Source organism: Daucus carota, chromosome 7 (assembly GCF_001625215.2).
Source record: "Daucus carota subsp. sativus chromosome 7, DH1 v3.0, whole genome shotgun sequence".
Classification (NCBI taxonomy): Eukaryota; Viridiplantae; Streptophyta; class Magnoliopsida; order Apiales; family Apiaceae; genus Daucus; species Daucus carota.
The window spans coordinates 3,859,125-3,931,213 of NC_030387.2; the positions used below are offsets into that span (position 1 = coordinate 3,859,125).

Here is a 72,089-nt window from a genome sequence, read left to right on the forward strand (position 1 = left end):
GAGTATATAATCTGAGAACCAACATTGTTATGGAATCAATCCATGTGGTTTTTGATGATAAGAAGATTCACGGATTCTCAGCTGAAGGATTTCATGATATCTCAGATTTGAACAATGAAGGTTGAAGGTGCTCTGTATGACAGTGATGATTGAGATGACATTATTCAAAATGTTGGAATTAATCCTGGAATTAATATTCCAACTATGACTCTCTGGTGCAAAAGAAACAACTGCCAATTGGAAATTCAACTGAAGCATCAGTTGAAAACTACATTGTGAGGAGGATCAGTTTGAAAACACCTCAAGGATCATCGTTGAAAGAATGTCTCAAAGTTTCAGTCAGTCTAGAAATAATGAATGTCAAAATTTAGGGGGAGCTTTCCAAATGGAAACTGAACTTCAATAATGAAGCCACATCATCAAGACAATCACTTCCACCCAAAGAAAGTGGACAAGGGATCACCCTTTTGAGCTAATTATTGGAGATGCAAATGCATCTGTACAAACAAGACGAGCAACTCAACGATGAGTGTTGTACAGTGCATTCCTTTCACAGGATGAACCTTAAAGTCATAGAAGATGCTCTCAAAGTGCTGATTGGGTTCTGCTATGCAAAGGAAGAATTAAAATCAATTTGAGGAAGAAACAATGTATGGAAGCTGGTACCCAAACTAAAACAGAACAATTGTAGGAACAAGGTGGGTATTCAGAAACAAGGTGGATGAGAATGGAGTTGTCACCAGAACAAAGGCAGGCTTGTTGCTAAAGGATATTCTCAATCTGAAGGAATTGATTTTGATGTGAGACCTTTGCCACCAGTTGCCAAGACTAGAAGCCAATAAGAATCTTTCCGGCCATTGCTGCTCATGCAAACTTTAAAGTTTTAAATGGATGTCAAGAGTGCTTTTCTAAATGGTGAACTGGAAGAGGAAGTATATGTCAGTCGCCTCCTGGTTTTGAAGATCCAGATTTCCAAGTATGTTTACTTTATTAAAGCACCTCTATGGACTAAAGCAAGCACCAAGGGCATGGTATGACACTTGCTCAATCTTGTTAGATAATCATTTTTCCAGAGAGGAACTGTGGATAAAACACTATTTTACAGAAATGTAAAATGGTTGCTTATTCTGGTTCTCAACTTTATGTGGATGATATAATTCTTGTTCTACAGATGAGAAACTTTGCAAGAAGTTTGCTAATCTAATGAACAGTCAGTATGAGATGCGCATGATGGGAGAGCTCACCTACTTTCTTGGTTTACCAAGTTAAACAAGTAAAGGAAGGTATATTCTCTAAATCAAAACTAAGTTACATTTATGATCTACTTAAAACAGTTTGTTTATTGGATTGCAAAGGAAGCTAAGACTCCCATGAAAGCCACTCTAAACTTAGAATTAAGTCCTAATGAACAATCTGTGGACATCTCTAATTATATAGGCATGGTTGGTTCTCTTTTATATTTGACAGCTAGTAGACCAGATTATGTTTTCTACAGTCTCTGTGCTAGATTTCAATCTGATCCTAAAGAATCACATCTTATGCTATAAAAAAGAATATTCAGAATTCTTAAGGAACACCAATCTTGGTATTGGTGTACCCTAAAGACTCTGGATTTGATCTAATTGGATTATTCAGATGCTTGATTTTGCAGGATGCAAATGAAATTGATCGAAAAAAGTACAACAGGCACTGTCAATTCTTGGTGACAGACTGATTTCTTGGTTTAGCAAAAAGCAAAATTCTGTATCAACCTCTACAGTGAGGTGAGTACATTGCAGCTGGAAGCTGTTGTGCACAATTATTGTGGATGAGAAATCAATTACTTGATTATGGATTAAATCTCTCAAAAATCCCAATATTTTGTGACAAACACCGTGCTTATTGCTATAACTGAAAATCCAGTACAACACTCAAGAACCAAGCACATTGACATCAAATACCACTTTATAAGGGAACATGTGATGGCTGGGGTACTGTTGAAATGCATTTTTCCAAGTGAAGAACAGATTGCAGATATTTTTTACAAAAGCCTCTTATGAACATCCACATTCACAAGGTTGGTCAGTAAATTAGGTATGTTAAATTTCTCCTAATTTAGAGTGAATTTTCTGTCATTTGGCAGCCAGAATTTGATTAATTTTGTTTATCAAAATTGAATTAATTATAATTCTGGATAAAGTCTATATATTTCAACTGATGAACTAGTGAAATGTTTCAACTGATGTTTGATACAATTCTCCTTGCATTGTTTTTCATTCAACTGATGACACCCGTTGAGTTGCCCTTCAACCTGATCTTCATCAGTTGAATAGGAAGTTTAAGAGGCGCTTATTTCATCCGTTGAAAGTTTATCAGATCTGAGCCGTTGAAATTTCTTTTGTCTCTCTCCTACTTTATACACCCGATCGTTGTGTGTAATTTCTGTAGAGATAAATAAGAGTAATTTCTTCTCAACGGCTAATTTCTAGCCAATCAACAGCAATTTTCTGAGAAAGTATTAAGTGTTTTAATTTATTTTCACTTCTTTTCATCTCACTCTTTCAATTCTTTCAAGTTCTCTTCTCTCTCTCTGTGCCAAAAGCAATCTAATTTTTCCTCAAGCTTTCTCTGTAACTACAATGGCACCATGAAGCCGTAACTGCACCAAGTGGGTTTATCTATGAGAAGAACAACTTTGCGTTTCATTTGTGGATATAAAGCGGTGGAGGAAAGGAGTATCACCGGATGATGGAGTTCATCAAGTCAAGCAGCTTTCTATGCTTGACTGAAGCTCCCATCATGTACCATGAAATAGGGAGAAATGTGGACCTCTGCAGAGTTTAATAGTAAGCATGAAACTCTAACTTTCTCCATTAAAAATGAAACTCATTCTGTCAATGCTGATGTTATGAAGCATGCTTTAAGATCCGAAGATACTGTTTTATCTTGCCTAGTGCTAATCAGTTGGTTAATTTACTTTCTGCCATGAATTTATGTTTTGCCAACTGATGCCTAGGTAAAATGAAAGAAGGGGTCTTAGGAGGAGAATGGAGTTATTTATGTGATGCTTTATTAAGGCATTTTCTGGTTAAATTAGTAATTTCAATGCTCTCACTTCCCAGATTTTAAAATGCTTTACATGTACCTGACTAATGATATATTACAATTTTTGGTGGTTTTGATGATCAAGAAATTGGGAAGAACCTAGGTGATAAAACTGGTTAGACCTAGGCATTATTATTCATGTCAGAGTTTCTTATGATGCTAGCTAAGCATCTCAACAAAAAGCTGGTTATTACTAAACAAGGAAGCCAAGCTTCCAGTTTTGTGAAGAGGAAAAGAGTCTTTAAAGACCTCTTCAGGATGAATTTGTACCCCTCTTGGATGGGGTGGTGTACCTGCCATAATGGAGGCTGGAAAGCACAAAGAGGTACATGGCTTTCCTACTACTCTTTCTCAACCCTCACCTTCTTTGCTTTCTGCCATCAGGGTGTTGATAGAGGCCCTCAACAGTCCACACAGTGGCAAAACCTTCAAAAACAAGTCCTCTAAACCAACCTCAGATGCCTCCCAAAGGCACTGTTGTAAAAAACCAAGAAAAATAAACCTGAGGGAGTGTGATTGGAGGAAGTGAGGGGGAGGGAAGGGTGATCATCAAAAGAAACCCTAAGAAATAAGGATGGAGCGGTGAGTGCTACACCAGCTAGCCACTCTGCCAGTCTCCCAAAAGACGTAGATGTTAATATGGATTTAAGCACAATCCCTAGCAGCATCCTCCCAAAAGGATGTTGTTATTGAAAAACAGTCCTCAGCCAAGGACACAGTCAAAACGGGGGAGGGACACCACTTCTTCACTGTTCAAGGCCTATGGGAGAAGAAGGAAAAGAAGTGATGAATCAAAGCACTCTGCACACACACAGGCATGTATGCCTGTCATTCTCAAATTCAGATTGATGTGACTCCAATAAATGTGGAGTTACAGCCCCCTTCTTCAGTAAATCCAATTACCCATATTCATGATCTTACTATTTCTACACTCAAACACAATCCCCCCTCTTCTGTGGATGTGGAATTGATCCACACCACACTTGTAAATTCTCCATCTTTAGATTTCATGGAGAAGTCCCCCTCTGAGATTGATCATCATCACTTTGATGTATTTGTTGGAACTTTCTCTTCCAATTCCTTCTTTTGTGACAGTGTGCTCTGTGGATATACCATTAAACATCAATCCACCACAGACTCAACTATCACAGCCTCTAAACCTATTTCTTCCTTTTCTTCAACTGACTTCCTCATCAGTTGACAAGTGTTTGTCCTTCAACTGATCTGCTTACCAGCTCTCATCAGTTGAATGCATCCTCTACTCATGTTTCAACTGATGTCTCTCATCAGTTGACCACTGCTGCTACTTCAATTCCTTATCTTCTTCTACAGCAGTGATCACATTGTAGCACAAACACTTTTAGGATTGAGTGGGAGTGAGTAGCTATGGAGTGGAGAGGCAGCCTAGTGAGCTGGGCACAACGGAGAGGGTGTGGGAGTCTGGCATTTTCTTCTAGCCAGGAAAAAGGAAGGATAAGAGTGACCCCTTTCGTAAGGGTAAGTGAGGGAGAGGTGAGTTGATGTGGTGAGCCAAGGGGAGCCCTGATGCAAGAAAAGAGAGAAATGAGAGAAATGCAGGTGTCAATGAAGGGTTTAGTGAACAAGAGTTTCAATGCGATTATAGATCCATATTGGATAGTGTTTCACTAGACCCTGAGACTTTACTCATGGGATGTCTTCCATTCAAGATTTTGCCAGATTGGATATCAAGCAGCTGAGAGGCACCTCAATCTGATTCACACTACATCTTCTATGCTTCGAGCAAAGGAGGCATTTACAGCTTTGCCTGCCAATGCTGGAGATGATTTTCATTATGATGTTCGTGATGAAGACCTCAATGATGCTCTTGAGGAATCCCTTGGTGAACAACCTACAACTTCTCTACCTTCATTGGCTCTCCTTGCAATTTGCCAATGAGCAGCTGTTGTTAGCATGGGAGCTGGAAAGGCAAGCCTCCACCATTCTTCAATCACAACCTGGAAGCTCATCCTCTTCTCCAGCCATCTCTGCCACCATTGCCAGTCAAGCATAGACAACCTCAGCTTCACAAATATCAATCTCTCCATTTTCAGAAAGAGATAGAGCATCTCCAATTTTCTTTATTGGCTCTGTACGACTGATTGACCCAAACAATATGATGAAAAGCTTCCAGCTCAGGTCAATAGCTCTTTCTGCCATTGAGCAAAAACAACTACAATTGGAGAGCAAGTGGGATGCTCTGGAAGGAAGTTCTATATCTTAAACTCTAGTGAATGGTGATTGTTGCAGCATCCAAGAATTCAGACTGGACTTCTTCAACATCTTCTTCTTGCCCTTGGTGTGTCTCTTCCTAGTCCATCTACACTTGCTGCTAAACAAAAGGGGGAGTACAGATTACCAACTCCGCAGAATTGCTCGTCAAATTCCTCCCCTTTCCACACTGAAAGGGAAAAGCAGAAGATTGCAAGGATGAAACATGGACTCCATTGCAAAGAGAGTGGCTCAACTGGGCCAAGAAATCATCTACATCTTCTACAGCCCACCACAGCTCAAATCTCCTTTTCCAACCACAAACCACAATTCTCGGGTAATTACACCTGAGATTGTTATTCCCTCCAACGACAGAAGGGTGAGCCATCATTTCTGATGAGTTCAACGCCAATTCTGTTTCCAAACAATTGTGGTTACTCCAGGCCTGGAAAAGACTCAAGCTCAATCTACTTTCCACTAGCCAGGGCTGACCAAAAATGAATACAAGCTTTTGGGCCAAGAAATCAAAAGTTTATAAAGATTGTGCAGATGTGGCCTTAAAGGCTCATTTTGCATATCATCTGTTAGGAATCAATAATTTTTGATGATAACATAAACATTTTGTAACATGTCTTACTTAGAATCTTTATCAAATTTCAGTTGTAATTGTTACATTTCTTGTCTTTGGGAATTATCAACGGATGGGTAGAATAGGATGGCTAATTGTAAATATCCAATGCCATGTAATTTTATCTAAGTGAAGGATATTCAACTGATGAGATGTAACTGTTCAACTGATGAAGACTGGATGATGTTTCAACTGATGAAAATCAAGCATTCAACTGAAGACAAAGTGTTCAACGGATGATGCTGAGGAATTCAACTGATGAGACTGGAACAGCATTCAACTGATGGAGTTTGTAATTCATTCAACTGATGAGCCAGACACTTTCAAACTGATGAAGCAAAGAGCAGTTGAAAGTGACTAGAGCTAAGTCTGACAAATCACATGGATCGAATTACACTAAAATAGACATGAAGCCTAATTAGGAAATAAAGAAGAAGCAGAAACATACTATCTCATGCAGTGCAATCTGGATCAAATCAAGGTGATGGTCAAAGATGAAGACATCTCAGAAGCATGCATAAGACAAAGTTGTGCAGCATTGTTTTAGATTAGAGTGCATTTTGTAATCTAGCTAAAAGCTTTGTAAAACTTGGAGTATATAACCAAGTTAGTAGCATCAGTTGAACTTGTTCAAATTACTTGAAAGAAAAATCTGAGAGTTAGACTTGTTTGAGTGATGAACCAGCAGCTGTGCGAATTGTAAACAATCCACAGATTCTTCTATATAAAATCTCACGGTGGATCATTCAATCCACCCGTATTTTTAATACTTGGTGTTTTTCTGTTTACTGTGTTCTTAGTGTATCATTCTTGAATCTTTTAAATTTGTAAAAGATTGTATTCAACCCCCCCCTTCTACAATCTTTCTCATAGTTGGTGTAAAATAACAATTGGTATCAGAGCGAGGTTCCCAACAAACAGGGAAAAGATCAACACTGCTAGAGAAAGATGGGAAAGAAGGATGCTGGAGTGAAGATTCCTGTCTTGACAAAGACAACTATTTTCACTGGAAAGTGAGAATGCATCTGCATCTGTTGTCCATTGATGAAAGCTATGTGAACTGTATTGAAAAAGGACCTCATGTCCCCATGAAGGTCTGCACAAGTATGGGAGCTGATGGTGAAGACATGGTAGGTAAGATGATTCCAAAACCTATCCATGAATATTCTCAAGAAGATACTGAAGAAGTGCACAAGGACAAGAAAACCATGAATCTTCTGTTCAATGGTTTGGATCAAGAAATGATTGATAGTGTTATTAGCTGCACAAGTGCCAAGAAGTTTGGGACACCATCAGGACCATCTGTGAAGGGAATGAGCAAGTGAGAGAGAACAAGATGCAGCTTCTGATTCAACAATATGAGTCATTCCATTTCAAGGCTGGTGAAAGTTTGAGTGATACATTTAACAGATTTCAAAAACTGTTAAATGGTCTAAAGCTCTTTGGAAGAGTATATCAAGTTAAGGATTCAAACCTGAAATTCTTAAGAGCTCTTCCTAAAGATTGGAAACCCATGACAGTCTCTCTCAGAAATACACAAGAATTTAAAGACTATACTCTAGAGAGACTGTATGGAACCTTAAAGACTTATGAGCTTGAAATGGAGCAAGATGAAGAGATTGAGAAAAGCCAAAAGAAAGGGCATTCATCTGTGGCTCTAGTTGCATCTCTGGAGGATACTGTCAAGGACAAGGGAAAGTCTCAAGTTGAAGAAACTGAGAAGTTGGTCAAAGAGGAGAGCTCAGAGTCAAGCAAAGGAAGAAGAAAGGAGAAAGAAGTAGCTGATTCTGGTGAAGAAAGTGATGGAATTGATGAACATCTAGCCTTCCTGTCAAGAAGATTCTCCAAACTGAAATTCAAAAGAATTTTAATTCTGCAAAATCTTTTAAAGGCAATCCCAAGTCTGATAGAAGCATGGTAGACAGATCAAAATTCAAATGCTTCAACTGTGGGAATGCAGGTCACTTTGCAAATGAGTGCAGAAAGCTAAAGTTGAGAAAAGTCAAGTGAAAACATTGACTACAAAAGAAATATTATGAACTTCTCAAACAAAAGGAAAGAGCATTCATCACAAAGGATGATTGGGCAGCTGGAGATGATTCTGATGAAGAGGAGGAGTTTGTCAATCTAGCTCTAATGGCCAACTCCACAGATCAAGAAGAAAACACTGGAAGCAGTAGTCAGGTATTCACTACAAACTTAGTTGAGTTAACTAAAGATGAATGCAATGCTACTATTAATGAAATGTCTACAGAATTGTATCATTTGCATGTTTCTCTAAAATCTCTCACTAAGGAAAATAGTAGGATTAAGGAAGCTAACACCTTTCTTAGTGATAGAAACAGTGTCTTAGAAGCTCAATTTATTGAGTTTGAGAAGCTGAAAATTGAGTGTCAGACAGCCAAGGATGATCTCTTGGTTGTTCTGAAAAGAGAAGAGATCATAAGAAAGCAGCTTGATAAGGAACAAGAGATTATTGCCAAATGGAAATCTGGTAGGGATGTTTCCACCAATATCATCAACATGCAAGGTAGAGAGACCTTTGTAGAGAATGAGTGGAAGAGGAATAAGAAAGTGCTTGAGATATCTGAGAACAGTTCAAGTGATGAGAATACTGATGATGATCATCAGTTGAAGAGCAAAGTCTCAACTGATGAGAGTCATCAGTTGAACAAAAGCTTATCAGTTGACAAGAGTGTTCTCAAGAAGCTTAACAAGAAATATGGTCCTGTTAAAAAGAATTTTGTTAAAGGTGAGAATAGTTCTTCTGAGACCAGTGATAGTGTTAACAATACTCTAAATTCCAGTAACAAGAACAAGAAGAAGTTGGATACTAGTGAGCATAAATCTGAGGAGACTAAAAAGAAGAAAGGAAATAGAAATGGCAAAATAGGAGTTAACAAGCACACCAATTACACTCCCAATGCTAGTGCTCTTAGGAAAACCTGCAGTAAGTGTGGTAGTGTAAATCATTTATCTGCTAATTGTAAAACTGTGGTTGCTCCTAATTTATCCTTGCCTATTCCTATGACATCTGTTCCTCACATGAATTTATCTGCTATGAATATGATGACTGGTTTATTGCCTCACAATCCTTATTCTCAGCCTAACATGCCATATATGTTCAATCCTTATTTCAATGCCTTTAACATGCCTCAATTTCATTCAAACTTACATGGAATGAACAATTTATGCATGTCTCAAAGGCCTGTGTTTGAAAACAGAGTTGATGTTCCAATTTCTCAACCAAAACCAAAGATTGAACCAATTCAATCCAAGGAAAAGGTTGAGAAAGTGGAAAAGGCTGCTAAGACTAACAAATCTGGACCCAAAGCAATTTGGGTACCAAAATCAACTTGATCTGTTTGTAAAATATGTGCAGGGAAACCACAAGAGAAGAATTTGTGGTACTTGGATAGTGGATGCTCCAGGCACATGACTGGTGATTCCTCCCTGCTCACAAAGTTTGTGGAGAAAGCTGGCCCTAGCATTACCTTTGGAGATGACAGCAAAGGATATACTATGGGATATGGCTTGATTGCTAAAGAGAATGTCATCATTGATGAAGTTGCATTGGTGTCTGGTCTTAAGCACAACTTGCTTAGCATCAGTCAGCTCTGTGACAAAGGTTACAAAGTTAATTTCACTCCTGCAGCCTGTGTTGTCACCAAAGGAGATGACAACAATGTGGTTCTGATTGGACAAAGAAAAGGAAATGTGTATGTAGCTGACTTCAATTCTGTCAAATCTGAATCTATCACTTGCCTTATCAGCAAAGCAAGCTCAGATGACAGTTGGCTATGGCATAAGAGATTGTCTCATCTAAATTTCAAAACCTTGAATGAGTTAGTAAAGAAGGACTTGGTAAGAGGTCTACCAAAGCTGGAATTCTCAAAAGATGGACTTTGTGGAGCCTGTCAGCTAGGAAAGCAAAAGAGAAGCTCTTTCAAAAGGAAGACTCTTTCATCAATTGTGAAGCCCCTTCAGCTCTTGCATATGGATTTGTTTGGACCAGTCAACATCATGTCTATTTCAAAGAAGAAATATTGCCTAGTGATTGTTGATGATTTTTCAAAATTCACTTGGACTTTCTTCCTGCATTCTAAGGATGAAGCTGGGAAAATCATCATCAATCATATCAAGGCATTAAACAACAATCCAAATGTCAAAGTTGGAAGGATAAGAAGTGACAATGGGACAGAATTCAAGAACTCTGTAATGAAAGAATTTTGTGAAGAAGAGGGAATTATTCATGAGTTCTCTGCACCAAGAACTCCACAACAAAATGGTGTTGTTGAAAGGAAGAATAGAACTCTTATTGAGGCTGCAAGAACCATGATTAATGAAGCTAAACTTCCAACCTATTTTTTGGGCTGAAGCTGTGAACACTGCTTGCTTCACTCAAAACATTTCACTAATTACCAAACCTCATAATCTAACTCCCTTTCAACTCTTCAAAGGAAAGAAGCCAACAATTAGCTTTCTTCATGTATTTGGATGCAAGTGTTATGTTCTAAGAAATCAAGGTGAGAATCTTGGAAAATTTGAGGCCAAGGCAGATGAAGCTATTTTTGTTGGATACTCTGATGGAAAATCATTTAGAGTATATAATCTGAGAACCAACATTGTTATGGAATCAATCCATGTGGTTTTTGATGATAAGAAGATTCAAGGATTCTCAGATGAAGGATTTCATGATAATCTCAGATTTGAAAATGAAGGTGAAGGTGATCTGTATGACAGTGATGATGATGATGACATTATTCAAAATGTTGGAATTAATCCTGGAATTAATATTCCAACTGATGACTCTCTGGTGCAAGAAACAACTGCAATTGGAAATTCAACTGAAGCATCAGTTGAAACTACATTGGAGGGATCAGTTGAAACACCTCAAGGATCATCAGTTGAAAGAATGTCTCAAAGTTTCAGTCAGTCTAGAAATAATGAGATGTCAAATTTAGGGGGAGCTTTCCAACATGGAAACCTGAACTTCAATAATGAAGCCACATCATCAAGACAATCACTTCCACCACAAAGAAAGTGGACAAGGGATCACCCTTTTGAGCTAATTATTGGAGATGCAAATGCATCTGTACAAACAAGAAGAGCAACTCAAGATGAGTGTTTGTACAGTGCATTCCTTTCACAGGATGAACCTAAAGTCATAGAAGATGCTCTCAAAGATGCTGATTGGGTTCTTGCTATGCAAGAAGAATTAAATCAATTTGAGAGAAACAATGTATGGAAGCTGGTACCCAAACCTAAAAACAGAACAATTGTAGGAACAAGGTGGGTATTCAGAAACAAGGTGGATGAGAATGGAGTTGTCACCAGAAACAAGGCAAGGCTTGTTGCTAAAGGATATTCTCAATCTGAAGGAATTGATTTTGATGAGACCTTTGCACCAGTTGCAAGACTAGAAGCAATAAGAATCTTCCTGGCCTATGCTGCTCATGCAAACTTTAAAGTTTATCAAATGGATGTCAAGAGTGCTTTTCTAAATGGTGAACTGGAAGAGGAAGTATATGTCAGTCAGCCTCCTGGTTTTGAAGATCCAGAATTTCCAGAGTATGTTTACTTTTTATTAAAAGCACTCTATGGACTAAAGCAAGCACCAAGGGCATGGTATGACACTCTGTCTCAATTCTTGTTAGATAATCATTTTTCCAGAGGAACTGTGGATAAAACACTATTTTACAGAAATGTAAATGGTGCCTTTATTCTGGTTCAAATTTATGTGGATGATATAATCTTTGGTTCTACAGATGAGAAACTTTGCAAGAAGTTTGCTAATCTAATGAAAAGTCAGTATGAGATGAGCATGATGGGAGAGCTCACCTACTTTCTTGGTTTACAAGTTAAACAAGTAAAGGAAGGTATATTCATAAATCAAACTAAGTACATTTATGATCTACTTAAAAAGTTTGATTTATTGGATTGCAAAGAAGCTAAGACTCCCATGCCAACAGCCACTAAATTAGAATTAAGTCCTAATGAGAAATCTGTGGACATCTCTAATTATAGAGGCATGGTTGGTTCTCTTTTATATTTGACAGCTAGTAGACCAGATATTATGTTTTCTACATGTCTCTGTGCTAGATTTCAATCTGATCCTAAAGAATCACATCTTATTGCTATAAAAAGAATATTCAGATATCTTAAGGGAACACCAAATCTTGGTATTTGGTACCCTAAAGACTCTGGATTTGATCTAATTGGATATTCAGATGCTGATTTTGCAGGATGCAAAATTGATAGAAAAAGTACAACAGGCACCTGTCAATTTCTTGGTGACAGACTGATTTCTTGGTTTAGCAAAAAGCAAAATTCTGTATCAACCTCTACAGCTGAGGCTGAGTACATTGCAGCTGGAAGCTGTTGTGCACAATTATTGTGGATGAGAAATCAATTACTTGATTATGGATTAAATCTCTCAAAAATCCCAATATTTTGTGACAACACCAGTGCTATTGCTATAACTGAAAATCCAGTACAACACTCAAGAACCAAGCACATTGACATCAAATACCACTTTATAAGGGAACATGTGATGGCTGGTACTGTTGAAATGCATTTTGTTCCAAGTGAAGAACAGATTGCAGATATTTTTACAAAGCCTCTTGATGAATCCACATTCACAAGGTTGGTAAGTAAATTAGGTATGTTAAATTTCTCCTAATTTAGAGTGAATTTTTCTGTAATTTGGCAGCCAGAATTTGATTAATTTTGATTTATCAAAATTGAATTAATTATAATTCTGGATAAAGTCTATAATATTTCAACTGATGAACTAGTGAAATTGTTTCAACTGATGTTTGATACAATATCCTCTTGCATTGTTTTTCATTCAACTGATGACACCAGTTGAAGATGCCTTCAACTGATCTTCATCAGTTGAATAGGAAGTTTAAAGAGGCGCTTATTTCATCCGTTGAAAGTATTATCAGATCTGAGCCGTTGAAATTTCTTTTGTCTCTCTCCTACTTTATACACACGATCGTGTGTGTAATTTCTGTAGAGATAAATAAGAGTAATTTCTTCTCAACGGTAATTTCTCAGCCAATCACAGCAATTTTCTGAGAAAGTATTTAAGTGTTTTAATTTATTTTCACTTCTTTTCATCTCACTCTTTCGAATTCTTCAAGTTCTCTTCTCTCTCTCTGTGCAAAAGCAAACTCTAATTTTTCCTCAAGCTTTCTCTGTAACTACAATGGCACCCATGAAGAAGTATACTGCACCAAGTGGGTTTATCTATGAGAAGAACAACTTTGCGTCATTTGTGGATACTAAAGCGGTGGAGGAAAAGGAGTATCACAGGATGATGGAGTTCATCAAGTCAAGCCAGCTTTCTTATGCTATGACTGAAGCTCCCATCATCTACCATGAAATAGTGGAGGAAATGTGGACCTCTGCAGAGTTTAATAGTAAGCATGAAACTCTAACTTTCTCCATTAAAAATGAAACTCATTCTGTCAATGCTGATGTTATGAAAGCATGCTTTAAGATTCCTGAAGATACTGTTTTATCTTTGCCTAGTGATAATCAGTTGGTTAATTTACTTTATGCCATGAATTATGTTTTGCCAACTGATGCCTTAGGTAAAATAGAAAGAAGGGGTCTTAGGAGAGAATGGAGTTATTTATGTGATGCTTTTATTAAGGCATTTTCTGGTAAAATTAGTAATTTCAATGCTCTCACTTCCCAGATTTTACAAATGCTTTACATGTACCTGACTAATGAATATTACAATTTTGGTGGTTTGATGATCCAAGAAATTGGGGAGAAACTAGGTGATAAAACTGGTAGACCTAGGAATATTTATTATGTCAGATTTCTTATGATGCTAGCTAAGCATCTCAACAAAAAGCTGGTTATTACTAACAAGGAAGCCAAGCTTCCAAGTTTTGTGCAGGAAAAGAGAGTCTTTAAAGACCTCTTCAGGATGAATTTGTACCCCTCCTTGGAGGTGGTGTACCTGCCAATAATGGAGGCTGGAAAGCACAAAGAGGTACATGGCTTTCCTACTACTCTTTCTCAACCCTCACCTTCTTTGCTTTCTGCCATCAGGGCTGTTGAAGAGGCCCATCAACAGTCCACACAAGTGGCAAAACCTTCTAAAAACAAGTCCTCTAAACCAACCTCAGATGCCTCCCAAAAGGCACCTGTTGTAAAAACCAAGAAAAATAAACCTGAGGGGAGTGTGATTGGAGGAAGTGAGGGGGAGGGAAAGGGTGATCATCAAAGAAACCCTAAGAATAAGGATGGAGAGGTGAGTGCTAACCAGCCTAGCCACTCTGCAGTCTCCCAAAAGACTGTAGATGTTAATATGGATTTAAGCACATCCCTAGCAGCATCCTCCCAAAAGGATGTTGTTATTGAAAACAGTCCTCAGCCAAGGACACAGTCAAAAAGGGGGAGGGACACCACTTCTTCACCTGTTAAAGCCTATGGGAGAAAGAAGAAAAGAAGTGATGAATCAAAGCACTCTGCACACACACAGGAATGTATGCCTGTCATTTCTCAAATTCAGATTGATGTGACTCCAATAAATGTGGAGTCACAGCCCCCTTCTTCAGTAAATCCAATTACCCATATTCATGATCTTACTATTTCTACAACTCAAACACAATCCCCAACCTCTTCTGTGGATGTGGAATTGATCCACACCACACTTGTAAATTCTCCATCTTTAGATTTCATGGAGAAGTCCCCCTCTGAGATTGATCATCATCACTTTGATGATTTGTTGGAACTTTCTCTTCCAATTCCTTCTTTTGTGACAGTGTGCTCTGTGGATATACCATTAAAATCAATCACCACAGACTCAACTATCACAGCCTCTAAACCTATTTCTTCATTTTCTTCAACTGATCTTCCTCATCAGTTGACAAGTGTTTGTCCTTCAACTGATCTGCTTAACAGCTCTCATCAGTTGAATGCATCCTCTACTCATGTTTCAACTGATGTCTCTCATCAGTTGACAACTGCTGCTACTTCAATTACTTTATCTTCTTCTACAGCAGTTGATCACATGGTAGCACAAACACTTTTAGGATTGAGTGGAGTGAGCTATGGAGTGGAGAGGCAGCCTAGTGAGCTGGCAAAAGGAGAGGGTGTGGAGAGTCTGGCATTTTCTTCTAGCCAGGAAAAAGGAGAGGATAAGAGTGACCCTTTAGTAAGGGTAAGTGAGGGAGAGGTGAGTTGTGTGGTGAGCCAAGGGGAGCCCTTGATGCAAGAAAAGAGAGAAATTGAGAGAAATGCAGGTGTCAATGAAGGGTTTAGTGAACAAGAGTTTCAAGCTGATTATAGATCCATATTGGATAGTGTTTCACTAGACCCTGAGACTTTTACTCATGGGATGTCTTCCATTCAAGATTTTGCCAGATTGGATAATCAAGCAGCTGAGAGGCACCTCAATCTGATTCACACTACATCTTCTATGCTTAGAGCAAAGGAGGCATTTACAGCTTTGCCTGCCAATGCTGGAGATGATTTTCATTATGATGTTAGTGATGAAGACCTCAATGATGCTCTTGAGGAATCCCTTGGTGAACAACCTACAACTTCTCTACCTTCATGGCTCTCCATGCAATTTGCCAATGCAGCTGTTGTTAGCATGGAGCTGGAAAGGCAAGCCTCCACCATTCTTCAATCACAACCTGGAAGCTCATCCTCTTCTCCAGCCATCTCTGCCACCATTGCCAGTCAAGCACTAGACAACCTCAAGCTTCACAAATATCAATCTCTCCATTTTCAGAAAGAGATAGAGCATCTCAATTTTCTTATTGGCTCTGTTAAGACTGATCTGACCAAACAAATTGATGAAAAGCTTCCAGCTCAGGTCAAATCAGCTCTTTCTGCATCTGAGCAAAAACAACTACAATTGGAGAAGCAAGTGGATGCTCTGGAAGGAAATGTCTATATCTTAAACTCTAGAATGGATGAGATGTTGCAGCATCAAAGAATTCAGACTGGACTTCTTCAACATCTTCTTCTTGCCTCTGGTGTGTCTCTTCCTAGTCCATCTACACTTGCTGCTAACAAAAAGGGGGAGAAAGAATTACCAACTCCTGCAGAATTGATCAGTCAAATTCCTCCCCCTTTCCACACTGAAAGGGAAAAGCAGAAGATTGCAAGGATGAAAGAATTGGACTCCATTGCAAAGAGAGTGGCTCAACTGGGCAAGAAATCATCTACATCTTCTACAGCCACCACAGCTCAAATCTCTTTTCCAACCACAACCACAATTCTCAGGGTAATTACACCTGAGATTGTTATTCCCTCCAAGACAGAAAAGGGTGAGCCATCATTTCTGAATGAGTTCAAGCCAATTCTGTTTCCAAACAATTGTGGTTACTCCAGGCCTGGAAAAGACTCAAGCTCAATCTACTTTCCACTAGCCAGGCCTGACAAAAATGAATACAAGCTTTTGGGCCAAGAAATCAAAAGTTATAAAGATTGTGCAGATGTGGCCTTAAAGGCTCATTTTGCCATCATCTACAGAGAAGGCCAGAAGCTGTTTATTGGAACTGGCCATCCTCATTACTCATATGCAAAAGCTGAAGAGGTGGCCAGAGAATGTGAAAAAGAGGAGTTTGAATCCCAACTCTCTTTAAATCAAATAGAGGTGGATGAAAGGTTTGCTATTGAGCTGGAAGAGGAGTTGGCAGCTGAGCTTTTAAATGAGGAAAGATTGCCTCTTGAATCTTCTCCAAAGAAAAAGAGAGTCAAATCTAAAACTAAGATGCCTGAGGCAGCCAAGAGAAGAGAAGAAGTGCCAGAAAAGCCTATCTCAAAGCCTTCTTCTCCAATCAAGGATACCACAGTAGTACATCCAGATGTCAACTTCCATGATGAGCCAATAATGCCAAAGGAGGAGCCAATTGACTTGGAAGATATTCCAATTCCAGCTTTTCTTGTCCAAGAATCTTCCAAGCCAAAGAAGAAGGTCAAGTCTGTGGCTAAGAGGATGGCTAACCCTCCTAAACCTCCAAAAGAACCTGAAAATCCTGATGACTATCTGATCATTGCTAACATTGAAGAAATTTCTGAGTTGGAGCTGGAGCTGGATGATCTTCAAGAAGTAAGAGGAATAGAAGCAACTTCAAAGTTACCTGAAAGATTGGTATTCTCTTACAAAAACAAGGGTGATGTCATCTGGCCTCTTCACAGAGTTCTGAATTCTGAGGGATTCAGTTCTCTAACAAAAATATATGGATCTATGAAGAGGACTGGAGGATTTACACCACCTGCAAAGCAAATGGTACTAAAGAGAATCCTTGAGATCAGGAAGGAATGGAACTCAGATGCTAGTCTACAAAGAAGGCTGAAAATTCCCTACACTGGAAAGAAAATTCATCATGAACCTACTCCAGTCATGGAATTTAGGGACAATCAAGGTGTTAGGAGATTTTTCAGACCTAAAGATCAACTCAAGGTTGCTAGCTTGAATACTCTGAAGACTCTCCAATCCAAGCTCAACAGACAAGATAGTGATGAAGAATGGTTCTACAGGATCTTTCAGAAGCAGATTAATATTCTTGAAGAAAAACTTAAGTCCAGAAGAAGAAGATCTTCTAGGAACAAGTAACTGCTCAGTCTAGAGGAGCATAATCATCTGTAATCTTTTCTAACTCTTGTATTTAAATTCTGCATTTTATTTTATTAATGTTTTGTTATCATCAAGTGTAGAATTTATGTCTGCATCTTCTCCAGTCATAAATTGGGGGAGATTGTTAGGAATCAATAATTTTTGATGATAACATAAACATTTTGTAACATGTCTCACTTAGAATCTTTATCAAATTTCAGTTGTAATTGTTACATTTCTTGTCTTTGGGAATTATCAACGGATGGGTAGAATAGGATGGCTAATTGTAAATATCCAATGCCATGTAATTTTATCTAAGTGAAGGATATTCAACTGATGAGATGTAACTGTTCAACTGATGAAGACTGGATGATGTTTCAACTGATGAAAATCAAGCATTCAACTGAAGACAAAGTGTTCAACGGATGATGCTGAGGAATTCAACTGATGAGACTGGAACAGCATTCAACTGATGGAGTTTGTAATTCATTCAACTGATGAGCCAGAACTTTCAACTGATGAAGCAAAGAGCAGTTGAAAGTGACTAGAGCTTAAGTCTGACAAATCACATGGATCGAATTACACTAAAATAGACATGGAAGCCTAATTAGGAAAATAAAGAAGAAGCAGAAACATACTTATCTCATGTAGTGCAATCTGGATCAAATCAAGGTGATGGTCAAAGATGAAGACATCTCAGAAAGCATGCATAAGACAAAGTTGTGCAGCATTGTTTTTAGATTAGAGTGCATTTTGTAATCTAGCTAAAAGCTTTGTAAAACTTGGAGTATATAACCAAGTTAGTAGCATCAGTTGAACTTGTTCAAATTACTTGAAAGAAAAATCTGAGAGTTAGAACTTGTTTGAGTGATGAACCAGCAGCTGTGCGAATTGTAAACAATCCACAGATTCTTCTATATAAAATCTCACGGGTGGATCATTCAATCCACCCGTATTTTTAATACTTGGTGTTTTTCTGTTTACTGTGTTCTTAGTGTATCATTCTTGAATCTTTTAAATTTGTAAAAGATTGTATTCAACCCCCCCCTTCTACAATCTTTCTCATAGTTGGTGTAAAATAACACCTAGGTAGTTGAGGCGCACCTGAAATTGGATTCTGAAAGAGAAACAGTTTCCATTTCATAGTAAATAATCTCGTTAGTTGCTTATTAGTTTGTATAGGTATATATGGTGCTCCTAGAATTTCATGAATAATCCTAGGATGGGTATATACATAGTTCAAATGGTACATATGATTGATATTATTTTACATTAGGAAAAAGAAGATTATAGTACAAATATATGATTATTAACTTTACATGATTAGTACTCTAACTTTTTGCATGTAATTCAAGATATTCTTTATCCTAAATATAATTAAACATAATATAGGAGAAGTGAAGAAAGGGTGTAATGCTCTGTTTTGATATTCATACACTCCATAAAGTCTAAACTAAAAGATACATTTCAATATTAAAAAATTATTGAACCACCTTATCAAAAGTAATTAAAGACTCCCAGAACTCACTTTCAAACAAATACCGAAGTATACAAAAACAATTATCATTATATAAGTTTTTTAATAATACTTATTATTATTAGACAAATTTATATTAATACACAAGATTTATTTCAACCCCGACCTTTCACAAAATTGTAATGAAGACCAAGAAGCTAATGATAACACCGACAAATATAAGCTCTCTGGAGAATGAAGCCAATAAGAATAATTTGTCAAAAAGATTGATAACAGTTTGTTTTGAGTTAAAGATATATAACTTAAAAACTATGTTAGACTTTTCCATGTTGTAGACCCAAAAACAAGATATTGTCAAAAACAATTGTTAACAAATGAGTTTAAAATTAAAGCATTTAACTTAAAAGATGAGATGGCCTTGTATATAGTTTGTAACTATTGACCACCTGCCACTATTATGGGTGCAACAACTCTAACTATCATTAAACATAATATTCACTTATTAGACTTCTATAATAATTATAATTTACAAAATTCATATAGTGATGGTCTTCACTAGAGGACGGGTGAAGCTGACTTGCATGTATGAGACGTTTGGGAGAGCTGATCCCGGTCCTGATCTGAGGCGTATTGCTGTTCACACACAGGCCTACTTGTTCTTCGTGGTAGGCTCTGTTCTTTTTCCTACTACTAGTAGGAATGTGGTGCATCCGCGGTATATCAGGCATCTTCGCACACTGAGCCATGTGCGTTTATGGTCTTGTGGATCAGCAGTGCTTTCATATTTGTACAGGGGTTTGACTACGGCTGCACACATGGAGTCAAAGAAGATCTCTTGTTACGTCTGGTTGTTGATGTTGTGGTGTTATAAGAGGTTTGAGATTCGGAGACCGATTCCATATCCTAGCAGGGACAGTTACCCGGTAGCTGAGTTTTGGTCTAGGCCTGACGAGATTGAGTATTTTGGAGGAGCCAGAATAAGAGCAGGTCCCAATTAAGGGGAAAAAGGGGAAGACGGGGAAGGACGAGCTGAAGGGAAAGGGTAGTAAGGGGAAGACGGGGAAGGGTAAGGAGAAGGAGGAGGGGAAGGCGAAGGGGAATGGGAAGGGAAAGGGTAAGGGGAAGGAGGATAATAGTGCAAATGAGATCTTGGCGGATGAGCTTATTGAGGAGGGTTGGATTGTTGGCGAGAAGAGGAAGCGTGGTAGGCGTGACAATAGGGCGGCGCCTCATCATAGCATGCCACATTACAGAGGTGAGTTTGATGGAGTGGCTTCAGATTTAGTGAGTTGGATGCCCTATGCCCATTTTTACGAGACTGAGGATGACTCGGATGGGGATCATGACATTTCTCGTGAGGATTGGAAGGCACGTTTTGCTGGGCTTGCTAGGGTACCACTTTTATGTTATGACATTGTGGAGTACCAGCATTATGATCGAGTGCTGAGACAGTTTGGGCTGAGACAGGGCATCCCACCACCGCCAGTATCCATGACGAAGTATAGGCAGCCTAAGTTATCTTGGAATCCTTACGATTGGCGTGCAGTATGGTTTGCCGAGATTGGTGAGTGGTCTCGTTTCGTGGAGCACCCTGAGACTGTAGTGGCTCTCCATTCTGACGTAGTGGATGACTCGGGATATATGCACAGGTACGCTGACATTTCTCGGTTGCGAGTCGAGAAGCCACAGCCAGTGTCGCAGCCTCAGTACTCTACTCGGGAGTTGTTTGATAACTTCCAAGCCTTTCAACTTGTAAGTTTACCTCCCATTTCATTTGTAGTCAAGTTTGTACGTTTATCTTCCAAAACTTCATGTTTGTTAGTTTTTTCATTGCATTTCATAAAACTGTATGCAGATCCAGAAGGGTTTGAAATGCATGCAGAGGATGGATTCCACCATACCAGCAGAGTATCATGAGGAATTACAAACATACATTCGACCATATATGGATTTATCTTTGACACGTTTTTGTGTGTTTTGTATCTTAATTGCAAAACCATGCTTTAAAGCATACACCCTAAACAAATTCTCCTCGGCTTGTAAATTAGGAAATTTTTGATTCAAATAGGGAAAAGTAATAGACTCATCTCCATCAACAATATTATCACCACTATCATACAAATTACCACTACTTTCATGCATACTACCTCTATTCTCATACAACTTTTCTTCTTCATCTAATTGTTCACTAACAAATAACTCCTCACCATCGCTATCAACATTGACATACTCAATATTATCTCTATCATTACCACATTTAACATAACCATCATGTACATCAACATTCTTGATTTTTTTCAAATTTTTTCTACCTTCAAATCTTGCAAACATTTTATTTATTACAACACAACAAATAATGAACAACACACTACTACAAATTAAGCTTACCAAAGAGAAAGATGGAAGTTGGATGAGATTCTTGCCACAAAACACCACAAATCAGCTCTACACTTTCTAAATTTTGTGCAACACAAGTTGTGATGATCGCCTAGGTTAAAAAAAGAGCAAACGTATTCTTTCTGTGTTATCCTCGTATATTACGCGGATACACCTATGTGTCCGCGTAAAAAAATGCGGAAGCCGCACCATCCGCGGAAAATTTTTCAGCGGATACTTAAAAAAAATACTTTTGTCCCAGCCGTTGGATCGTTGATCCAACGACGGGGACACAGTATGTTAATTAAACATTCCCTGACAATCACTTGTCAGGGAACGGGACCCTTCTATTATTCCATGATGTTATTTCTCTTATGTAATGTATTGTTCTGTATTAACGTATCAAAACTTGCTACTTCGGAATGCTAGCTTTGCTTTTGGTCTGCTCAGCAGATTCAGAATTCGGTATTTATCATATAAACGTGGTGCCGTGTGTTTCACAATTGATTTTTTTTAACCACAAGACCAGAAAAAAAACGTCATTATTAAACTTCTAGAATTTAAAATGCCCTGCAAGACGGGCATAAATACTATTATACATATTGATGCTCTTACCAAAACTTCTAATAACAATGTCATGGGTATCAGTTCACCAGGATGAGTACTCAAAAATTAAAGATCAATCAAATCTTGAAATACTTAGAAATCAGACTATCATGAGGGAAAATCGAAGAAAATATTTATGATTTTCAGCACGTAACCAAGTAGAACTGATTCTGAGTTCCACACCATTGATTAAACGAGATATTGGCCGTGTTTGGAAGTTAGCGGTTTGGGAAAAAATTAGAGGTTTGGGTTGAGTTAGATGTTTGACCATTTAAATCCGCTAATGATAGTGTTTGATAGTTAGCGGATTGAGATAGAGGTTTGGGCTCAAAAAGCTAATTTTCAAAAAGCTATTTTGAGGAGCTTTTTGAGTTAGCGGTTTTGGTAATGAAACAGCTATTTACCAAACAGTTTTACACGAAACCGCTAATTCAATCTGCTAATCAAAACATCTAATTCAATCCGCTAAAAGCTAACCGCTAATTCCCAAACAGGTCATTATTTTCCTTTCTCATTGATGTGGTCAGCAGTAGAGATGCACAAAAGATCTGTTCGGGCCAGATCCAGACCGGGCCAAAAAAATCCGGATTTTTTTATAACCAGATCGGGCCGGGTTTTTTTAAAAATCGGGCCGGGCCGGGCTGTTCCAAAAATACTAGGCCTGGTTTAGTTATAAAAAGCCCGGATTTTTCAAAAATCCGGATAAAATCCGGATTTTTTTGAAAATACTAGGCATGTTTTAGGCCCTCGGACCGGGCCGGCCCTGACCGGGTTTTTTTCGGATCGGGTTTTTCAGATTTTTTTCCAGATCGGATCGGATCGGATTTCGGATTTCAGATTTTTTGAACATCTCTAGTCAGCAGCTTATATTAGAATTCTATGCATACGGTGGATGTAAGCAGATTAGGTATAGCAATGTCTATATCTTTTGGAAGTGGCGCTTTGATGCCTTGTAGGAATGCACTTATGCACAAGTTTAATAGATTTCGACTTGGAAACTAACTCACAGGATGTCACCCACATTACCTAGCACAAATAAATTAATCGTAAAATAACCTAACTAAAAGGCTCGACACCCACCCAAACAGCTCTCGCTTCATCACCTGCTTCTCTTGGGCATCTAAGAATTAGACCCGGCAATTCGTTCGGGGACAGTGTACTTTCGTGTCGTGTATTTTTTCGTATCAGTGTACTCAAACATCAAACACAAAACCGACCTGTTTAGTGTTCGTGTATTTTTGTGTCGTGTACATCCGTTTTCGTGTCATGTTTCGTGTAAAATCGAATTTAAATATAAATATATAAATTAATGTAAATATTAGATTTATTGGCAAAAAAAATACAAAATTATATGAAACATATATATATATTTAAATCATTTATACTTACAATATTATAAACTATGCATATCTTAAAAGAAAATATACATATATTTATTATAAATATACATATTTATAATTAGATATTAATATTTATTTATAAAATTATATTTATTTCGTGTATCTCGTGTCGTGTACCTAAAAGATAAACACAAAACCGACACGACGCGTACTTTGTATTCATGTATTTTCAGTGTCGTGTATTCAAAATACAAACACAAACACTAGATTTTTGTGTCGTATGAAAAATGTCGGGTGTACTAATGACACACCTAAACTGTTTTAAACCCGATTTTATAATTACTGTCGGTTTGTATCTCAACAACCGAAAAAATAGTGAAAATTAATAATTTAGTACTTTTTATCCAGCAGGACTGGAGGTGAAAGTAAGTAAATTGTTCATTTCACCGACCATGCTTTTGGAGAATGTGAAGGAATTTTTGCCAATAAACACGTGAAATTATTTGCTTGTATCACATAGTGGGTGTGGTTAGAATGTTGCACACAAAAAAATGAATAAAATAAATACGAATGCGAAGCTCTGTCGTATCTATTGAATTTTGTTTTACTAGTTTATCGATTACATTCCGACTCAACTAAAATTTTCGAGTAAATTTTGAATCGATATTTTAATTGATTAATTCCGATTCTCGATTAGTACAATCATGATACGAAATTTCATACGAGTTAATAACAAAAATCGAGATTATTTATATAAATACATAAGGGTTGCAATTTTGAGTAACAGTTTGTGTCGTGTCAGTAATCAGATCGATTTCAGGTAACGCTAAAAGCACTAAAAATTAAAAAAAAATTAAAAATTGAAGTTTTTAAAAATGAAATTTTAATTTCGGATCATTTTGGATGAATGGGTGATTTTATGTTATTTTCAAATTTTATCTCAATAAACCGTCTTGCGGATTAGGGGTCGGAATTCGGATCGGATATGATGATATAGAAGTGTATATGGGTTTTTTTCCACGCTATATACACGGGCGTTATTGTTAATAATTTAGGAGGTGAACCGTGAAAGTCTGTATGAAAGCAAAGTCTAATTATCTCCGTGCCATGAAATGTTGAAAACTAAGCAATACAGTGGGGACACTGCAGAGACAAACCACTGAGGCAACCTAAGTCTCTGTCAACTTATGACCGTTCCTCCCTTTACTTTTCTCTATATCTTTACTCTTTTCCTCCACCAAATTTTTCTTAGTAAAGATAGGAGATTTTCACCTCTCTGTCTTTAGCTCTTTATACATTCATTCATGTCATCTCCTGGGATTGAAATTGTAAGGTTAGTGTTTTAGCTTCTATATGAAGCTCACTCTGTATTCATATTCAGACAGCATCAATAAGAAAGCATGAACATGAGACTGAAAAACCCGAATAAGGTTCCGTATTCTAGAATCACTCTTGCTTCTGTTGAATCCTTGACTTTGCCTCTGGTGAGTTCTCTGTCTCTTGTTTTCTTGTTTTGTTGTTCCCAGATGTCACATGTTTTTTGATGCATTAGATTTTTTAAGTGGATGAGAAATGCGAGTGATGATTCGAACTCATGACCTTTAGCTTGACCAAATGATTCTTCTTTTATTGACAACATATAATTTATTTTCTTAGGGAATTGTAGCTATGGCTTAAAAGGTGTGTTTTGATGTGCAAAAACAGGTTCAAGAAGTAGTTCTGTTGGCGGATTTTCATTGCAAAGGCTGCCAAGAGCGAGTAGCTGACATCATGTCAAGAATGAACGGTGAGTTATATTTTCGCCGTCTCGTTTATAATTAAACACGCTCACACATCTATTTTGACTCTAAACTTCTAATAATGGGAACGAGAGATACAGTCTGACCAAGAGGTCGTTGGCTTTTTTCGCCGTTGTTGAGGTTATTAATAATAAGTTGTTCTTAAGAGCTGAACAGCAGTCATTAGGAGAATTGTGCAATGTAGGTCCTTTTATCTGGCAAATACATGTGTTGGTTACAGAGGTGTTTGTGTTGTTGCAAACCAACGTTCATGTTGCGTTAGATCCCCAACAATCAATACTCGAAGAAAAAACAAAAACAGTTGAATAATTAAATTCCCCTTTTGTTCAAGTACATCGGATTCCTCATAATAATTCTAGGTCCTACCAAGAAAGTACTTTCGAGACCTTTAGATGAAACTAATGCCCCTTTTTGCCAGGAAAAAGGTGATGATTATCCAGCATAATCCCACTTCACTAATTGCAACTAGTTACCAACCATTCTCAGTGCACTCTATATCAAATATATCTACTTCTATTGAGATGTACGCAGATATTACCTCTGTTAAGTAGAGAGAGTTTTTCTTCGAATACCATGACCCTAAATATAAATTCATTAAGTATTATTTGAGGACTTTAGTTCAGTTATCGTCTTTGTATCAACTGTATACAGAATGTGAGCCTTCTTTAATATAGGAGGCTCGAAACAAGGTATCGAGTCAAAATCACCCTACGATCATGATATATTGCAAGTCATAGAGTCGTCGTTCTGTGATTATCATGGTTATCAACCTATGGGTGTTTTGGTTCTCCAGGGGTTAAGGAATCGGTGGTGATTAGCGTTATGGACAAGAAGGTGACCTTAACAAGCACATACCCTGGAATTGTTAAAGTTCACAGAGGACAAGTTACGCGCATCTATGAAAACTCGAAGAACAGAGTCAGTGTCATGATGGGTTTTTTTCGCTTTTCTTGCAGCTAGAAAGATTTTAGAAAGTATGTCATTCACTTACATAAGCCTTAACGATGTAAATATCAGAGGATACATATTTGTGCCTTGTGAGATAGAATCAAGTTATGACCAACTTTTTCTGGTAAAATAAAGAATAAACATGTTTCAATAGTGAATTTATTTTCTTGGATATGTATAAACGAAGCAGAACAAAAGTGTGGTCTGTAATATAAATCCAATATAGTGCGAGAACTGTAGAATATATGTACTGTATCTGAAGAGATCCTATCGCAATGTACGTATGTGTCAGACCAAGCAGAGGCAGAGCTCGAGAGCAAGGTTAAGAGTCAGAGGAAGCAGAATAAAGGTATAAGATGACTTTGTTCTGTAAAAGAGTGATTATAATGGTTAGAGGTTATGATATTCAGAGGAAAAAAGAAGAAGATAGAACTGTTAGATTGAAGAAGATTCTTTCTTTTTCTAGGATGTATGCAGTTCCTTAAAAGTGAGCACTTTTTACAAGTAAAAAAAAATGCTTCTATTTAGCCAAAAAAAAAGAAAAAACTCTTCTGAAATGCCAAATCAAATGAGCATAAAACAGAGATATGCTGCTTCTTTGCCTATGCAGAACCAGATTCCAAGCTGAAAGGTAAATGAGAAACCTTAAAGCAGATCATAAGATGTAAATTTTACACCAATATAAAATCAATCGCATCCCTATATATCTGATAACTAGTTATTATCTCGGAACAAGCTGTTCAAAAACGCTTCTTGATTAACAAAACGATTTTGTGTGTACTTAAAATTTACAGAATTTCACATTGTTTACCAAGAGATTTTAAGTCTGGCAAATCTATTGTCTCATCAGCATTACACATTAACTCTTGTTTTCAGGCCACAATTTGTGAACTCTCTATTTGCTCGGTACAATTTTTGTGAGACTTGCATAATGCATCTCTGTGAAAACTACATGCGAGGACAAAACTTCATAATACACTGAATACTAAACATTGAAGGATGAAATAGTGATTCCTACTCACTTTTAAATTTGGAACTGTATTATCTTGGAGGCAACAAGTCAACAACCAAAGTAAGTGAGATGTAATAATAACTAGATGGAAGAGCAACTCCACATCTCCGATGCTTGGCTGATTTCTAGTTGAGGTGTCTGTTACTTGATAGGTTAAAATTATAATTTATAAATAGTTATAATCATATATCTTTAAAAATCAGAAAATTTCTAGTAAATACTTATTACAAAAACAATTAACTTTTTATGACTTTCATAGACCTATCTTCAAAAAAAAAACATAGACACTTTCATAGACCTTTTTATTTTTGTTGAAAAGCTTTATGATTTGAAGGGAATTTATCAAAATGCTATTTTTCAATTTTTATACAATTTTACGATCTCTTAAAATTTTGTGAAATTACTATTTACACCTAAAAGCAATTATTTGCAAACCAATACAACCATAAATAATTTTCCAGAAAAAATTGAGTTCCTTTTAATGCATTATATGTTGACTTTGGTTGCATATCATTGCATTTGGTTGCAATACAACAAATTTTATAAAAAAAAGAAAAAAATTAAAACATTATATTGGCAATTTTTGAAAAGTAAACATATTTTTGCAAAAATCAAACAAAGCGAGTATATTTTTCAAATAAAGCCCCTAAAGTTTTTGATAATATATATTTTATGAACCTTTTAATATTTTGTTGAATAGTAGAAATTAACAAAAACATCAACTTATTTTTCCCAATCAATTTATCGACAATCTGTATATAACTTAAGGTCGGCAAAGAAAGCTGCCGCGTCAATTGTCCCTTGGCATTTATTAGCTATCTCTCGAGCAAAATCAGAAATTTAAGGTAACACGCCTAAGTCTACAACCGTTTATTATAAGACATGCAAACCCACTAGTTTAGTAGTATAGTAATGTAGTATAACGACGCGGCCAACTACTATTATAAAATGTTTTGAAGTTTGAAACAAACCTCTCATAACTTATATTTTGCAGTCTACTCTCTCTGTACTCAAACAAAGACAAGAAGTTCTAACAGTTATGGGAAAGAAGATTGATGCTCTACTAGGCCTCACGTTTAAGGTTTCAAAGTTCAAACCTGCCATCAATCTGGCCATCTCCAGGATTTATGTCCTAAAGAACCAGCGTCGGGCTCGAATGTCTGTGGCTCAGTCTGATGTTATTGAGCTCCTCAAGCTTGGCCAGAACAAGCGAGCTCTCATTCGGGTAATTTAGATCTCAAATCACACTTTACTGTTACACATTTTTCTGCACACACGCGGGTAATACAATTATATATCATTTGCCTGTAAATTGAGGCCTAAAGAACATCGAATTTGACAGGTTGAGCAAGTGATCAAAGAGCAGAACATGTTAGATGTGTTTGTCATGATAGAAGGCTATTGTCATCTTCTCATAGAGAGGCTCAACCTTGTAGAAAAAGAGAAGTTAGTCCTTCTGTATTCTTTATGTATAGTGGATTTCGTGTGTTGTTTTGTAATATTTTTGGTTAATGAATTGTTTTCTTCCTACAGAGGATGTCCAGAAGAACTGGAGGAGGCGGTATCAAGCCTGATATATGCTTCTACAAGATGTGGAGAATTTCCGGAGCTTCAAGAGATACGCGCAATGTTCACATCATGTTTTGGGAGGGAGTTCACGGCTAGAGCTGCTGATTTACGAAACAACTGTAGAGTTGATTCCAAGGTATATATAATAGTTTGTTGGTTGAAGTTTGTAATTAATATTTTTGGTATAAAACCGAGAGTAATTCTTCTAGTATTTGTATGAATTTGTGTATAGGTCGTTGCAAAGCTGTCAACAAGACGGCCAGACCTGGAAAGTAGAATGAAGGTGCTTAAAGAGATTGCTTCTGAAAATGATATTGGTTTACAAGATGAGGAAGAATCGTCCATTACAACCGAGGTAAGAAACAACATAATTTCAGGGAAACAAACCAAACCCAGTATATCCCGCTTAGAGCAAGGTCTGGAGAGGGTAAAATGTACGCAGACCATGCCCCTACTCTAAAGAATAGGGAGGCTGTTTTTGTGCAGACCCCCAGCTTAGTGCAAGACAAAGTAGATTCTAAATCACATAAATGAATATATAATTGTTTTTTAATAACATATCACATATACAAACTGATTAAGATCTTTTTCCATTACAACCGAGGTAAGAAACAACATAATGTCAGGGAAACAAGTGGATTCTAAATCACATATATGAATATATAATTGTTTTTTAATAACATATCACATATACAAACTGATTAAGATCTTTGTAATAATTTTGCAGAATAATTTCAATGCTAATTCAAAACAGAACCAGCCTAAATCAGACCAACAAAACAAAACAGGAGCTAAGCTGGAAGAGATCTCTTTAGGTTCACTGGAGAATAAAGAGGAAGTTGAAGGCTTCTCACACTCAATGAAAGGAGAGAAAAAGTACAGGGATGTAGCTGATGCTGCACAGGCAGCATTTGAATCTGCGGCTTGTGCTGCAGATGCTGCAAGGGCAGCTGTAGAACTTTCTCGGTCTGAGTCACATGATCCAGATGATCAAATTCCACCAAGTTCTCATTTGAATAAAGGATCTAAGACTCCTGACCCTCGACAACCCAATTATCTTGGAGAAATGCAAATGGCAAATGATGATGTAGGGTCCAAACAAATGAAGAATACAAAAGAAAATAAAAGATCAGTATCTGGTTCAAGTCGATATTCTTCTGACAACATTCTACAAGCAACTGCATTTCCTACTGATACAGAGGTACAAACAACAGCAGTCGTGAGGGAAGTAGTATTTGATGAAAGTGATGATGAAGGAAACACTGAACAACATGCTAGTTTCTCAACTGGAATCCAGGACTTGGAATATGAGATGAAACGCGATTTGCTCGCCAATAGACCTTCAAATTATAACTCTAACACTATTGATGTTGACAACACCTCATATGGGATTAATTCAGAGCCTACCAAATTTCACAAGAAATATCTTTTGATATCTCAAGCTGATTCAGAGTGGAAGCCAGGACAGGAGGCTGCAAACCCCAAAATTAACCATGCTCAAAGATCAAAAGCAGAACATTCTTTGCGGAAAAACTTGGAGAATAGGCCTATGTCAGTGAGGACTAGGTGAGTGTATCAGCAATGTCAATCCATTGGGCACCAGAAAGTTGTACAAGTTCTGCAAATTGCAGTATAATAGCCCAAGTATCTGCATGACATACATTTTTAATATTCCCCATTTGACTTCGATCCCATCAGCTGAATATTTGTGCATTACATGTCTTCTCTAATTTTGCCATGTGAATGGTTGTCCATGTTACTTCTATAATGTAAAGATTTTGCTATTTCTTGAGGATCATATGATATATACTATTGTTTTAGTCAGTACTACTGTCAAATGATTTGCCAATGTTAAAAAGCACGTTATTTTATATCAAACTAGTTCCTAGAACTGTCTAGAAACATAAACTATCACATAAACTACTCATACAGGACCGAAAAGGTTGACATACTGAACTTCTACCATAGTCTGTACACAGTCCAAATCTATTGTTTGGTGATAACAGGTGGAGCACTGAAGCTTTCAAACTCACGCAGGCAAACCCAGAGATATAATTTAATCCAAAATTTAAATGCATGAAGTGCATATGCGATATGCCACTAATATGACTAATGGCAATTTCTGAGTAAGCAAGGGGATAACAAGGGGGACAACACAACATTACAATTTTTCTAGCCTGAATGAGGATGTGTGCATTTCATACGGTCAGTTACTTGTGGGATCAATGCAATATCATGCTGAGCTAAGGATCTCTGTTGAGTATCTCAATACAGACATCCCCCTAATCTTCGCTTAGGATCTAATACTTTTCAATCTTATAAATAAGGAATAAAGATATCGAGGGAAAAACTCCGAGAAATAGTTACTACTTGCTAGTCATGTACAAGAAGCATGTATCAAATATTACCAAACAGACTGTATCAACAATATCTGATATACCTGTATATTTAGACTGGTTTCCCTAGAGTTGTCAATAAGTAAAGAGGATGTACATAAATTTACTGCCCCCTAGCACGCTTTTTTCCTTGCGGCATTAGATCAGAAAAGGACTGCAAACTTACGCCAACATCTTCATCATACTCAAGTCCAAGTTCCTCCTGAAAAAGCCAGCCAGATAATTTATAAGAAAGACAATAACTGCACTGTGGTATTCAACAGGGAAGTTTAAAACTGATACAAGACCTTGAATTCTTTTGGATTCTTAGGCGAGTTCTCTGTTATAGAGTCCCAAATATCTTTAAACATTCTCTTGCGCTTTCTCCACTGACTGATTGTACTTGAATATAATGACTCAATAACTTTTCGCTCCTCTGGACTCACCAGAGTGACACCTCCGCGCAGTTTGGTCAATTTCTCTTCCATATTGCTAACCTGATAAGAAGTAAAGACTTAAGTGAACAAGGTATCAATCTGAGTTATGCATGCAGATTTCCATGGAAACAAACCTCCTTTTGCAGTTTCATTTCTTTGCTATGTATATCCTCAAGAGTTAGATTAGACTGCAGAGATTTGATCTCTGCAAAAGCACATAAATTAAATAATTACACCAGAAACTTAGTTTCTAGAAGTTAGTTTCCAGAAAGTGTAAGATGAGTACCTCCCTCTACCTCACTGATTGCTTTCTTTTGTTCATCTAGCTGAGCTTGCAGTTTGGAGTTTTCTTCCTTCATTCGATTAAGCTCTTCACTGTTTGGAATGTCAAACTGATCTTGCCGAGCAAGGTATATTTTTTGTTTACCATACTCCTTAAATGATATTTTTCCAGCATCAGCAAGAGTGTCTAATGCCTTCTGTACACCCGTCTTTTTCAGGTTGAATTTTTGCAGAAAATCTGCTACTGTCTGAGAATTCAATGGTCGGTTTTGCTGCATTGATAAGAAATATGATACATTTAGAGATAGTAAGACAATCACAAATTCTGTTTATATAGCAACCACTATGATCAGAAGTAAGCAATATCTCAGAAGCATGGCCTACTCGAATAAGGATATAATCAAGTATGTAATGTATGTCATATTGTTTCAAGCTTTTAAAGTTCAGTTGATAGACTATGTTGATATGATTTTAATAAGTGCAAGATGAGTAACTACATCGAAGAATTTAGGTCTAACAAGAACCAACAAAAGACTTTCTTATCAGTTGCCCTGCACCTCTTAAGTACATATGGAGGAGAACAAGATCCAGTCATTTGGTCTTTGATACTTGGATTCTCAGTTTTAATTTGAGGTTAAGGCCTGCCAGCCACGAATTTCTCTTTTTATTCCTTTCCATTTCACCATCTCTGAATTTACACACACAGACACACCCTTATGTTTGAGTAACTTAAGTTTCAGACGTGATTTAACACCTCGTTCTTCAATGGAGACGTAATTTATTACCACAACGCAAGGAAATTACAATATGAAAGCATCTTCCCAAAAAAATGGAACAACCATTGTTATCTATATTCTATTACACCTATAAATGTGAAAAAAATTCAGAACATATGTATGGAAAAAGGAAGTCAAACTATCCGTAATAATTCACATTCTGCGGTTTTAATAAAGTTATCCACATTGACAATCATAGAAGTAATAGAAATACGAAGCCTCAACTAGAAGCATGAATCAATGCTTTACTCTTGTCCGTAAATTAAACCGGAACAGCTTGAGAAACACATACAATAATACTCTGATTCGTTTACAAAAATAACTGAACACTTCTTATAAACCATATAATTCACAATTAATTAAACTCAAATTAATCATAAAAAACAAAAACATAGTTGAATAATTATGTGCTGTATACACGAACAAAGTTTAATTCCTTGGCAAAGTAAATCAACCTTATAAATGTCGCGTGGAGTTATATAACCAAATTTAAGTACGCAAGTGATAAAATACATATAAATTTGAATGAAACATACCTCATTTACAAAATTGAGCACGATTCCTGCAAATTATTAGGAAAAATTAGCTTAGCACACATACAAATACACACTATGCTAGAAATGAAAGGGAGAGAAGGAGAGAGGGCAAGGGAGCGAGGGAGGAGAGAGAGGAAGAGGGAGAGGGAAAGGGGGAGAGAGGGAGAGAGGGAGAGAGAGAGAGAGAGAGAGAGAGAGAGAGAGAGAGAGAGAGAGAACCTTCGACATTATCAGGCTTGGGCGCCATGGATCGGAGACTGCAGAGTTGAGAAATGAGCGGGAAATTTCTAACTTTATTTTTATTTACCAAAAATGGAACTAAGAAGCTGCGCAGAGTGCGTGGTACAAGTAGAACCGCCTACAAGACGACATCGTTTGCAGACATGAGAAGAGACAAGCAGCCCAATTAGGAGCCCATTGGACCAGGCTGTAATTCTTATTTTGGGTGACTTAAAAGTTAAAGTTATATGTCTATGTGCCAAAGTAAAAATCGATTTGAAGTTAAAGAAAATGATATGAATTTATAAACCAGTAAGAGGTATTTTTTTAATAATATAGAATAATAACGCGTTAGTATTTTTTAATAAAAGTTTGACACTCAATTTGAACCCTTTCTATGTCCTTTATAATTGAACCCTTTCTATGTCGTTTTTATAATATAGAATAAGGGTATCGTTCAACATCAGATATGAGCTCACTTTTCTTCTATTTTACTATACAAATAAATGATTTGGTTTTGATTTTATACTAAATATTAATCTAATAAAAATTATTTTAAAAGCAATTAAATATATATGTTGAAAAGTATGAATATACGTTACTGAATCTATGACATAATTCCGAATTCTTTGATATTTTAATAAAAATATTTATAGAAAACTTGTCATGGACACCATAGATTCAAGATCTGTTATTCGCATAATCCCATTGATGACATAGAAAGGTTAAAATGAATTACACGTTAATATTATTATTCTCATGAATCATAGAAAAGTTTTATCGACTTTGTAGAGATAACAATCTAGAAAACATATTGGGATATTCGCATAATACCCTAATTAATTTATGCACCTCTACCAGCATTAACGCATGTATAAGCACATTTTGACATTTTTACAATTCAAAACTGTATAATCATTATAAAATTCTGGACTTTAAAACAGCCTTCGGACAAGACCCAAGTGACAATGCAGACTAACACTAATCCAACAAGGTCCAATATAATTCAATTAAATTTTCTGTACACAATTTTGTGCACCTAGCACTACTCGGATTATATAAGCTCCCTGATATTATTTGAACCCCAGGGCTCACTGGTAGAGCTTGGCAATGCTACAAAGCTTGGAAAAAAGTACATTCTTAAAACAGATGGGTGGCTGTTTCATTTTGGACATTACACAGGACACAATAAGGCTGCACTTGCATTCCAAAACTGAGGAGTCCATCTTTTATTGCTAGTCTGTCCTGTAATGTTAACCATAAAATGAACGAAAATTCTGGAACATCAAGTTTGTGCCAGAGAACGCAATACCAAGGAGTGACTTGCTCTACTTCGAGTTGAATTCCAAATACAAGAAATGTTGATTTTCTTGCCTCTCATAGCGTTCCAGGTGATTTCATCATGAGATTGATTTTGAACTAATAGTTAGTGCCAAGAACTTACGAATGTGCAGAAGTATGCGACAATTCAAATTTATAAAACCGAGTTGTTATGCGGTCTAAAAGCATTTCCGATAATCATCCTTCTTACTTGTAATTTTGCAACATATACAATTTTAGGTAACCATAAAAAAACCAACTTACCCCATCACACCCCTTGACTAAAATTTTAAATTTTAGGTGGGAGAAAATTGTCTCTGCATTTTGATTTTTGAGTAACCAAATTTGCCTCCTGTAGTGTCATATCATCTTTACTTCCCTATCACCCTAACTAGGGCCGCAAACTAATAGATAGAGCCGAGTTTAATACCTCTTCAAATAAAATACTGAGAAATTTTGGGAGCTTAAGCGGTGGGACCCTAGACATAAGTCTTATCCGTCTATAGTCAGGGTCATCCATGTTGAGTTTCCGCCAAATAAGGTATCTGTCTGGGATGATCTTGTAATCATGAAAAAGTGATATCAGACTAAGAATGCAGTGAAGCATAACTACTGACTATTTGTATCCAGAATCATCTCTTGAGAAATATATGTTGTTTATTTCAGGTTCAGAAGCCCAATTCCGCCTTAAATTGTGCTTCTGCTGCTCTGCAGATACATTCCTGTGTTTCCTTTCAGGATCAAGTGCCCCACCTGCATTTTCCTATGTAAAATGTTTTATTCATTATAATATTGTCTTTTGGTATTATAAAATTCAATACCTGCATTTATTATTCAGTTTAATCTAGTGACTTTTATTGATATCAAGCATTAAGCTAGTACAAATAATACAATGGAAAGCTAGTTGATACACGATGATGACGGAAGTGACTCCAGCAGAATGCAGTAGACCAAAAGGCCAATAAAGCTCTAAATTCTATCACACAGCATATAAAATTGTGAACAGACGCTTCTAATGACGGGCAGGTGGCGATGGAAGGGCTCCAGTTGGGACCTCGAATCCAGGATTGGGGACAGTAGTGTCGTGGCCACCAGGAATGTAACTTGGAACAGAGCCACCAGTAGTCGGAGCAGGGAGAGTGGGAATGCTGACTCCATGTCCTGTATTGGTGCCTGTTACCGGATTGTACGTGAAGGGCTTAACCCCTTTGTGAAAACACTTTTTTTTTGGTGGAACCATGACACGTCCAATCCCGGGGATGAGGACACTGCCTTCTTGTGTGAAGGTCTCTGGCTGTTTCTCATCAGCATCTTTTGGCATGTCACGTCCAGCACTAGCTGATGAGAAAACAATGTTGACAATGACAACGAAAGCCAGAATGGAGTACGGTTTCAAAGCCATTGTGTTAACTAGCTAGCTACTTCTTTTCTTTCAGAAACAAAGGATGAGTGTTGAAAAGAAGATTGAAACTTCTTAGCTAAGTGATGAAGAAAGTAAAAGAACAGGAGGTGGTGTTATATACTTGCGGTTTGATCAGACTGGTGAAACCTAATCTAAATATCGAATCAGTCATTTAAGAAACCACCTCAACCAACGGCTGAATAAATGTTCTTCTTACAAATTTGGCATTTGTCCAGCTAAATATTGTACCCCTTTGTACAGAAAACTGAAATTTGGCCTTACCTAGTATTGAATGCCTCTCTATAAGTTGGTAAGTTTCATTCATCAATAAATTTCATGCACGAACTTGCAGTCTGGAGAAAAGGCAGTGAACTTTGGAGTAAATGGTTAGATCTGCAGTTATATGCTGAGGTTGGGATTTTTCACAAGTAGTTACTAGCTTTCACTTGCAGTTCGCTCCCTCCGTCCAAAATAAGGATCACTTTGATTTTTGCAAATGTTTTAAAATTTAGAATAGTAATATGGAAGTAGCGGTTTTTATATCTCAAAATGCACATAGAAAACTAAAACGACATTTATTTTAGGACCAATAGAGTACATTAGTTTATCTTTTCTCATAAAGTTGAATAAAGATCAAATGAAACAATTCAACCGCTAAGTCCCTGAACTCACAATTTCTCCAAATAATGTCTAAGATATTATAGTTGCAAAAATGATCCGAAATATCACTTAGTAACATTTGATATTCTTGTGTCTTGATTCTTAGAAAAAAACGTCACAGCATTTAGATCTAAAAATCACTACAAAACGTAACATGATTTGGCGTTCTAAAATGAAACGCTACCTGAAATAGCACCTAGGACTTCAAAACGCTACATTATCAGGTGAAGGAGTGGAACATTTGCAAAGTAATATTTAGGACTATTTTCTCCGATGGTGATATTTAGAAAGTGAAATAGGGATAAACGTGTAAAAACATTGGAAAATCTAATGTTTTGAATTGCAAAATAATGTTTAGAGCTATTTTTTTTATAGATATTTGGTAGGAGCGGCAAAACAGACACGACCCGAAACCCAACCAGATTTCCAACCCCATTTATTAAGAAAAAAACCCGAAAGTGACCCGAAAATCATCTGTTTGACCCGAAATGACCTGAAATTAATTTCGTTTCTATAAATTTCAATTTTCAGTTTTATATTTTTATTTGATTTTAAATGATTTTAACTTGACCCGAAATCGACCCGATTGCTGACACACAGGATTTGTTACCCGAAATTTTCACTCCTATATTTGAGTGTTATCCCCGATAGATTGGGCGAATACCCGAACTGCCACCATTCCATGATATTTGGGTTCTAATCAATAATCATTAAGCGTGTCGCTTAAATTTGCCAAAAACCAATAAATCTTTGTTGATTCTGAGCTTCGTTCACCCATGGCATCTCAATACCGCCGAGTTAAACAAGTACTCGGTTGCTTAACATAGAGGGCGGGGATGATAAGAATGCTCTGGTGATAATTGAAAGATATGGCTATTTCGACAGTTCAGGATTTTAAATTCACACATGTAAAAGACAATTGACTGGAATCATACTAAAAGCCATATGATCAGACCATTAAAGCAGCGGTTTTAACAAAAGAGAAACAGAAGTCCCAACACCCATAAATTTGTTTTTCCTAGATTTGTGAGAGCCTACATGGTACAGAGAATCTCAACTGTACAAGCAATTAAGGCCTTTGCCTTTCTTCAGAAAATCTGGGGAGTTGAACAAGGGAGTTCACACGGGTTACACCTTCCAAGCCTGACCAGTTCTGATCTTCGTGAGAAACTGTTTCACTAGTTCCTTCTACCTCGATGGCTGCTGCGGCTACTCTTTTGTAGGAATCATTCTCTTCTGATGACCTGACGGTATAATTTCTCTGCAATGACGGCTCAGAATTTTGACCATCATCTGATTCCCCAGCGTTGCCGGAATGATTACTCTGAAGAGTAGCTGAAGAGTAGTTCTGTTCCTCGTAATCAGATTCCAAATCCATCTTCCCGTCCAAATATAAGCAAACGACTGCACAGTCATCCATCTTAGATGTTGGATATTTTGATTTCCATTCACGTGCAGCAGAATCAACCAATATCCGTGCTGCTGAAGACCGAGCTGGAGCTGATGAAATTATATCCACAACTTCCTCATTGCTTAGGACATCCCAAACCTAAAAAGGTAATAGAGGAAAGATGTCACCCAAAGCAACTTAGAATATCTTATGTTGGTAGGATATCACCAGGATCAGCAAATCTCTTAAGATGCGTTTTTTGGAAAGTAAACGATATACGTCATAAGGAGAAAGGATAACAATTTATTTAGCAAGCAAATAATCTAAGGAAAGATGCGGTTTTAACATTAAGTTCTTAAGAAAAACCTTCTTTCTGCAACACCCTAAATGATAAAGCTAAGTTGTCTTCCGATGAATATATAAATAATATATAAAGTCGGTTCTCTCCATATAATCATTCAAATCATGGATATCACACGATTGTATATGTACATAATACTGTATAATTGAGGGGCTTAATTTAGAATCTAGACATTCTTTTTCCTGCAACACCCAAAATGATAAAGCTAATTCGTCTTCATATGATATATGAACTTATTTAATTCGTCTCCAGATATTCATTTAAATCATGGATATCAAATCATAGTATTTTTTTTCTTTAATATAATTGAATATTATCCAACATCCACTATTGTTTTTGAGTAAATCCTCTTAGAGAGCACAAAAAGGAATTTTTTAAAATTTTAAGCACCTTGGTCATTTGAGAAGTGTAACCCTTATTCATTGCAAGATACACTATGGCACCCATGCTTCAGTAGCTAATAATCAATTTGTGAAAAGAAATAATCTGCCCTATCTTCATTTTCTCCTGGCATGATTATACAAATCTAGAGGCAGTTATAAGTGCATATTAGCATTCTACTGTGGACTGTTATCGATACACAGGAACGAGGATCATACTCTATCTTCAAAGAAAATAAGTAGAGTAACAGACTCTACATGAGACAACCTGTGGCTCTGCATTCATTATTCAAGGTCAATTCTATCGCCCAAGATTTTCTAGAAAAAAGTTTCCTATACACTTTTGCATAAGATAAAATATGCCATATATACAAATTATATAATGAGCAGTTTTTAATACTTACGTGCACAATTCACTTTTTCAATAGTTGCTTAAAATTTTATTAATCTTCAACAGCAGTAGGAAAAATATATTAATCCAAATATCAGTAGCATCATCAATAACAACAGTAGTTTTATCTTAAGTAGACTTGCTGGGAAGAATCCCAGGAAGTAATACATTATAAGTTTTATCTGAGCTACATGAGAAATCATTTTTTCATCCAGCAAACCAAAGGTAGTTAAGAGAAGCATGTAGCATGATACCAATCGGTATCACTTGCAAAAAAAACTAGCCAGTGTTGCACAGGATGTTTAGAGGCAATAAACTTACCCCATCTGAAGCAAGAACAATGAACTTATCGCTCTCCGTCAGAGTCCGTTGAGAAAATTCAGGAATTGAGATCACTCCATAATCCTTCAAACAGAAATCCCCAAATGCTCGAGCCATTGCCAATCCAGGGGCATCATCAAATGGTAACCAGACTCTTTGTACTTCAGGCTCATCTTGCAATGCAAATACCCGACCCTTACACCGTTTTATTCTTTCGGCTTCCCCTATAAGTAAAAGGAAAATGGGGAACATAAAAGGCAAATATTATCTCAATCTGTTCAGCAAGGAAACGACATTGCCATAAACTTCTTAACTAAGAAATTAGAATAAGACATACTTGGCAAATCAGGCTTCAGATCAACAGTCAACTGAGTTGCTACCATTGAATCATTGATGTCCTTGGATGCTAATATTGCTCGAGAATCCCCAATGTATCCCATGAAAAGATTTGATCCCTTGCAATCAGTGACAAAAGGAAATATTTCATCAAAGAGAAAATGAAAACAGTATAAAATTTAGTCGCATTTTCCTTGTGCGCAGTTCATACCTGTTTTACCACAGTGATGGCTGTGCTACCACTGCAGAAGCAATCTAAATTGGGATGGGATCTCAGCTCCTTATCCATGGTCTTATATGACTTTAAAAATGCTTCTCTCCACATAGACTCCTCCTTGCCCTCTATTGAGCCATCTTTATCAGACTCCACTCCATCTGATTTAACATTATTACCTTTGCAACAAGCTGTGCTCTGCTTATTATGCTTATATTCATAGGAGTCTATGAAAGACAGCAGCTTTAGTGGCAGTGTATCCCTTACTTTGCGAGCAACGAGGTGTCCATGTGGACCATGGCCATCAAAGACTCCGCAAAAAGTTGTATCCTCATTGATGAAATCCTACAAGAATTCAATGTATGAAGACATAGACCTCCAGATGAAAATTAAAGATTACAGTAGAAGAAAATCTTACCTCCCAAACAATCATGGCATCCTGGTTTATACCCTTGCGACCCTGCTGAGTGAATATACAAGAACTCCGGCTCTTTCCATTGGTGAAAATCCGGTTAGGTATGGAGGATAAATGCTTCAACATATTGACGTGGTCTGAAAACCTTTTTCTTCTGCCACACGAAATTCCAAAACAAGATGGACTAACTGTCTCTCCATTACTCCTGCTACTACAACTACTTTGACTACTAGTTGAGACACAACACCCCATTTCGTCAGATCAAAATGAAACCATCTGCGCAAAATAAGGGAAAAGATTCTTCCAATTGCTACACAGATCAAATAATTAAATAAGCGGTAAGGTTTGCAGTCAGCTGAAAGTCGGAAAGTTTTACTCCAAGGATCCTATGCAGCAAAACCGAGTGGTGTGCAACACTGTACTGAAAACTGCCTGTTTATGCTGTCCAATGTCATTAACCCTGCAGGCAATGTTAATCTATTACACCCAGTTTACCAAAAATGAAAACAATTATTATGTATTCTTTATTAAGTAATCAGTTGTTTTTTAAGTAATCGGTTGAGCAATGCAAACTGCCGCGTGATGGCAGCACAACAGATCACACAAAATATAGTCAAAGACATATTGCATGTGAAACTGGAATATTAAATACGTAAAATTGTCTTAATCATATGTCCTCAAGGGGGGATCTCATTATATAAATCAAGTGGTAAAATTTTATGCCTATGAATCCAGACAAGATTTATCACAAATTATGCAAGCTAGTACATAACCCAAGCTACCTGATTACCTGGGAAACATAAACCAAGAACATGCCATAAAATTGTGCATAAACATATGCATAAGATACCTTATGAATTATGAAGACAAAGTAAATTACCCAAATGACCTAACAAAACATAAATTACTACCATTATAGTCCATCCATCAAATTAACAATACTAAAAACAATGTTTCACTCAAGTAAGAGCAACACACTGCAACATTCATTAATATCCTATCTTGTTTTTGACCAACAACAAACATTTATCTTCCTTTTTATTTCTTTTAAAGACCATCTGTGTTTCACAGGACCATGATCCTGTCAAAAACATGCCTTCACCGAGACTCGAACCCTCAACCTCCACGCATACATGTCTTTACTGAAACTCGAACTTATTTATCCAGACTAATCACATATAGTAAAAACAAACATTGCAACTAAGCATACCATAAATGACCTTAAAATTCAGTGAACACAAAAATTGAAGCCTTGAAAATGGGTCATATTAAAAAATTAGAACAAGCCCATGAAGCATAACAAAAGAGTAAAAAACAACAAGAAACAAGTGAAGCAAAGCAAAGTACAAACCTTCTGGGACCAAACTGGAAGATGGGGATGAGAACAACTAAGAACCAAGCTGCAAAGAAAAGGGGCAGTGGGGATAAGGAAGGAGAAGATAGAGAAGCATTAATTGAGAAGAACAGAAAAAGTAGAGAGAAAAAAGGGCAAGAAGAAGAGGAAAGTGAGATGTGGGGGCAGAAACAGTTACTATGTGTGTGTAATAACATTAAACAACCATCACATGTATTTATGTGTGTATGTGTACATCAGTTTGTGTATAAGCCGGCTGAGTGGCGCGTTTGAGATTAGTGAAACTCGGTGAGTCTTGTCTGAACACGAACATAACGTATGTAAGACTTTTATGTATGATTTTTTTATGAGTAATGCTAGGTGCACATAATTATGTACAGAATTTTTGTACATAATGATGTGGCAAGTGATGTGGTGGGTTTTAATTGGGATTGTTGATGTAAATACATGGGCCCATTCCAGTTAAAACCTACCACATATCATTATGTACCTGTTTTTATACACAATTATGTGCACCAAGCGTTTTACTCCCTCCTTCCCATTTTAATTGTCCACTTTGCTCAAATCACACATATTAAGAAAAATTAAATATGATATATGTTGTTATCATTGTTATGCATTAATTATACAAAAACACTACTAAATTTTCATTCATTTTGTTAAAAGTCAACATAGTTTGCATTGTAAATCATGAAAATTGTACATGCTAATAAATGTTAACATTGAAACTTGTATAAAATTGTATTGGACAAAGAAATAGGACAAATAATATGGGAAATTTTTTCTTTGCAAAGTGGACTATTAAAATGGGAAGGAGGGAGTACTTTTTTTATCTAGGTTAATCAGTGGTTTGTTTATGGTTAGTTGAAATTTTGTGGACAAAGGGTAGAAGTTAAGTTGTGGTACAGAAATGGAATTTTGGTGCAAGTGATTTACGGATATGGACAATCGATGGATGGGATAGTGGTCGAGAAAGTATAGTGGGTGTTTGGCATCGGCTTATAAGCCCAGCTTCTGAATTATAAGTTAGAAGCATTTATTTGTACCGTTTGTGTAAGAAGTCAAGAAGTACTTAAAAAAAGCTACGATTACTAGCTTTTGTCTCACGGCTTCTATTTATTTCCCAAACACTTTTATCACTTATAAGTCTTAACTTGCTTCTAACTTCTACTTCACTTTTTTACATTAAGCAATAAGCACTTATTTTAAGCTCACCCAAACGGTCCCATAGTAAGATGCCTTTTTTCTGATTTTTAACGTACGCTCTTGGTGAAATCGTAGTTGATGAAATAGATGGATAACATTTTTTTTATGTTATGAGGTGAGTGGAGATGCACGTAAATTCATTTATAAAAGATAATTTATATTCTTTTTGTCCTCACATTTTATTACATTATTTTTTGGCACGTCTTTTAAATCTCATTTAAGATATGATTTCATAATATATTTTAAAAAAAATTTCTCCTGAATGAAAGTTTGATATTTAAATATTACTTTAATAAAAAAATTTGAAAAAAAATTGTGAAACTATATTTTAGAGGAGTATCAACATACTCGCAAACAGTGAAAATAAACAATGTAGAAGGAAAGGTGAGAGTATCAGATTTCTACCGAAATGAGTAATGTAAAAAGAGTAAATATTTATGTATTCAGTGAAAAATCTTGATGTTAAATATTTCCTTCGTTATATTTATCTTGTCCATGATGAGAAATCTATTTTCTATTCACTCACATTGAATGAAATGATAATTATCAAAAATTATATTATCCTTTGAAAATACTAATAAAATTAAATTGATTTATTATATTTATTTAAATATGAACAACAATGTTAGTACAAATATAAAGAAAACGAGGATACAATAAATTATTTGAATGAAAATCTTAGTTAGGAACTACTCACTTCGTCCCTCTCATTTGTTTACATTGGGGGGGTGGAGTTGGGCAGACATTCTAATACTCTCACAAAATGTATTTTAATAAACTATTTTGAACTTTTTTTTCTTCTGAATAAAAGTTTGTTGTTTATACTTTTATTCAAAAAAGAAATTTTTTAAAAATAAGTTATACAACTATGTTTTATATACGCCTTAAAATGCGTGTCGAGCGGTGTAAATTTTTTTTGAAAAAAATGAGAGAGATAGAGGGAGTAGTATTAAATGTGACTAGCATTTGATTAAGGTAGTTTTAAGTTTCACGTTTTTAATTGAGTGATTTGGTGATTTGACAAATTATTTACGGTTTTTTTATGGTGTGCCAATGGACACACAATAAACACTAAATCCCATGCATTTGGTGCATTTTTATTGGTCATATAATCATAAATAAAGATGACCTCTCTGCATTTACACCAAATCCATCAATTAAAATCCACCAAACTGCTCAAATTTAGAGGGGTATATTGGATTGGGATTTTAAAGCATTTTTTTGCATTCATGAAATCTGAGGGTATTCGATTGAGATTGTTTGAAATCCATTAAAATCTTGAGGTATTCAATTGGGATTTTAAATATTACGCTGCAAAATCTGGTGGTATTCAATTGGGATTTTAAATTATGCTTTAAAATCCGATGGTATTCAATTGGGATTGTTTAAAATCCATTAAAATCTGATGGTATTCAAATGCTGATGGATTTTTTTTCATTTTATAAAATGATGGATTTTGCGGCATTCTTCAGTGTATTTTAAATTTTTTGAAATTCCACCAAAATCAATAGGATTTTGAAGCATTGTACCTAAATCCTATCAACTCTGCAACATTTTATCAAGAATCCGCACAAAATCAAAATCTCATACAATCCATTAAAAATCATTAACTAAAAACAATGCACTAAAATTCCAATCGAATACAGCCCCGTTAGTATATAATGTGTGTCCATCGGCACACACTAGAAAGACCCATTTATTTATATCCATCAGTAATTCTAGTTTTTGAATCCACTTTCCCCTTTTGAAATGGCAAACGAATTTTTAATAAATAAAATAATTACTACTATGTATTACTCATTGAGAGCGTGATTGAAATGCAAAAGAAATATGAAGTGGGCAAAGGAAAGTGAAGCACATGGACTGAGAGGAAAGTGAAAGTTAAGTGAAACCTCTCAAGTCTCAAGTCACCTCTCCCCCGTGCTCTGACTATCTTGCTGTTTATTCTTCAATCTTCAGCATCACCCTCTCCCCTTCCTTCGCGTGTCATTTTTATTTTTATATTTTACTATTCAAATCGAAAATAAACATTACGTAGGAGTATTTGCGATCCGCTCTGATTCAGACCCGGACAGTGCGATTTTTTACTGAAACGCGAACCGAAACGTGCACAGAATTTGGTCAAATTTTCGCCACTGCAAAACGCAATAACAACGCGGACATCGTCACAGAAAATAAATATTTTTATAGTCGTACTTTCATATATGGAAAAAGTAAATTATATGCGTTCTTATGAAAATTATTTATATAAATAATATTCTCTCATGACCGCATATATTATGACCACGTTTGCCGTTACGTCTGTCTGTTATCCATATTCACTTTATTGATGAATTAAGTATTAAGTTGTTATTTTATGCAAAAATTGATAAAAGTTTTGGATATTTATTAACTTATACTCCCTTCATTCCAAAATAATAGTCGCTTTGATTTTGTGCACATAGTTTAAGGGGTAAAAAAAACATGTTTCTATACATTATTTTTGAATTTTTTTTTTCTGAATAAAAGTTTAACATTCCTATTTTTATTCAAAAAAAGAAAATTTGAAAAATAATATTTAGAAATATGTTTTCTATGCACCTCAAAATACTTGAAAAAGTCAAAACGACTATTATTTTGGAATGGAGGGAGTATAACATAATTAAATAAAAAAGTAAAACCTGAGGTAAACCGAATAAGTGAGATATAACAAGTAATAATAATACAAACTCTACTTAGACTTGTGAAATCCGAATAATATAGTAATTTCAAATTTGATAAAAAAAAAAAAAATTTAAACCCGGCCCAACTTTATTATTCTCCAAGTCACATTCAAATATTTCATGAGACGATATGAAATGTTTAAATTATTTGAATCACTCTCGTCGTTTCATATATGCCATGTTATTTGGAGTTTTGTTATATACAATTTGAAATTCTGTGTTTAACGAAAATAAAAGGGTTAATTATCAAACTCATCACTGAAGTCAACAAATGGTATCAACTTCATCACTGATCTCTACGGGGTCTCAAGTGACTCATTAAACTCGCTTAATGGTATCAAATTCATCACTGCCGTTAAAATAAGTAACGAAAGTATAACGGAATGACAGCATGGCTCTAGGGTTTGACATGTGGCAGACCACATAATTCGAAGTTTATATAGAAATAAAGTATGCAATCTTTTTATTAAATTAATTTTAGGATATAATTATCTAAATAAATGCATGAAACTAAATTTTAAGATATAAATAACTAAACATCCAAGATTAACTTTTATGTTTTTATTAGATTATAATTATTTTCGAATAATATTAAAATGTTTTCTCTTTTAATTAATTTTATTTATGTAAATATTATTGTTGGCAAAAAAATATTTTTAAATTTTTACAATCCCGATCACTTCGAACTAGTAAAATATTACAGTAGTCCACTTGAGATAAAAATTTGACTTGAGCTACTGTTGACGTATATTTTTACTCTTGTTGTTTACTTTTTTTTCTTTTTATATTCTACTTTTTTTTTATTTTCTTTCATTTGTTTTCTTCAATCTTTTATATTAATGTGCCACGTCAACAGCCAATCTGTCATTCCGTCTATACTTCCGTTACTTTTTTTAACGGCAGTGATGAGTTTGATACCATTAAGCGAGTTTAATGATCCACTTGAGACCCCGTGAAGATGAGTGATGAAGTTGATACCATTTTTCGACTTTAGTGATCCGTTTGATAATTAACCCGAAAATAAAATATATACAACTGATTATTACATATTCTCGGAGGCTACAATATACCTAGAGTACATGAGTAAAACCAAAAATGATAAATCAGTGAAAAAGAAAAAAAAGAAAAAAAAAAGGCGAATTTCAAATGGACAGAACGGGACCATTTCGTACCTTCTGGATTCACATACCCTTTTGCCCCATCCCTCGCTTTCTCTCCGCATCATCTAAAATTAGCCTATCTAATTTTAAAATACATCGACATTTCAGAGAATATACGTTGTCGACTTATATATCTGGAAATCAACTTAGGAGTTAAGGTGTCAACATAGAAAAATTAAATACAATATTGCCAAGTTATAATTTAGTTTTAATTAATTACTCTATCTCTCTCACTTTTTTTATTTTGTTTGACTTTTTGTTTAATCAATTAAGTTTAGTCAATTTGATCATAGAAAGTCAAACAAGACAAAAGGATCGGGAAGAAAAGAGGATTTTAAACTTGTGATTCGGTGAGAAAGCGAGTGGGTAGATTTTGATTATTTGTGAAATAGTATCTCAAACTGCACATGTCTGTCGCTGACTAGCCAAGCTAGCTTTCTTTCTGGGTCACAAGTGTTGTGACACTGTATTTATAATAGTATAGTCCAGTTCAGCAAGTGGTCTACTATCCGCATTCCGCTCTCATACTCATACATGACTCAAACATTGTGTCGTGTAAAAAGCGCATTAAGCGGCCGATTAAACGGTCGTCTAAGCGAAATCGGTCATAAAGCGTTTTGATTTTGTACTAAAGGGGAAATTAAGCGTTTTTTGAAAATTAAGCGGACAATTAAACGGATTAAGCGGTAATTAAGTGGTCAAAATGATGTTGACTTGCTAATTTTTTTATAAAAAAATAATTTTGAAATATTAATTTTTTAATAATATAACTATAATTATATTATAAAATTAAAAAATATATTTTATCAAAAATATTAAAAATGCATATTCTTAACACAACATAATATCATTTTTAAATATATTAATATTATAACTAAATATTTAATTATATTTAATTAATCCACTTATTGGCCCGCTTAATATTCCGCTTAAGTGTCCGCTTTACCGCTTAAGCGCCAGAAGATCCTCCTACCACTTAGAACCGATTTGCGCTTTTCACAACACTGCTCAAACAGGAAGATACATGTGATCTCTCTCCCGTTCACGTCCAACTCGGTTAGTCTCAGAAAATAATTATTAATATTTTATTGTCATCATAAATTTGTACTATAATCTAAGAAATCATTATCTACTGACAATTCGATCGTCAACCAATATCTCAAAACAGATTATCTTTTGTTATTACAGAGGATGCAAAAACCTCCCTGTGCCTGTTATGCGGGTGTTTGGGTGGAGTTTTTAAGCTCTGATTCAGTAGTTATGAGTTAAAAGCACTTACTCGTACTGTTTGTGTAAAAAGTTGAGAAACATTTATAAAAAGCTAAGAATCTTAACTTTTGTTTCATGACTTCTACTTTTTTCCCAAGCCCTTTAATCACTTATAAGTCTTAACTAATTTCTAACTTCTACTTCATTTTTTTCAGTTTAAACAAGAAGCACTTATTTTAAACTCACCCAAACGGTCTAAGTATCAACATATCTTTTCATGCTATACCTGACGGTTCTTGCGGAGAAATAGGGGTTGTTTGAGTGAATTTAAAATAAGTGATTTTTGCTTAAAATAAAGTAGAATTTAGAAATAAGTTAAAGACTTATAAGTGATTAAGTGTTTGAGAAAGAAATAGAAAACGTGAAATAAAAGCTAGTATTATCACATTCTTATAAGAATTTTTTGATGTTTTACACAAAGTATACAAATAATTCCTTTTAACTCATAAATCCAGAAACCGAGCTTTTAAACCCGGCCAAACATGACCGTAGTTTTTTAATGCCACAGCACCGGTGAGTAGGGGTGAACACGGGTTGGGTCGGTCGGGTTAGAGCCAATAAAACGACCCAACCCAATTAGTTCGGTTTTTAAAAATCCAACCCGTTAATCCAAAAATATATGCATAACCCAACCTTACCCTTTTTATATTGGGTTGGGTTGGTTCGGGTTTATCATGACTTGTACCCTAAAAGCTTCGGATATTATGACCACTTTGGGGAAGGATGATCAATCTTGTTGTCATATTGGTGTCTCTTTCTTTGTCTATATCTCCCCTATGCTTCATGCACTTATCAACTACTTTTGACCTGTTTCATTCCTGTCAACCTATCTTGTATCTGCTACATCAATAATCCAATGTGAAATTTTAATGTGTATATTTATTCAACCTTTTAAAGTTTTTTAGAGGTTTCCAAAAAGAGAAATGTTCAAGTTTCTAAAGTTTTAGAGTTTTCAAAAAAAAAAAAAAAAGGTGCAACCTTTAAAGTTTTAAAAAAAATTTCAAACATATGCAACTTTGGTACCACTTGTATTTTCAACCAAAATGTAGAACCTGTTTTCAAAAGTTATACACTGTGTTTTTTTTTTACAAAATTGCACCTTGTTGTATTTTTGGATAAACCTTGTATTTTGTATAATGATGAGACCTATTAGACTGTTTCGTTTACTCTTATATATTGAGGCGAATTCAAACCTGAATGACAACACTGTTGATGAATCAATACTAGATGCTCCACCTGGATTCCAACCCAGAACATATCCTGTTCAATTACTTGTTGATCTTTTTCAACAACATATATACCCAGAATTTTGAAAGCAATCCTGAGAGAAGTTCTTCGAGTCAACTTATCAAACTTACCTTTCCAATCAAACCTTTCAAATTTTTGCAACCCCAAGAGTTTAAAGGGATTATAGATCCCGTTGAAGCCAAGATATGGCTAAGAGAAATAGAAAAGATTTTTGAAATAATTGGTGTAGAAGATGATAAGAAAACTATCTTTGCTACTTAATGAAGAGGCTAATTATTGGTGGGAAGCTAAACAAGCTCTAGAAGAGTCTAGTGTGATATCATGTACTAGGTTTACAAAGTTATTCCTGGAGAAGTATGTTCCTAAACACCTAGAGAATCATATAGAGCTCAAATTTCTAGAACCTAAGCAAGAGAATATGTTAGTAGCTGAACATGAAGCTAAGTTTATCGAACTTTCTAAATTAATTAATTCCACATCGAGTAAATACGGACGAAAAGAAAGCTAAACGTTTACAGCCGGGCTTAAAGCCCTGGATTCAGAGTAGGGTTACTGTTCTCAAGATTGCTAGCTATGCGACGTAAGTGCACAAAACTTGTATAGTTGAGGCAAGCAATGAGTTGTTTAACAGAGAGATTGTCGATAGGAAACGGAAACCCCTGCAAAACAATCAAAATATAGAAAAGAAACGTTGGACTCATGGTGTGAATAAGCCTTTTGTGAAATAAGAGATGCCGCGAGCAGAGAATATAGGTGAAATAGAAGGAAATCAAAGGCTTAGAACTTCGCAAACCGCGAACGCGTTACAAGGGAGATCCCCGTTGCCTGAGTAGAAGATCTGTAGAATATGCTATTTATGAATAATATTATGTTTCACATTATTTCAACTCAAGTTGACATCAAATCTCATTTTGACAACTTAAAAGTTTATTCTGTATCTTGAGTCCTTCCTTTGTTCGGAAGCGACTACTTCTGATAATCAATATTTCTTTGATGTTACAAAATTTTTTGTGATTCATGATTTAATACTCGAGAATTGGAATGAATATACACCACAATGATGATCTCAATCTAATAATTCTAAGAGATCGTCTCATATATGATCCTATTTCTGATCTATCCACTAAAAATCCTTGAATTGTGATTAAAGGATGCATTGTTCGCACCTCTTTGGTAGAGATGAGAAGTGTTTATTTGGGAGAATTTCTTTGTATTCGGAGGAATCTGTTCAAGCTGGTCAACACGAATTTATTAAATTCGTGGTAGTGTTGAATTTACTATCTGGTAAGGCAGATAGTTTAGGGTTACAAATGTTAACCCATATGCTAGCAAATGAGAATGGTAGGTGTGTCTTATGCGGTTACGATCAGACTGCAAAGATCACACAGGAGAACGGTATTCACGAAATGGTGCTGATCGAGCCATGTAGTGTTACCGAAAGGTGGAAGACCAGCGTTTTCCTTACTTGAACTTGTGTTGTCATTTGATGGTAGCTGCTTTGTTACTTTGACTTGAATTGTTTTCTATGCCTTACGTGTATATTCTGTTGATTGTTTTTTTTTTTTTTTTTTTTTCTATGTGGACTTGCTGAGCAATTTGGTTGCTCATTCTTGCATCTATTTTATTCCTTTCTGAGCAGTAGATAGTAAGTATGGCACAACACAAGAGAACCGCCGGATATGGGTTTTTGGCAAAGGCAGGGAAAAGGCGCATCACCCAAGCTGAGATTGCTAGACTACACCGCTTGGTAGTATGAGCTATAGTTATTATAATGGTCTGAAATCAGACTTCCCTTTATGTAATAAAGTTAGACTCGGTAGTAATGTTGTAAGAAGATCGACCCTGGACTTGTGGGGCAAGAGTTGGATTATGTAATATTAATATATAATGCAAGTGTTGTTTTGAGCCAGATGAATAGTGGCGGACCAGATCTGCATGATGTGGATTTGGGGGCGTCACAGGGTTGGTTTGAGCGGTTTAGAATTTTATATTATCATGTCAAAAATTAAGTATTGGACTTGTGAACGGTAATAAACAATTAATTGTTTTGTTTGTGACATGATAATATAAAAATTTATTTTTTTAAAATAAAAATAGATACTCCTTCACTGTCCACTTTTAAGAAAGAAATTTGTTTCAATTTAGTTGTCCACTTCAACTTTCATATTTCCAAAATGAACTCTACTTCACATATCTCTTTCTAATATTTCCTAGATCAATCTCATTTCACATACTATGGGCATTGAGTCAGGAAACCAAAATAATAAAATACTCCCTCTGTTTTTTTTATATGACGCTTTGACTTTTGGCACACACTTTTAAGTGCTTTGACCGGGTAGTTAAAAATATTATTTTTTAAAATTTCTTTTTCTGAATAATAATATATGATCAAAACTTTTATTCAGAAAAAGAAAATTTTAAAAATAATATTTTTAACTACCCGGTCAAAGCACTTAAAAGTGTGTGCCAAAAGTCAAAGCGTCATATAAAAAAAAACAGAGGGAGTATTTATGAATTATGTGGATGCACTTAATATCAGAGAGCTTGATGTTTACAAAAAAATAACTATGCTAGCTTGATGTCATTGACATTTCTAAAATATAGCTAAAAGGTGTACTAAAAAAAGCTAGCATGAATTAGACAAATATTACCTAGCAAAACAAATTAAAATACTAAAATACAATCAAATGAAACATAAAGATGATGTGACGGAAACTAATTTATTTGTTTTGTATATAAACGGGTTGGTTGGGTTGGTTGAGGGTTATAATATGTTAAACTCTGACCCAACCCAATTTATTCGGGTTTTTTGAAAATGAACCCATTTAACTATCGGTTTTGGACGGTTCAGTTTAATCGATTCAAAAGAGGGTTGGTTTGGGTCGGGTTTCGTAAGTTGGGTCGGTTATGTTCACCCCTACCGGTGAGAGACATGAGAATCGTAACGTCTTCGAGCCTGTGAGTCTGTGACGCCATATTATTTGTTGATGGTTTTCAACTTTTTATTGCTATGTGCAATAATAAAAAGCCCGGGACATGCACCTGTGACTTTGGCTTTCCAGTCCGCCGCTCAGATTGTTTTCTCAAGTTGTGGGTCTGCTTCGAAAAAAGTTGTCAATAATCATGCGATGCCCATAACTTGATATGTAGGCAGACACAGATGTAATCATATTCCTATGTGCTCGAGTTACTTAACAACAATTATTGATTAGTGATTTCATCTCTTAAAAACAAGGTGATATAGTCGTGATTTAGCTCAGGTACTTTATTGAATGGATTAGCTGGGAATTAACATTTGAAAATCTTTCATGTGTTCGACTTAACAAACACATTTACCAATTTTTTCAATAATTTGAAAAGAATTGTGAGAAGAGTTATCTTTGAGTTTGTGGACACAATTCTAAAATCGTTTGACCATTTAGTTAAAAAATTTATTTTAAATTTTAATTTTTTTGAATTATAATTTTAACTATACAATCAGAGAACTTAAAAATATGTGTCAAAAAGTTAAACGACTTATATTTTAAAACAGCGGAAGTATTCATTTTGGACCCAGAAACATGATTAAGAATCTGAAAATTTTCACCGAAATATATAAAAAGACCATCTTTGTGCATTCGAATAGATTACTTGTAAGTGATGATCGAGAATTAAAATCGAATTTTAACATAAAAAAGTTTATGCTTTAGCCATTTGACGTTATCTAATGATGAGTGAAAGATGAACTTGATTAAATTTAAGAAGAGGTTAGTTCAAAAGTTAGAATTGCAGCATTTAAGAAAGTGTACCAACAGCTCCACAATTCCCCTGCAAAGTATGATCACACGAAGTATACATGTATAGCAAAGTTGAAGTTCTTTTATTCAACTGTTTAACATGCATGCTCATTATGACATTTTATCTTTTCGATTATTATTTGGTAAAGAAGTAGGCCCTTTCTTAATCAATCACACTTGGAATATTTCTGCTTTCTTGCTTTCTACGTTAATACCAGCTGTGCAGACTGCGAATTGATCACAATACCTCCAATCACCAACTTTACCTCCTCAATTTTAATACCCAACTCACTTTAACAACTCAAAAGCATGATTCAAATTCCAGATTCCGTGATTAATCCTGTAGTCTGATTTCATTTTTAAAATTCGATTAATTATTATAAATTTTTTAAATAATATACTAAATAATAAATTATTATTATTATTATTATTATTATAAATTATCTAAATCTTTCCCAATGAATCCTTCTATTATTCTCTGATCAATAACTTGAATCATATGATCAATCTCTAGCTAATCAATAATTATTCCCGATTACCATTTTTACAATCATCTATATTTTTTATTTTATTATTTATAATAAATTATAATTTTTAAAAAGATATAAAACACTATTGAAGTAGTGTTTTTAAGTTTTATCATAGTAATTATATCGTAACGAAGATAATTTGGTTATTGTATTATCGCCAAAAACTTATCAACCATTGGATCATGTATAAAGCAGATAAGCACCGTTGGTTTAGGAAAAAAATGATGATTCATCTTATCAGCCAACCGATATTTATTGGCATATTTATAGATTCTCTTCTTAATTCAAAATAAATTTTGTATTTCACATGTTTATGATTGAATTTTTCAATCTAAAACAAATATTATCTACCAATTTTAATCCTGGAAACATATAAATCACACTATGATAAAATTATATTAATCTAATATATTTTGTTAAACAACAAACCAAACAAAAATAATATTATGCCAAATTTTTAATAAGTTAAATTTAATCTCCACATAATAAATTATAATTAACATTACAAAATTTTTTAAACAGAAAATAAAATAATAAACAATTAATATTACAAAATTAGTTTAATCAAAAGAATTTTAATGCATATTTAAATTTAATAGAAAGAAATTATTCCTTGACTAACACAAACGAGAAAATGCTAACTTGAATAAACTGGAAAAAATAAAAATATATTGGTGTTAAAAAACTACACTAACAAAGAATGTGTGATTATAAGGGGAAGTTCAACCCTAACAAGGGTGGCACCGGATGCCGCGAGCAATCACAAAAACATTTTCTTAATTCAAAATAAATTTTGTCTTCTTCTTCCATGTTTATGATCTCCTTTCTTAATCCAAAACAGATCATAATTACTAATTTTTAAACTATAACTATATAAACTTTTAGAAAACTAAATGAATTATATTAGATGTTATAATTCTAATATAAAACACATTTATAAATATAATCTAACAGAAGTTGTGTCGCATATAAAATCCTGTCATACGAATATATATCAACATAAAAATTTAAGAAAAAGACGTGAAAATACCGTAATAAGAGTTGACATCAATATTTGCTATAATATTAAAAAATTTCAAACATTAAACTGGCCAAGATCTTTAACATAAATCACTGCACATCATGCTAACCAACTTTTCTTATCATCTATGTGAAAATCATTATAACTTTTTTTTTTTGTTAATATCAAAATATAAATGTGTCTAACGAATAAAAAACAAGCATATGCATTTATGAAAAGTATGCTAAAGATACATAAGAAGATAGCAAAGAATTGACCGTAATAAATGAAATGATGAAAAATACAATAATACTATTAAACAAGCATATGTCAAAGGTAGAAAATAAAGCGTGACCGAAATATCAGACAAAAGTCTGTACACACAAATAATTCTGACTTACAAAAAATATAATTTTATTTTTATTTTCATTTAAATAAAACTTATGATTTATTTTAATAAATAATTTTTTTTCATCATTTTAAATACATAAAAAAAATTATAAATTAATTAAATTCGTGCATCGCACGGAATATAAGATAGTATATAAAATAAGAATTGTCACAATACTGCGGGTGTTTATATACTCCCTCCGTCCCTTTTTACATGTCCCCGTTTGACTTTTGACCAGTCAAATTAATTATATTTTGACTGAAATTTTACATATATAATATAATTCAAAAATTAATAAAAATTATATCATTAGAAAGTATATTTAATGTATTTTAATATGCAACTTTCAGATTTCAAAAATAATGAAGAGATAATTTGTAATATTTAGTCAAAATTTGGTCAATTTGACTGGTTAAAAGTCAAATAGGACATGTAAAAGGGGACGGAGGGAGTACATCTTTGTGCATCTTGTATGCTATCCCCGACCACCAAACAGTTCATACTCCTGCATATGCCTTTCGGCAGAACATCAAAAAGAAAATAAAATTCGTAGGGCCTCAGATCTAAGTTCGGCTGCCTGTCTACATGCCCATAAATTGAAAAATACAGTGTGTATTCATATTTCATCTTCTCCTTTGTTTTCTACTTGTGGTGCATGGGCCTTTTGCTTTTTCTAAGTCCACAAGGCGACCAATTATGCCTTTTAATTTGCACCGTGTATCTAATGAACCACAAGCTGATCAAGGCCAAGATGATTCAGTATCCATTGTACAAAAATCTCAGAGTTCTTTACAATTTTATCAGTAGGCAAAATTTGATGATAACTAATTAACTAACACAATACAAAGAGTCACGGGGAAGCCCCCGACATGATCTTATATTATTCAACACTTCGATACCTGTACTAATAGTCTATTGTTGGTCGATCCAACTGAGGCTACCAAAGTGAACAACTGCATTATACTTTGAAGGCAGTCCCTGAAACCATAAGTCTCTAGTTTCACCATTCTCCGGATCGTACGAAGCTAGTTTTCCATTTTTGTATTGTATCAAGATGACCCTGTTCTTCAGGACACACAAAACTCGAACTGATCTACCATGCAGAACTCTGTTTGCCCAGATCCCATGCACATAAAAACAATCTAAATTTGATGATCTTGGATTAATATTCCAAGGGGGTGCTTCAATAACAAACTCTCTGATCCAAGACTCTTTCACATTATACTCTTTCATTATCCAAATCTCCACTTCCCCATTATTTAAATAAACTGCAGCTGAAAGACACTCTCCAGAAACCAACAAGAGATAATTAGGCTTATTAAGGCCACCGCAAGCAGGTTTCAGAACCTCGTGAAATTGTTCACTAGACAGATCAAAACAAATGATTCTAGGGATACAATACTGCCCCTCTGATCCCATCAACCAGTATAGCCTTCCATTTAGACAGAAAATATCTTGCGGTGATGAAAAATGTTCAGTAGATGGTCGCTTGAAACCACAAGGTATGCTTCCAATACTTTTCCATGTATTGCTAGCTACATTACATATTTGAACTTCTGAGCGCAGATAATAGGGAAAGCCACGAGTATGCACCTTCCGGGGAAATGGTTCATCGTAGTAAACCATTTTAATTAACTTATACTCGTTGCCTATTGGATCTAACCCGAAGCCAACTTCAACTATTTGTTTTCCAAACTGCCTCGACTTGGAAAGCTTTTTGTATTTTCTAGTAAAAGGTGTTGGAAAATATGGGTATAAGTCCCATATAGGTAAATAATATTTTGAGCATTATGTGTGAGATATGATGATATCTTCTTAATAATGGAAATTATTTATTTCCAGTGGAATTTGGCTCAAATATTATGGCATAAATTAATTTGATTTTGTTTCAGGTTAATTGATATGGTGTATATCTTGGTATATTTAATCTGATTCTGCTTCAGATTATATATGGGATATAATAACTTGCAAATATTTAATTGATTCTGTTTCATATTATTTATGGAATAGTGTGGCGTGCAAGTTTTACACCGATTCCGTAATTAATGATAATTGATTATGGAAAAGAGTAGTGCACAAGTTTCTCTGCACCTATAAATACCCATATAGGTTGGAGAGTTTTGTATCATCAAACACATCCTCCTCTCTCTCTCAATACCACAGCCTAATTCTCTTTGGTGATAGTCTCTTGCTCGATTCAAGCTCGCCGAAGGTGCCGTTCTTGTTAACGACATCGCAATCCGTTTTATCCTGGGAAGCTTTCGTTCCGCACATACGGTGAGGAGGCGAATACGCTTTAAGGAGACAGTTTCGCACTGGACTCGGATTTTCTTCATATCCTTCTGTTTAATCTGTCTCCTTCATTCTTCTTCTGTTTCGCACACACAAACACATATATTGGTTTTTTGCACAGATTGTCTAACAATCTTAAAGCGTATTCTACATCTGTTCTACATCTGTGATTGACTTGGTTTGTTTGCGTGTTGGAAAAACAGACTTAATGGAGAATATTAATGGAGCAATTCCCACGAGCGGTACGGCTGTTGATCCCAACGCACTGGTTAATCCAGATGGGGATCAGACACAGCAGTTGCAGGCTAACCCCAACGCACTGGTTAATCCAGATGAGGGTGTGCCACCTGTTTCTGGGCCTACGCCTGCGGGCTACGGTTCTGGGCCTACGCCTGCGGGCTATGGTTTTGGGCCTGCACCTCTGGGCTATGGTTCTGGGCCTACGCCTCTAGGCTATGGTTCTGCGGGACAGATGACCTTTGGTCAGTTCAGTGTTCCACTCAATCCGGCAGGACATGTTACTCCGCCGGTTGTGACTGCTGTGCATACTGCGCCTGTTGCGCCAGTTGCGCCCTTTGCGCCAGCTATGCCTCATGTGCCTACTGCTCACGCTGAAAGGCCGGAAAAGTTCAACGGAACGAACTTCAAACAGTGGCAGCAGAAGATGTTGTTCTACCTGACCACGCTGAATTTGTCTCGCTATCTAAGAGAAGAGACACCTATGCTCACTGCTGAGAGCGATACGCAGGCGGTGTTTGCTGTTGATGCATGGAAGCACTCCGACTATATCTGTCGGAACTATGTGCTTAATGGTTTGACTGGCCCGCTGTATGATGTGTACAGTTCGAAGGTAACATCTAAGGACTTATGGGAATCACTTGACCGTAAGTATAAAACCGAAGATGCCGGTGCCAAGAAGTGGATTGTTGGACGCTTTCTTGACTACAAGATGGTGGATTCTAAGACTGTTGACAGTCAGGTGCAAGAATTGCAGCTGATTATTCATGAGATGCATGCCGAGCGGATGGGTCTCACGGAATCTTTCCAAGTTGCCGCTGTGATAGAAAAGCTGCCTCCTGGTCGGAAAGATTTCCAGAACTACCTTAAGCATAAGCGAAAGGAGATGACTATGGAGGATCTGATTGTTAGACTTCGCATTGAAGAAAATAACAGGGGATCCGGAAAGAAACCTATTGCCGGTGAAAAGGCAAATATGGTGGAGCATGCACAAAGCTCCAAGTCCAAGAAGACCAGTTCCGGGAAAAGGGATAAACTGGCACCTAAAGGAGGAGTTTCGAAGCCTTCGAAGTTCCAAGGAAAGTGCTTCAACTGTGATAAAGTTGGTCATAGGTCTGCTGACTGCAGGAAGCCTAAGAAGAACAACAAGAAGAAGGAAGCAAATATGGTGGACAGTATCTCAAAGGACATGTCTGACATAGACCTCTGTGCTACGGTCTCTGAGGTGAACCTGGTTGGATCTAATCCGCGAGAATGGTGGATTGACACAGGAGCATCTAGGCATATTTGCTCCGACATGGCGACTTTCTCTAGCCTTGTAGCTTCTGATGCTGGTGAGAAGCTCTACATGGGAAACTCTGCGACTTCTACCATTGAAGGGGAAGGCACGGTGATTCTGAAGATGACCTCTGGGAAGAATCTGACTTTGAAGAATGTACTTTATGTGCCTGATATTCGCAAGAACCTTGTATCTGGTTCTTTGTTGAGTAAACATGGCTTTCGCATTGTAATAGAGTCAGATAAAGTTGTTTTGTCTAAGAGTGGTATGTTTGTAGGCAAGGGCTATGCTAGTGATGGGCTGTTTAAGCTCAATGTAATGTCCGTTAAGGACAATAATGAAATGAAGAATTCTTCTGCTTACTTGCTTGAGTCTCCTAATTTATGGCATGCTAGATTAGGACATGTGAATTATGACACTTTACGAAGATTAAGTGCAAAAGAATACATACCAAAATTGACTATCGATTCAAAACACAAGTGTGAAACTTGTGTTGAGGCAAAATTAACGAGATCATCTTTTAAGCGTGTGGAAAGAAACACCAAGGTGCTAGACCTAATACATAGCGATATATGTGATTTAAAATTCGCTCCAACAAGAGGAGGAAATAAGTATTTTATTACATTCATAGATGATTGTACAAAATACTGCTATGTGTATTTGCTGAAAAGCAAAGATGAAGCTATAGATAAATTTAAAATCTATAAGGAAGAAGTCGAGAGACAACAGACTGAGAAAATCAAAAGGATTCGTAGCGATCGTGGAGGTGAATATGTTGAACCTTTTGGGGAATTCTGTTCACAACATGGTATTATCCATGAGGTCACTGCACCATACTCCCCTCAGTCAAATGGAGTGGCTGAGAGGAAGAATCGCACTCTCAAGGAGATGATGAATGCGATGTTGCTAAGCTCTGGACTTCCGCAATCAATGTGGGGGGAAGCCATCTTAAGCGCAAATAATATTTTAAATATTACGATGCGCAAGAATAAGGATGTGAGTCCTTATGAAATGTGGGAGAAAAAGAAACCGAGTTACAAACACCTGAAAGTGTGGGGGTGCCTTGCTAAGGTACTGATCCCTACACCTAAGAAGGTGAAGATTGGTCCGAAAACCGTGGATTGTATCTTCATCGGATATCCTCCTCGTAGTACAGCATATCGGTTTCTTGTGTATGATTCTAAGAATCCTGAAATTCAAAAGAATACGATCATGGAATCAAGAAATGCCTCATTCTTTGAGACTATATACGTTTCCTTGTAATCCAAGAAACGAGCACCCTACGACGTCTAAACGGACTCATGAATCTGTAGGTGATGAAAATGAGAATGATGAAAGTGAAGACGAAAATGTGGGGGTTGTGAGGAGGAGCAAAAGACAACGAACGGAGAAATCCTTTGGGTCTGACTTCATGACCTATTTACTCGAAGAAGGTGATCCGAAAACCTATAAGGAAGCGGTCACCTCATCTGATGGACCTATGTGGAAAGAGGCCATCAAAAGCGAAATTGATTCTATTCTACAGAATCACACTTGGGAATTAGTGGACTTGCCACCTGGTTGTAAAGCACTAGGCAGCAAATGGGTTTTTAAAAAGAAATTGAAACCTGACGGAACCATTGATAAGTATAAGGCCAGACTTGTAATCAAAGGATACAAGCAGCAGAAAGGCCTTGATTACTTTGATACGTATTCTCCTGTGACGAGAATCACGTCCATAAGGATGATGTTTGCAATCGCTGCGATGCGAAACTTAACAGTACATCAGATGGATGTGAAAACAGCTTTTCTAAATGGGGATATAGATGAGGAAATCTATATGGAACAACCTGAAGGGTTTGTTGTCCCTGGGCAAGGAAGAAAAGTATGTAAATTGGTGAAATCACTATATGACTTGAAGCAAGCGCCTATGAAATGGCATGAGAAATTTGATGAGGTCGTGTTAGCACACAACTTCAAGATCAACGAATGTGATAGCTGTGCCTATTACAAGGATGACGAGAGCGGTTATGTCATGATGACATTGTATGTGGATGATCTACTTATTGCCGGAAGCAATGATAAAGTGATCAAATCCACAAAGGACATGTTAAAATCAAGATTTGACATGAAAGACATGGGACTGGCAAATGTAATTCTAGGAATCCAAATTTCTAGAACATCAGAGGGTCTCGCACTAAGTCAACCTCATTACGTTGACAAGATCCTTGAGAGGTTTCTTAAGGATGATACTGAGAAAGCTAGGACACCTGTGGATATGACTTTACATCTATCCAAGAATAAAGGTGAGGGGGTCTCTCAGTTGGAGTACTCTAGGATAATTGGAAGTCTGATGTACTTAATGAGTTGTACAAGACCAGACATTGCGTACTCAATTAGCAAGTTGAGTAGGTTCACGAGTAATCCTGGAGATGATCACTGGAAAGCGATCATAAGGGTACTAAGGTACCTAAGGGGAACTCGAGACTATGGATTGCACTATGGCAGATACCCAGCAGTATTAGAAGGATATACTGACGCAAACTGGATATCTAGCAAGAAGGCACTAAAGTCTACGAGTGGCTACGTGTTTACACTAGCTGGAGCAGCAATATCATGGAAATCCTCCAAGCAAACGGTTATAACTCATTCCACAATGGAAGCTGAGTTTGTGGCTTTAGATAAATGCGCTGGGGAGGCTGAATATCTACGCCAATTTCTGGAGGATATTCCAAGATGGCCAAGGCCTGTGACTGCAATAGGGATACACTGTGATAGTCAATCCGCTATTGGCAGAGCACAGAGCACAATGTATAATGGGAAGTCCCGTCATATACGACGACGACATAGTTCCATTAGACAATTAATCTCAACCGGAATTATCACTATTGACTATATACCGTCAAAGGATAATATTGCGGATCCGCTAACCAAAGGGTTACCAAGAGAAGTGGTTGAGAGATCATCGAGAGGAATGGGTCTTAAGCCTATCGCTTAACGGCATCATGGTGGACACCCAACCATTGCTGACTGGAGATCCCAAGAACTTGGTTCAATGGGACAACTAAATCATGATGACCAAATCACTGTGGGGGTAACCCCTGGCCTGTTCCTATGATGAAGAAACAGTGAGACCCGTAAGGTACGAGGATAAGCCTTGAGCTTTTAATGATCTTTGGTGAATACATGGAGTGGTACACGCATGGAATTCAGTTGAGTAAACGCGGGTTACTTTATAAGATAAAGATCACCTATGCAGGAGAGAAGTGGGGCCGCTTCAAAGGAGAATTGCGAGGCACAATTCTTTAGAAACTCCCGCAGAACCAGGACGATGTTCCATGGCCAAAATGGACATACTCATGAGAGCTGAACGAGTCAGAAAGGGTATAGTGATAAGTATATCATCGTTTACACAAACGGTCGAACAGTTCAAGGACAAGCACGTCCACTGTCTACCAGTAAAGTCGGTATACTTACTCAAGCGAAGGTTCAAAGAGCATTCTCTACCTGTCGTATGCTATATCTGATCGAAGAAAACTATCACCAAGTCAAACCTTGTGTCTGTCTGTCTATCTGTCTGTCTGTCTGGTGTGTGCTACTACTAAGATCACCAATCTCACCCATGTGGGGGATTGTTGGAAAATATGGGTATAAGTCCCATATAGGTAAATAATATTTTGAGCATTATGTGTGAGATATGATGATATCTTCTTAATAATGGAAATTATTTATTTCCAGTGGAATTTGGCTCAAATATTATGGCATAAATTAATTTGATTTTGTTTCAGGTTAATTGATATGGTGTATATCTTGGTATATTTAATCTGATTCTGCTTCAGATTATATATGGGATATAATAACTTGCAAATATTTAATTGATTCTGTTTCATATTATTTATGGAATAGTGTGGCGTGCAAGTTTTACACCGATTCCGTAATTAATGATAATTGATTATGGAAAAGAGTAGTGCACAAGTTTCTCTGCACCTATAAATACCCATATAGGTTGGAGAGTTTTGTATCATCAAACACATCCTCCTCTCTCTCTCAATACCACAGCCTAATTCTCTTTGGTGATAGTCTCTTGCTCGATTCAAGCTCGCCGAAGGTGCCGTTCTTGTTAACGACATCGCAATCCGTTTTATCCTGGGAAGCTTTCGTTCCGCACATACGGTGAGGAGGCGAATACGCTTTAAGGAGACAGTTTCGCACTGGACTCGGATTTTCTTCATATCCTTCTGTTTAATCTGTCTCCTTCATTCTTCTTCTGTTTCGCACACACAAACACATATATTGGTTTTTTGCACAGATTGTCTAACAAAAGGATTGTATATGTAATAAGGGTCTTCGCAGAATTCATTTGAGATGCATAACAAACCATTACATGAATCTAGTACATGGATCCTATCAGGCAATGATCTATAAAAAGGAATATTTATTTCAGATACTCTCTCATTGTCACAAAGCTGATCAGCTAGCTCCACAAAATAAAGCTGGTTTCCCGCAGGATCTAAGCAGTGAAACATTAGGCTGGGATTCTTCTTTCCTATTCGGAAAAGATGCAAATTAAAAAGACTCACCTCAATTGATAACTGGCGCCAGGCTCGTGACACATTGCTGGCCTGGACCAGAGAAGACACTGGTAGCCTCGCAAGTATGTCTTGGGAGACTTCAATTGGTAGAATTTTTATCGCTTTTCTGTCGTGATCATCATCTGCCTTCAAAATTTTTCTCCCATTAGTACCCGAGTCCATGTAGAAAAACCAGGCAGCCAATTTATTACAATGCTTAAAATAGAAAAAACTCGATTAGATACTATATAGGCAAGATTAAAGGGATCAGGCGGAGACAACAAGAAACTAAGGAAGTTAACAGATTACTGGATCCAACCTGCAATTGTTATTCTTATCCTACATCCATTCCAGCGGAGATTAAAATATTATGATAATGTTTAGGGAGACAAGCTGATATTCTCTTATTTGTCAGGCGGATAAAACAGAGTACTCTGTAAAATATGCACCAATGCGTCGTTACTTTCAGGACTTCTTGTTCATCTGCGCAGTAATTCAGGATTATATAAGGTAACTAGATTTGAAATAGTTCAAGTAGATAGGAGTATAAGCAGACAAACAGTAACTGATGTTTCTATATAGCCATGCAAACCAAAAATATGTCTCTTTCTAGCAGATATAGATATGAAAATAAATATTTACTTGTCAGCTTAAGGGGTTACTTAAAGTTTAAAATTTGTGTGCACTCGTTTGTACTCGAATCCTCCATTTTTTTACTAACAAGAACGACGAAAATCCACTAGACTGCAATGTTAGGATAACTGAATTATTTTCTCTGTAAGGTACTGAATCCAGTACACAGACATAAAATTTGTACACCAAAGTACAGAACCATGTCAAGAATACAATGGATTTTAAAGATAAACATTATGCAGATTTAAATGAAGGACGGAGATTAGAATATTAGATGATAACTAACCAATTAACACTATCAAAGACAGATACAAGAAAAAATGCTGCTGTATTATCTGCAAGATCTATGTTATTTGTTATTTAATAGTTTATCTGGCTTATTTGTTATCACCGTCTTGAATAACTTAGGTTACATCTGGTCTGGTCTCACGTATGCACTTCAAGTTTCAAGACTTCGATTTTCTGCAGTAGTACTCTGTTGTTACTCGATCCAATTAAGGCTACCAACGTGCACAACTGTGTTAAACCTTGTAGGCAGTCCCTGTAACTTCAGGTCTGTTATTTCTCCATTCTGTGGATCGTATGAAGCTAGTTTCCCATCTTTGTACTCTAGCAGAACATCCCCGTTCTTCAGAAAACACAGAGCTCGAACTGCATAACCATGCAACACTCTAGTAGCCCAGATCCCATGCACATAGAAAAAAGTAACATTTGGTGATGGCTGCACACCAACATCAATATTCCGCGGGCTTGCTTCAATAACAAACTCTTTGATCCAAGATTCTTGTACATTATACTCTTTCATTATCCACATTTCCACTTTGCCATCATTGCTATAAACTGCTGCTGAAAGACACCCTCCAAGAGCCAACAATAGATAATTATGCTTATTAAGGCTACCACAAGCAGGTTTTTTGACCACTTGAAATTCTTCATCAGATAGATTAAACGAAATTATTCTAGGGACACAATTGATGTCAATATAGCCATACTGTGCCTCTGATCCCATCAACCAGTACAGCCTTCCATTCAGACAAAAGATATCATGTGGTGATCCAAAATGTCCGGTAGAATGTCGTCTGGAGTGCCAAGGTATGCTTCCGATGCTTCTCCATGAGTTGCTAACAATATCACATACTTGAACTTCTGAGTGAGGATAAGAAGGAAATCCACATGTAAAGACATTCTGGGATAAAAGTCCAGTGCATGGATCATCATAGTAAACCATCTTAATTAATTTGTACTCGTTATTAATTGGATCTAAACCAAAGCCAACCTCAACTGTTTGTTTCTGAAACTGCTTTGATTTGGAAAGCTTTTTGTATCTGCCAGTAAAAGGATTGTAAATGTAAAAAGGATCGCGGCAAAATTCATCTGAGATGCATACCAAGCCATTACAGGAATCTAGTATATGAACCTTATCAGGCATTACTGTACGAAAAGGTATGTCAACTTCATACACTGTCTTATTGTCACAAATTGGATCAGACAACTCCACAAAATGAAGCTTATTTACTGTGGAATCTAAGCAGTGAAAAATGAGGCTGGGATTCTTCTTGCCTATTCGGGTCAGGTGCATATTAAGAAGACTCACCTCATGTGATAACTGGCGCAAGGCTCGTGACACATATCTGCATTGAACTAAATGCAGCACAGGTAGGCTTGCAAGTATCTTATGAGAGATTTCAACAGGTAGATTTTCGATCCCTTTTCTTGGTTCTCTTGGTGCATGACGTTCATCCGGCTCTGAAAAGCTTATTGCAATAGTACTTGTGTCCATGTAGAGAAACCAGACAGCCAAATTACTCGGGCTTCAAGGAGGAAAAAACTCTGCGGAAAATATATAGGCAATGAGATGAGAGGGACTAGACAGAGACAACTAGAAAAACTAGTTGAGTAAATATATTGCTGGATTCAACATGTATTGTTATCATCATCTTTGTGGAGATTTTATCTATGTATACATTTTTCATTTGTTAAATTTGCCAAATCCGTATGTCGTTCCCTCTTTGGAATTGTCGGAAAGCAATTCTGACATTCTCTTGGTTGAACACAAAGTGATCTTCAAGTGCAATTTTTAGAAGTATGAATAAAATTTAAAAACTATACATATTTTCAGAGCAAGTTTTGTTTGATTTAATATAAAAAGGTTTTCTCTTTTCCCTGCAGCACAACTACTAGATTCTTGTTTATTTAAAAATTATTTACAATATATGTGTGAAGTGTGAAATTTGCTTTCTTGCTGGTCGTGCAACTGCTTCCTCTGCTCTGGCTTTATCGACGAATTAATTGCAGAAATAGTTACTTGATGGCTGTGATTTTCAGGTGGTAATGTGGTATATGAACTTATGTGCAGCTTCTTCATCAATAATCTGCATAAGTTGTATAAATATTTCTGCAGCTTCTTCACACAAAAAAAACACTGTTTACTTCTGACGTCGAGACTCAAGATCTCAGCTGGCAAGTTTTTAGACCTATGGATTTTATATCAAGCTTCACTGTCACTGACTCAGTCATGATTCTTAAAACGCCGGAAGATATTTACGAACCAATAAGTAATAAAATTTGTTGAAAAATGAATGCTATTTGTTAACTCACAAGAGCATCTTTCAATAATTTTTTCAAATAAGGTCTTAATCATATATTTAAAGAAGATATGAAAAACTAGTGTTTCAATAAACTCTTATTCACTCTTTAAACATTTAAAAGAGCTTCTCTCTCCTCTTTTTAAAAATATCTAGGTACTATTAACTTGTTATCATTGATTATATAACTCACTCCCCTCCAGTTATATTCACCTCTCTCAAATTCTCAAACTCTGTCTCTAACTTCTTCCTCAAATAATAATAAGATATAAACCGAGAATAAGTATAAAGAGTTGGAGTAGTGCTAGGTGCACATAATTGTGTACAGAAAATTTGTACATAATGATGTGGCAAGTGATGTGGTGGGTTTTAATTGGGGTGGTTGGTGTAAATGCAGGGGGGCCATCTAATTAAAATCCGCCACATGTCATTATGTACATGTTTTTGTACACAATTATGTGCACCAAGCATTTTCCAAAGAGTTGTGTCGAATTATGACCATATCCACCGTATTAACTTACTGGAAATCATATATGATAGGATATAATCCGGATAGAGTTGGACTCGGGTCCTTCGAAAGGACTTCTACCCCGGGTAGCCACCGGCCCTGCCAGACAATCCCGAGCTTATCAGGATGACCCAACCCGTACAGGATTTCTTACCCGGGTACAGTAAAACCTACTACTTGCCCAGGTGCACATGTACCAGCCGACACTCGCTGCACAAGGCACAGAACTGACACAATGAAGACAAAAACACAACGGTCAACTACTGGCGATAGAGACAAGCCAAGGAACATTCCAAAACACTACTCCTACGCTGACACCTGGACACGTATAGGGGATCAAACCCCTATACGTGTAGGACCAGGATCCAGGTACGCACCCTTGAACCCTAATCCTTGGCCTATAAATAGGCCAAGAATCAAGAGTTTAAGGGTAACTTCACTCTCTACATTCATTCTTTGCACACACTCCAGCACTCAGTTTAAATATAAACACATACAGCCACCATACAACCATCATACAGCCACCATACGCCACCTTCACCCACCACATATAGATAGCTTATTTCCCGTTTATATATTCCAATACCTGCACTCATTCTCACGCCGGAGGCGCCGCGGGGCTCAAACCCCCCTCCGGTGTTGTTTTGCAGACACCCATCCAGCAGCTACACCGCAAGACACCAGTGCACGGCGGAGGAGCTACCGGAACGGGATCTGGAGTTATCAATATATTATATCAATCTTTCATAAAATGATTTAGGAGTACATGGGAGATGGTCTAAGTTATGTTGTAAAAACGATACCACTTCAGCTTAACTTCCTCCTCCTTGCCCGGGCCACATTTCAAACTTCAGCTTCCACACTTTCTTAAGTAGGCAATAGTTACAAAGCGAATTTCTTGAGTTTCTTGCGTTTTCCCTTTGTAGAAAAGTTCTGCATGGACTCCATTCCTCGAACACGGAATAAACTAGGCGTATAACTACGGCACTGTGCGTCAAACCCTCTTAAGAAAGTTCTAGTGCAAGTTGTCCCGGCAATACTCTTAGTTTCTTTGGTTTTAGGATCATAGAAAGTCAATGGGCCTGAATCTCCCCGAATCAATACTTGACCACCATTTCTAAAAGCCTGCAACAGCCTTTGATTGGAGTCAAAATACACCGGTCCTATGCTGTACATCTTACTCCAAACACCACTACCAGATTCCTCGTCGTCCAAAGAATACACATCCACCATAGTCTCTCCACGTTCTACTAATTTATATGCTATCCCAACAAGACGATCCTTGATGTTGGTTATTGTGAAATTGCTTACACGAAATTTTAGGGAATTGATATCAGGAAGCTTCCTGAACTCATTGATTTCAGGCACAAACTTGAACGTAAAGAAGAACTTACGTTTGCGCTTATGTCCAGGAAAAGTCAAGGATTTAGAATAACTCTAGTAAGGGGTTCCCTTGACAATGGTAGACGGACCTGGCGGTGACACCCACAAACAATCATATAGTCGGCGGAACATGAGATTTTGAGGGATAGACAAACAAGTCCAAATAGCCGAATTTGTTGAGTAAACACAAATTTGTCTAGGAGATATTTTTGGATCATAGCAGATCATGAAGACCTTGTAATCGTTCTGCACATGATCCCAACAAAATCCTCCGACATAGTGACCAAATTCATTCTCAAGATGAAGATGACGTGGGGGAAAATCAAACAACTTAACATGTCCAGTAGCCGGATTCCATAAACAAAATCTACTTCCCCGCTTAGAAGCCATTGCAATTAAACCATTAATTGACCCGATCAAGGTGTCGGTGTCAAAAGCGCAAGGCACTTCAACGACATGAATTGAATCGGTGTGGGAGAGAATGTCCACTCCGTCGTTAAAACCATCCCGCTTGACTATAATGCGATCTTTTTCTTTAGTAATGTGCGAATTTACGAAAGCAGGTGTGGAGAAAAGAGAGTTCCATGACTTACAAACGAGGCGACATCGAAGAATGTATTTTTCTGGTAGTCGGGGGAGTATTTCTGTATGGATTAAATCTTCTGGCAGTGTCGCATTCTTTTGTTCAGATACTCTCTTCTTTTTTCTCGCCATGCATGACAGAATCTGCTGCAACGGCTTATCTTCATCCAGATCATCTGATGATTCTGCAGCAGTTTGGCTGATTTTTGATCGTCTTTTATAAGGTGTTTTAGGTTTCCCTGATGTTGATGCCATATGTGCCTACTAAAGAGACTTGAGAAACTTATTTGAGAAAAGTTTGGAACCCTAGTTTTGGAGTTTATGATCCAATCTCACCCGTGACATTCCTAGCTAAATATCATCTTATAAGTTTGACTACTCCAACTCATAAGTCCGTTCAGCTTGGAGAAAAAATCAAAACTGCACATTTAATATAATTACTCTTCACTTTTTATGATTAAAAATATTAAATTTAAATTTTAATTCACAAAACAATTCAAAAACAATAATTCTAATTATAAGATCAATGTACTTAAAAATATGTGTCAAAAAATCAAATACCATTTATTTGATAGTGTAATTCACAAGTACTTTATTATATATAATAATTACTACATTTATTTATATATTTTATTTATTCAATTCTTTGAAATAAAGTTTCAATGATATTAAAGCTTTGTCCATCTATCTATCTATTATATCAATAATGTTGCGGACTTTGATGAGCCTAAAAAATAGTGTGAAAGTATAATATTACCCTCATTTAATGGATTAAATTAAAGTGTTGCTAAATGCAGTAAAATTTTACTTAGCCCAGTAATCAGCAATTACCTTTTTCACCTTTTAGTGTTATAAAGGTCATGAAATATAATGATCTAATTTTAAGTGCCCTGTGAATTTTATAGAACATGTCACAATACTATTAACACCTTGGAGGTGATGAGAGTCCCGTCCCATCTCCTTTCACTACAGGAAAAGCGGTCATTTTCGATCGTCAAATTCTAATCGAAAATGACTTATTTCGAACGTAAATGATCGAAAATAGTCATTTTTGACCAGGAAGTATTCGGTCGAATTTAAGCTGGTCGAAACAACTTCTGGTCGAATAAATTTAAATTCGACAGCTATTTTGACCGTCCTTTTCCACTTAAAATTTGTTTTCGATGAAAATTTGAACTTCACGCTCAAGTTTTTTTTAAAATCTGAAAAATTGAGTTTCCCGCCATATATAATATTTTTGACCGATAAAGGTTGAAGTTAGCTATTGGACTACTGGAGTTTCCCGCATTTTGAAAGCATCATCAATGGGTTCTTTTTTCTCTTTAGGTGATATACTTTCATCAACTTGTCGGCTCTTTGTTTTTAAGACCGTATACTATGATGATTTCCCCTTTTAAAAATATTTGATGCATAATACACTTGATGAGCTTGACTAGCCAACACAAATATATCTTCGGCGTTTAGTTTTGACTTGACATCCACTGTGGTGATCCGATGTCTAATAAATTTGACATGTCTCGTATCATCAAACTAATGACATTTGAAGACGATTACTTGTTGTCCCTTACGATAGCGGAGTTTTAAGATTTCTTCTGTTTTGTTTAGATTTCAGGAGTTGGGTTTGTTTTGAAGTACTGCCTTTACGTCGAGTGTTTTGCTGCTGCTCTGTTACCTATTTCTTGAGTCAGTTCGCACCATCGAGTCACCTGTTATCAAGTTTCGAGTTGCTGGGTAGAGTAGCAGCTCGTTTCTTTCCATCATCGAGTCGAGTTTGTATGTCTAGGTTCAGTTGCGTGTTGATTTCAGTGCGTTTTTCTTCGTTTGTTGTCGAGTCGACGATGGCCTGAGTTTTGAGTCAAATTATTGTCTGAGTTTGCTGCTTTGTTTTGGTAGCTGAGCTGTTTGAATGTTTCGTCCGTAGTTGCAGAGTTTTGTTTAGCTGATGTGTCGAGTCCTTCTTTCGTTTCCGAGTTGTTTTCTCCGAGTTCGTTTCCGATTCTATTTTACCAAGTTGTGTAGTTCTTACTGAGTTGCTTGTGTGTATGTTCTTGTTCGAGTCATCTTTGCGTTGTAACTGAGTTGCTGGGTAATCTGGTGGCCACTGAGTTTGTATGTTACGTCTGTCTTTAGTTTCCTTTGTTTTTTGATTTTAATTTTGTTTTCGTGTACGAGTTCAAGATATGGTCTTAATCGAGTCTAGCCCATGAGTATTGAGTTTTTTGTTTTGGTTGTTTTCTTTTGTAAAACAGAATAGTTGTTTTCTGGATTTTAAGCTTTTTCCTTTTGTTATTTTCAAGTTTAAGTTTATAATCTAGTTTTGTGTTAATTAAAGTTAATTAGATTAGTCTCAATTTAATTTTATAATAAGCACAATTAGTTTTTAAAACAAACCCTCTTCAAATAATTATTCTATTCCGCCTAGATTAAAATTAAGGTTAGCGAAAATGAAATAAATAATCTCTATGGACAAATTTTAAAATACTAAAATGATATCGTGCGCTTTCGATTTAAAATCATATATTTGCTTCAATCTCTTCAATCCTGGCAGTTATGATGTTTAATGCCACTTGCTCCAAGGCATTCTCAGGATGTGTGCAAAAGGTGTCTTTTAACCACTATGTGAACAACATTTTTGGTGAAGAAAAATCACTTGTTTATGCATTGCTCAACTAGTATACATATAATATTTGGATGAATTAATATCAAGACATATTTAGGTTTGCTAAAAAACATACATTATAAAACTTTTATCATGTGTTTATAATTATACCCAAAAAATAGGAAAAGAAAATCATTCCGATATTTATAACTTTGTAATTTAGTCATCTAATAAAGTCTTTCTGATAAACTTAAATTAACACATTTTATATTAAGAATATCATTAAATAAAAAAACAAGGGCATAAATTATAATTTTTTTTATTTTTAT

The 72,089-nt window shown here is 36.1% G+C and overlaps 6 protein-coding genes across 7 annotated transcripts; 2 read left to right on the top strand and 4 right to left on the bottom strand.

The window, feature by feature from the left end:
- Positions 1 to 24,457: 24,457 nt before the first annotated feature.
- LOC108194148 (uncharacterized) lies at positions 24,458 to 26,238 on the top strand. The gene is made up of 3 exons (XM_017361055.2): positions 24,458 to 24,817; positions 25,038 to 25,119; positions 25,926 to 26,238. The coding sequence occupies exons 1-3, from the start codon at positions 24,734 to 24,736 to the stop codon at positions 26,090 to 26,092; spliced, it is 333 nt and encodes a 110-aa protein (XP_017216544.1). The 5' UTR covers positions 24,458 to 24,733; the 3' UTR covers positions 26,093 to 26,238.
- A 1,832-nt stretch (positions 26,239 to 28,070) lies between these two features.
- Positions 28,071 to 30,491, top strand: LOC108195163 (uncharacterized). The gene is made up of 5 exons (XM_017362115.2): positions 28,071 to 28,317; positions 28,435 to 28,538; positions 28,626 to 28,797; positions 28,894 to 29,016; positions 29,389 to 30,491. Exons 1-5 carry the CDS (start codon positions 28,132 to 28,134, stop codon positions 30,229 to 30,231), a joined length of 1,428 nt encoding a protein of 475 aa, XP_017217604.1. The 5' UTR covers positions 28,071 to 28,131; the 3' UTR covers positions 30,232 to 30,491.
- Positions 30,492 to 30,939: 448 nt separating this feature from the next.
- Positions 30,940 to 33,468, bottom strand: LOC108195584 (homologous-pairing protein 2 homolog). The gene is made up of 6 exons (XM_017362562.2): positions 33,287 to 33,468; positions 33,068 to 33,093; positions 31,760 to 32,027; positions 31,608 to 31,678; positions 31,345 to 31,533; positions 30,940 to 31,259 (listed from the first exon to the last, which is right to left on the bottom strand). Exons 1-6 carry the CDS (start codon positions 33,312 to 33,314, stop codon positions 31,161 to 31,163), a joined length of 681 nt encoding a protein of 226 aa, XP_017218051.1. The 5' UTR covers positions 33,315 to 33,468; the 3' UTR covers positions 30,940 to 31,160.
- A 4,119-nt stretch (positions 33,469 to 37,587) lies between these two features.
- Positions 37,588 to 42,045, bottom strand: LOC108196484 (probable protein phosphatase 2C 52). 2 transcript variants are annotated; one of them, XM_064081106.1, is made up of 7 exons: positions 41,828 to 42,045; positions 40,853 to 40,936; positions 40,480 to 40,752; positions 40,059 to 40,406; positions 39,849 to 39,966; positions 39,512 to 39,735; positions 37,588 to 38,217 (listed from the first exon to the last, which is right to left on the bottom strand). In XM_064081106.1, exons 3-7 carry the CDS (start codon positions 40,726 to 40,728, stop codon positions 37,738 to 37,740), a joined length of 1,419 nt encoding a protein of 472 aa, XP_063937176.1. In that variant the 5' UTR covers positions 40,729 to 40,752; positions 40,853 to 40,936; positions 41,828 to 42,045; the 3' UTR covers positions 37,588 to 37,737. The 2 variants fall into 2 exon arrangements, with proteins under 2 accessions (XP_063937176.1, XP_017219274.1); XM_017363785.2 differs by having other exon boundaries at positions 40,480 to 40,936; positions 41,828 to 42,042.
- A 13,979-nt stretch (positions 42,046 to 56,024) lies between these two features.
- LOC108194447 (F-box protein At3g07870) lies at positions 56,025 to 56,738 on the bottom strand. The gene has a single exon (XM_017361389.2). The coding sequence runs from the start codon at positions 56,736 to 56,738 to the stop codon at positions 56,025 to 56,027; it is 714 nt and encodes a 237-aa protein (XP_017216878.2).
- A 7,846-nt stretch (positions 56,739 to 64,584) lies between these two features.
- Positions 64,585 to 65,883, bottom strand: LOC108194448 (F-box protein At3g07870). The gene has a single exon (XM_017361390.1). The coding sequence runs from the start codon at positions 65,881 to 65,883 to the stop codon at positions 64,585 to 64,587; it is 1,299 nt and encodes a 432-aa protein (XP_017216879.1).
- Between the last annotated feature and the right edge of the window lie 6,206 nt (positions 65,884 to 72,089).

Bases quoted from the DNA above. Each gene is read 5' to 3' on its own strand.
- LOC108194448 (XM_017361390.1), bottom strand. From the start codon at position 65,883: ATGGACACAAGTACTATTGCAATAAGCTTTTCAGAGCCGGATGAACGT.
- LOC108195163 (XM_017362115.2), top strand. From the start codon at position 28,132: ATGGGAAAGAAGATTGATGCTCTACTAGGCCTCACGTTTAAGGTTTCA. The intron at 28,318-28,434 runs GTAATTTAGATC...CGAATTTGACAG, and splicing joins ACAAGCGAGCTCTCATTCGG to GTTGAGCAAGTGATCAAAGA. The intron at 28,539-28,625 runs GTTAGTCCTTCT...TTCTTCCTACAG, and splicing joins AACCTTGTAGAAAAAGAGAA to AGGATGTCCAGAAGAACTGG.
- LOC108194148 (XM_017361055.2), top strand. From the start codon at position 24,734: ATGAACATGAGACTGAAAAACCCGAATAAGGTTCCGTATTCTAGAATC. The intron at 24,818-25,037 runs GTGAGTTCTCTG...GTGCAAAAACAG, and splicing joins AATCCTTGACTTTGCCTCTG to GTTCAAGAAGTAGTTCTGTT. The intron at 25,120-25,925 runs GTGAGTTATATT...TTGGTTCTCCAG, and splicing joins CATCATGTCAAGAATGAACG to GGGTTAAGGAATCGGTGGTG.
- LOC108196484 (XM_064081106.1), bottom strand. From the start codon at position 40,728: ATGGGGTGTTGTGTCTCAACTAGTAGTCAAAGTAGTTGTAGTAGCAGG. The intron at 40,407-40,479 runs GTAAGATTTTCT...GAATTCTTGTAG, and splicing joins ATGCCATGATTGTTTGGGAG to GATTTCATCAATGAGGATAC. The intron at 39,736-39,848 runs GTATGTCTTATT...TTTTACTTATAG, and splicing joins TCTGAAGCCTGATTTGCCAA to GGGAAGCCGAAAGAATAAAA.
- LOC108195584 (XM_017362562.2), bottom strand. From the start codon at position 33,314: ATGGCGCCCAAGCCTGATAATGTCGAAG. The intron at 32,028-33,067 runs GTATGTTTCATT...TTATCAATGCAG, and splicing joins TGCTCAATTTTGTAAATGAG to CAAAACCGACCATTGAATTC. The intron at 31,534-31,607 runs GTTTGTTTCCAT...ACTTCTTATCAG, and splicing joins AAATGAAACTGCAAAAGGAG to GTTAGCAATATGGAAGAGAA.
- LOC108194447 (XM_017361389.2), bottom strand. From the start codon at position 56,738: ATGGTTTACTACGATGAACCATTTCCCCGGAAGGTGCATACTCGTGGC.